The sequence below is a fragment of the Clytia hemisphaerica genome, unplaced genomic scaffold (genome assembly GCF_902728285.1).
Source record: "Clytia hemisphaerica strain Z4C2 unplaced genomic scaffold, Clytia hemisphaerica genome assembly, whole genome shotgun sequence".
NCBI classification, from domain to species: Eukaryota; Metazoa; Cnidaria; class Hydrozoa; order Leptothecata; family Clytiidae; genus Clytia; species Clytia hemisphaerica.
Window position 1 is genome coordinate 1,234,761 of NW_027103473.1, and position 71,509 is coordinate 1,306,269.

Here is a 71,509-nt window from a genome sequence, read left to right on the forward strand (position 1 = left end):
GAAATGAGGTTTCGAGAAGTTTTTGCTAAATCTTTCTCCACTAGCTTTAATTGAGTATCCGATTTTAAAAACTTTTTTTTCATAACGAATCAGCTAGGTAGTGAACGGAGAAAATAGTCGACTCTCTGTAACTCGATCTTTAAGGGACTTAAAGACTTTTCGAATCACAGAAAGGTTCGAATTACAGAGAGTATTTTATACAACTTTGCAGTTGAGGGGATCAATGCTATATGCTTGAGTTTAAATTACAGAAAGATTCGAATAGTAGAGGTTCGTATTGGACCGAGTTCAATATATCTGCCAATCAGAGGTGTACACCTATTACAGGGGTCTTTTTGCTAACACGGATGGATTTGAAAATCTGGTGAAACTGGTGAAACAGCTTAGAAGAGTCTCTCACTGTGGTTATGTACTCTCGGGTACCTAATAGCCACCCCCGCTAATTAATTTTTCGAAAATTTTCCACCCAGGACATTCTTATTCCAACCCCCCCCCCCCGCTTATTAATTTTTGGGAAAATATTTTTGAAAGAAATCAAAAAAAATGACTTTATAAAATTCTAAATAAAGGCCCTTTGTAAAATTCTAAATGAAAGCCCTAAACTACAACGTAACCCTGTTTTAGCCCCAAGCTTTTTTGATTTTTTTTGTGTCCCCAGGGGGGGGGGTAGAATCTACCACCCTTGATTATTTTTTACCTAGCAGAAGTATGGCAATGAATTTTGGTACAGATGTTCTCCATCATGACACAAATTTCCAGGAAAAAAAAATGATGACGTCATTCAAAAACCGATTATGTCATCCCAAAATTTCTACCTGTCGGAAAAAAGCCTAAATATAAATATATGGTTTACAAAAATGTATATTACAGTCGAACCAATAAAGATATTCAGATTCTGTTTAAAGATTCTGAAAGATAAAAGGCTGCCCTTTAACATAATTTCCGGTTTTGTATTTTCCATTAAGATTTTATCTTAAAATCTGAAGATGAAGATGAGTAAAATTTTCTTTGATGACGTCATAAATAATGATGTCATCATTTTTAAGGATTTTTTTATTTATTTTCAAATTCTTATTGTCAATGCCTATCACGTGTCAAAATCTGAAAATGATTGATCTGAACAACCTATGACCCTAAAATTTTGCACAAGTACTCTTAATTAGATTTTGTTAAAAGTCAGAAAGTTTCAAGTCGTTTAAAAATTTTTTCTTCGAGATATAAACATAAGAACTCCAGCGTGGTAGATTCTACCCCCCTGCAACTAATAGGGTTAAGCCTCAAAATAAAAAGAATAAAAAAAAGAACACCCGGAAAAAAATTTTACTGGTTCTTATAAAAAAGCATGTATAGTACTTGGTGAGTCCTTTTATATAATATTTCACTACTCAATCACGAAAAAACTCGTTTTCTTTTAATGTATTTCCAAACGGAAAGAGCAAGGTTGACGTCGGCCAGTCATTTTTTGTGTGCTATAGGTCAACCGGTTAATAGGTCGAAAAGTCAACCAATGCGAGCCAAAAGGTTTTGTCATCTCAGCAATATTTATCAGGTAACTTTTGTCATAGAGTGTAATAAATTTGAAATCAGGAAAGCACGAGGAAGCTGAAGCCATGTATAAAAAGGCCAAAGACTTTTGGAAAGAGTGCATTTATAGGCTACCATTTCAACGAAATGAGGAAAGGATGATGAAAAAGAGAGGATGATGGAGGATATTGAGTTTATCAAGGTTGAGAATGTTGAAACACTTCAGAAACTCAATTATGACAACTATACTGGTCAAATTGCTCTTGATTGTCGATGGTTTGAACGATATGAGACTTACAAACTACTTGCTTTACACTTGGAGAAGTTAAATAAAAAGACGCACAATGTTCTAACTGTTGTCGTTAAAGATAACTCTATGTTCCATGAACTTGAAAGTCGGTGTAAAAATAATCCTCAGATTGTACAAAAACTTATTATTGCTGATCAAGAGATGTCCAACCAAGATATACTTGAATCAGGGAAACTTCTAAAATCATTTTATGAATCAGAAGCTAATTATCTCAAACTTTTTCAAATGCATCCCTTATTACAGTTGAGACTGAAAGCGAAACTTATTCAAGATAGAAAAAGGAATAATAGACGAGACAGCTCACATCCAACAAGACGCCCGACTATAACACAGATAAAAGAATTTCAATCAGAGGCAATCGGAACCCAAGAACGCATTGAACATATTGAACAAACGGAAAACCAAGACAAAACTATTCGGTCTAAGAAATGTGGGATGTGTAAAACTCATTTTAAAAAGGGAAATGACATTGGAAAGCCGTTTTGCAAGCCATGTTTTGATTTGAATGAGGAGATGTTGAAAGCTAAAGCACCATTACATAACAGATATGCAATTGTAACAGGTGGTCGAATCAAGATAGGGTTATATACAGCATTGCGTCTCCTGCGTGATGGTTGCAATGTCATTGTGACAACAAGATTCCCAAATTCTGCTCGTCATTCTTACTCGCAACTCCCTGATTACAACGACTGGAAGAATAGGGTTCAATTTATAAAGCTAGATCTGTTAGACATGCGTTCTGTTCAAGAGTTTATTTGTTGGACTGAAATTAATATACCCCATCTTGATATTCTGATTAACAATGCTGCCCAGACTATTTGGCGCCCTTCAAAATATTTTGATGAATTACAGAAAGAGGAAGACCAGCTAGCTCTGTCAAATACAAACAAACTGAAACGAAAACACCACGAAGGATTACTTTCCAAAGAATATTGTAAAGCCTTTAACAAACAAAAATCTATCTTAGGGGCTTCTAACAATATTGATAGTCCGAAAAACGAAATTATTTCTGCACCATCAATCTCATCGTATAGAGCCAATGAATTTTTTCACAATCCGGCAAATGATAACAGTGTTTGGTTTCCACATGGTGTGAAAGCCGATGACGGACAACAGTTGGACTTACGACCCATGAATTCATGGCGGTTGAAACTGACAGATATTCCATTTTCAGAATTGTTACAAGTTTTGACCATAAATTCTGTTGCCCCTTTCGTATTGATTTCCCAACTGAAACCATTGTTACTTGCATCACCGTTCCAGCGTAAGCTCATCGTCAATGTATCTGCCATGGAAGGACAATTCTCAAATTTCAATAAAGGGCCATACCACGTTCACACCAATATGGCTAAAGCGGCCCTAAATATGTTAACCCGAACAAGTGCTATCGAATTTGAGAGTGAGAATATTTTCATGACTGCGGTTGATACAGGGTGGTGTACAGATGAACGCCCTTATGAACAAGCGCGACAAGCCAAAAACAAAGGATTCCGTGTTCCCTTAACAGATGAAGATGGGGCGGCTCGTGTTTACCACCCAATTCACCATGGAATGAACGAAAATAATCAACCGTACTTTTCAGTGTTCTTGAAAGACTTTAAAGTTCACCCTTGGTGATGTGTTAGAAATTAAAAAACTATTATTATAATTTCATACGTAAGAGCACTCGGCTAAATATTGAAATTTAGAGAAAAAAGTATTCATAAAGGGCATAAAGTTTGACGGAAAAATTGTTTGCGTGTATATTATAAAGAAATTCTTTCGAAAAGGTTATGAAAATAGTATTTAATTTTACGACCTTATTTTGTACATGACTGAATTCCTAAAAAAATAAGGGGTACACCATTACCTATTATCTACAGGAGTTACAAATAAACGCGTTCGCGTTGGCCTACGTACAGTTGACGCTCTCTAATTTGACGCTCTACCATTCCATATTCTCCCTTATTCAATGGAAATTCAATTCCCTTTGAAAATCGAATTAGAGAGCGTCAACTTTAGTGTTTTACCGGGTGCGCCACAAAAAAGTTTCTCTCTTTGAAACTGATTTTCTCGTAATCTGAAGATTAAAAAAAACATGCCTATTCCATTGGAAAGAAGAAAGATAAACTTAAATTTTGATGGGTCATTTTTTCAATTCGATTCATTAGATCAAAAGTATGCTCACTTGATTAAAAAAGTTACTTTCAGAAAGTGCCCGAAAACGTTAAATTATTTTTATTTTAAAACTAGCAATCGCAATAGGCTTTACATTATTAAAAGCATTTTTAAGTAGTTAAACACATGAATTTTGAAGCTGATGGGTCGAAAGGGTTTAAAATCTTCATCAAAATCTTTTTAATTTACTTTTACCAATATTTTCCTCAGATTTTTGTTTGTAGACTGACTAAAGTCTATGTAAGGCTGGATGTACCTCGAAACCCCAATTTGATGTATTTTTATGAATTTTACAAGATTGGTTGGCTTTTTTCGACGAATTTTCTTCCTTTTAATGTATTTCAACCTTCCTTTATATACCAAAAGGTCATTTAGACAGCTAATTATCATTTTTGATCACTGAAACAAAAATACTGATACATCATGTAATTATGCTTGTTTAATTTGATAGGTCAATTTTTAACGTTTTTGAGCACTTTCAGAAAGTAACTTTTTTATTCAATTGAGCATAACTTTCGATCTAATGAATCGAATTGAAAAAATGAAGCATCAAAATTTAAGTTTTCTTCTTTCTAATGGAATAGGCATGGTCCTTTTAAAACTTTTAGATTTCGAATAAATATGTTTTAAAGAGAGAAACTTTTTTGTGGCGCACCCAGTATTAATTGGAAAATGATGGTGTAAGAATCATTCTGAGATTACTGTTCAAGAGATATCCTATAATACTGTTGGTACCAGCCATACTTTAATACAGAAAAAGCTTTTGCCATTTTAGTCCATTTTTGAAATCAACATGAACATCAACTGCTATATAACTCATTGGCATTTGAAGGCAACATGAGCCTCTGGAAGTCAAACTTTCGTCAAAAGGGAACATCAAACTTGGAATGTATGTCCCGCATTGCGTCATCTGTCGATCCTAGCCACCCTGGTTATTTTACATAGACACTTTCACTTCTTGAAGAACGGTATGTTTGACAGGTCACATGACATTGTTTCGTTTTTTGATTGGATCGTATGTTGATAACGGTCTGCCACAACCACAAGCAAATATTGAGTGGAATAAATAACCAAGCATGCGCATACGAATAGATTACCTGCCAATATAGATTTCCATTTCTTCCGCCAGACACGAATGACGGGAATATTCATGTACCAGGTAAGAATGAAAATTCCAAAAGCTGTGAAAACATATTCAATCAAAATGGCAGAAAAGCTGCGTATGAAAAATTTCGAAACAACATCATAGACATCTACAGCATTTTCTTGACCATCAATCCCAATCTGTAGTGAGTAAAACTGAACAAACGCGTTGGTATAGATTAGAGCATTAGTTTCGTGAATGATATTACAAATGGTGAGATCGGCAACTAACCTTTGCGTACGCGGCGTGCGAAACGAACCAACAAAGGAGTTATAATCACGCTCTTTCTTTAGAACTTTCTTATAAAACCAAAAGTAAAAATGATCTCGAAGGACAACTGATAAACGCTCTAAGAATCCAATCAAGGCATGCGCAAAACACAGAAAAAGAAACAGGGCGGACGATTCTAGTTCTGCTTGAAGGGCTCGGTAAACAAGAGCTGCACCAGCATAAACTGCAATAACCAACATATAAGACGTCCCAGGATGGTTGATATTGGAGACGTTCTGGATCACGATCCGGCTTATTGCTTTATTGATAGCACCAAAGATAGGCGACACTCCGGCAACGAGTGCTTGTTGAAAAGGTCCCAGTTTGACAAACCATGGAACAAGCAGATAGAAAGTTAAAAATAGTGTAGCTGCTCCAAGCATGAACTGTGAACCAAGCTGGAAGGTGATGATTAATTTTCGACCACGCTGGTTTGTAAAATGTTTAGCTAACGTGTAACTATTGGCAATCATAACACAAACAAAGATGGCGTTGAGAGGGAACATTCGTTGAGGCCAATCGTATACATCATATACTTGGAAAAAGAGACGATACACTGAATCAATGAATGCTGCTATCTATAATGTAAATTAAAGAGAAAAGAAATGAAACTCAAACTCGACGTTAACATACCAAGAGATTCACTCAAAAAAGTTTTTAATGAGGCTTTCTCTGCACACCCAAAGAACTGACATTAAGTCTGTAATGTAATCTACGCTCAGATAGAATCTTTTTTTGAATCCTTCATACCATAAAAATCAAAGGAATATTTCTCTGGTGACCGTACCATACTAGAGTTTTAAAATATATCCTATGACTCGGTGAACCTGATTCTTCAGATCCAAGGGATGTTTCAGGTAGGGTTCTCAACTAGGATTCAACTTTCACATACGCATATCAATGAAGTGTGTGACGGGTCACACTTTCCAAGATATAAAATGGTATAAAATGAGTTCCATGCAAAACCTGGTTACAATGAATAAAAAAGTTATTACATACCACGTTCAAATGTAGCAAATGAAGTTGATCGATCAGTTTGAAACCGAAAACGAAAATCAAAACTCCAATATGGAAGAATTGTAAAATCCATCCTTGAACCTTAAAAAGAGAAAGCTTTACTAATCAACGTTGAACTGCTCTTAGATCTTCAATCAGGAAAGTCTCTTACCTGGAGGGGGGGGAGGGGTACTTAAGAAAAATTGGGTACGGGACGTGCCGCTGGTCAGGGCCCCTTTTTAGGCTCTGAAGATATCTGACAGGGTCCAAAATCTACTAATTTTCAAGATGTGTATCTGACAGGGTCCACTTTTGCTGATTTGAACAATCTTTCAGGGTAAAAATTAAGTTTACATTTTTTCGTCTTCTTTTAGTCATTTTTGCCACTTGTTAGCTTCAATTTTTCGTTTTGACAGGGTCACCATTTTACCAAAAATTCATATCTGACAGTGTCAACTTTTCGAACTCCAGCGGCACGTCCACATCAGCCGTCAAGGTCAGTGCCCCCCCCCCCGGGTTCTCTTACTTTGAGTGGTCAGGTCATCTCTACACAAGTAGCTTTTTTACACGGCTGAAAATAAAATCATAGTATTATAATGTCCAAAAACGAAACCTAAAGTCAAAGTGTAAATTACTGAAACACTCATCTTTTAAGACCTCCTGAAAGTAACCAATCGTGATTTTTAACCTGAAAAAAAAAGACCTTACTCTTTTATATTAGTTATACTACGCCGAAATGATAAAATGAACAAGCCTCACAGTAATAACGACAGAATTGACTCACCACTTGCACGGATACACGAACACGTTGCACGTTTAACGGTACACGGTGCCATGGTGTAAAATAACATGCATCTGCAGTATTAATATCCACAAACATAATCCCAACAGAGATAGCAGCCACCAAGAAACTACACAGCACAACCATATAAAAAGAATATAGAAAACAGGTGGCAAGCCATCTTAATTTGCCTTGTGGACGATAGTTTCTCCAACTAAAATCAACATTAAGCGATTTATCTTCTTCGTCAGATAAGTTTTCACCATAAGAATCATTGCTTTTGTGTCTCTCTTCGTCAGCTTCTAAATCATCATTATTTCGGTTTTTCTGTCCCTCAAGAGTGCGAAATGCGTTGTTATTAGAGCTTTCCAGACACGAGTCTCTACTGTTCAAAAGAGAATGTTCATTCCTGTGACCCGCGAATTCGGGAGGCTCTTTGCTATACGTGCTCTTTACAGAGACATCTGTATCGTTACTGCAGTTCGCAGGATGATGTCCTCTTGTCGGGCCTAGCCAATCAGAGGAAGGATCCAAATCTTGCCCTGGTCTTTCTAAAAATGAGTCTCTATATTTAAAATCCCTCTTTGAAGGAGGGCTGAATTCTTCGAATAGACAATCATCACTACTGAAATCTTCCAACGCCCTTTCTCGTATTTCAGTGCTTGATCGCAAAATAAGGGGCGTAAGTCGAGAGTCACCATCTTCGCCCTCGTGTCTTGGCGTGACTTGAAGATCATTGAGCTTGTAATTTTGGATGACTCCGCCAGCAAGACCTTCAATGGCTGATACACCAAAAGTTACAACAAATGTTGTACACATTTCTAATGTTTATTTTCTATCTGAAAATAAAAATTTCCAAATAGTCAATGTTATCTTCAGATTTTTATTTGCAGTAAAAATAATTGACCAATTTTCAGTAGGTTGAAAATGAATATAGAAAGTGTGCGTTATAAAGTCACTTTGGCTCACCTATTTAGTACAAAAAATGTTTGACCTTTCGAATTTTTTCTACTCCTTTTAGAGGAGGGAGGGATAATTTTGAGGTTAATACTTTGACTTTGAATCGTTAAATAATTGAATCATTCTATCGACGCTCCTATGCCTAACAGCGAAAAATACGACGTTCAACAGAAACTGCACAAAAATAGATCGAGTTGAAGTTCATCAAGGCCAAATGACGTCACCTGGAAGATACACACACTCACAAAGACACACATAACCTTATTCCATCTTAATAAATTGAAACCAACGCCGACCAACGCAACCCACTTCTAAAGTTATTGAGTTTAACGGTCTAAGTAGAAACAGAAAGTGCAACAATATTTCCAGCAACAGATATCATTTTCTCCATCTATTAAAAGTACAGTGCACAGTATTTTTTGTTGTTATCCGATCGCATCTCATGCGTTGAAAAGAGAAAGTAGAAAAATGCAAACGTCATTCTAAGACAGTTTTTTCTTATAAGAAAATGCCAAAATATTTTCTCTCCGTGATACAACTTCGTCACCACCACAGCTGAAATCCATTAAACTGAGTTTTGATGAAAAAAGTCACCAAATCTGATTGAACAAAGTCTCTCTGATTGTGTACGCTGGAAAGAAAAATATTTCCGAATCTTTACGAGAGCTAGTTATCTTCTCCTTTGTGTTTAGATTCCTTTAACAAACGCGACACGGGCTCCTATTTTGACAAGTAATCATTACGAAAACCACAAAATTGATATGGTCTACTTGGACAAAGTACAAATACGAAATGTTTTATAGTCCATGACAACAAATCGTGATATCTGTAAAAAGAGGGTTTAATCCGCTCGCGTATCTGAGGGCTTATTTTGAATCACTGAATGACGAGCTATTCAGGCCCAAGACACAAAAATATTTGAAAAGATCCGCTAGTCTAAATAATCCCTTCGCTAGTCAAAGGACATTCAGGGTAATCAAACACTGAATTTGTTCGGGATTCACCGGGGAATTATTTTGACATTCACCGGTATAGCAAAAACAAAGGAAAACTGGATGATTGTATTTAATAAGTCAGAGTGTGCGTGATAGTAGATTTACGTCTGGATATGAAGCTTTAAGAAAAAGCGAAGTAGTCCGGGAGCTGGGGGAGGTCAACTATGACAATCGTAGAGGCACGTGCAAACATATATCATCATGTGGCACTATGAAATTTCCGAATTTACTTGTTTGCTGTCCGAAATTTTCTTGTAGGTGTCTATTTAACTTGATCTTGATACACTTCACATACCTTCCAGCCAGATCAACCAAATTGATTTTACTTGTCGTTTCACTTGGCATATCATGCATTAAATTGATAGAAATGGAATTAATATCAATGAAGGGTTGAAGTTATTCAACATAGATCAACATATTTGTCCTTTGCACATGAGGCCGCAAAATGCTTCAACAACTTGCCTGTTGATATCAAACGAATTGACAAAAAGGAAAGCTTTGCTGATAAATGCTGGAATTTTTATTTTGATAGGGCGCTAGCCAAATCTCTAAGCTAATTCAATTCAACCTCGAGTCACAAACTTAATCAACACAGTCGATCTAGTATCTGATACTTACGTGTAGTCTTTAGCATTTGCAGCCTAGTCTATTTTCTAAGGTCATTTATTTTCAATCACTTGCTATATATTTGGACCCACTCTTCTTGTGTTTTCTAGCCCACCAGCGATTCTAGCGTTCCCCTTTTGATATATTTATTCTATGTTAATATTTATTTTATTTTATCTAAAACATTGTTCTAGCATTTTATATTCCTAAATGAGACCGAACCTATATTCTAATTTACCGAAGCCATTCCACAATTTTGCCATCACAATATCTACAAATTTAACCGAACGATTTTAGTTTTGATGTTAATTCGATGTTGCGCTATTACGTCTAGTCTATTCTACATTCGATTTTTCTTCTCAGTTTGATCTCCTATGAATATATTAAAATATTATCATATAAGTAGTTTTTCTCCCTAATATTTAATATTTACTATTTCATTGCATAACTAGGACTTTGACAACCTACACAATTCGACCTATGTGATTTTTTATTTATATCATCTTATCCGACGAACCTATTTTTCAGCGTCTTCTATATTAGGTTGCCCATTGATTTATTATTTCTATACTATGTAGCCGACCAGCCCACTAAGCTTCCATAAATGATTTAGCTGTCCACTTCGTATCAGTTTGAATCTTAGAATTTTATATACATTTATATACATAACATATACATAAAATATTTCAACTTCTTGTAAGAAGAACCAATATACTTTTGGAGATCAAGAAATTAATGATGAAAAAAAAAAATGATCTAACTAATCTCAAAAAAAAATATCTGGTTTGTTATAAAGGAAAATAGATGTATACTTTCATAAGCAAATGTATTTCTAAGGGTTATAATTACCTGTGTGAAGTTGACGGTGAAAATTGCATGTGATGTACTACTGGTATCGTTCATGTTAGTCGAAGCAGTTGTTCTATTAGAGAGTTATGTGAGATAAGATAATCATGTCTCATCAAATAGTTATTAAATACAACTAGCCATAACTTTCATTAAGGTGCCACCGCAGCAAAACGAACACATAGAGTTGAATTTGCGTTCAAAAGGAATGATCTTAGCCCTACAGTAATTTTTGTTAAGAGTGACCTCTCATCTGAGACAAAATTCTTTCAAATGCTAACAAATGTGTCAAGGGAGTGATTTACAGTCTACTTACAGTGACATCCGTGCCTTGTTTTACACGTTTTTTATAAGAACAATTTCATAAGAACACGAGGCTGAAATTGGGCCAAACCCTAAGAACAAATTAAGAAGAATCTGAACCTTAGATTTCAGAAATTACTGAGAAGTACATGTTTCCATTTTAATTAATATTGACATTTAAGGCTGAAAAACTCATATAAATTTAAGAGCAGCCCAGCCAGAATCATATGACTTACTGGTTTTTCCTATAAAAAGCGTATATATCTGAAGATACTGCTCTTCACATGTTATTTTACTAATGTACACGTTTAGCAACATAACTGTTCGAATACTTTATCAACCGTCAAATTAACATGATACACCAACTAATGAAGAACCCAACAACATCAAAATACCTCTTGACACTACTTAACAGCACCTACGAAATACGTTCAACATCAATACTACAGTCTATCTTCAATACATGCACACAGAACGGCATTGATATCTACAGCATCATAATCAACAATAAAACACAAAAAACTGAAATCAAGCCCAATTCTGGAAAGTTTTAATCAAAATGAACTACACTACTTACTTTCAAACTGGCAACGCGTCATCTCTATCACTTTAAATGACCAATTAGTGAAGTATCTTGTAAAAACTCCAGCTCATCCCAATCGGATCCTACTAAAACAAATTTTAGAATCACATATACCTAGAAATTTATGATAGATGATTGAAAAATGACCCTTCCTTTTCTTGTGAGACTTAACCCAACTTCTTAACCACACATACGTAGTCACTATAATCTGTCATTTTTCCCTTTTTAAATCAATCTCTAGAACTTGTGAAAAATTATGAGATGTTTGCCCAACTTCCTTATGCGTGAAGCTATGAATGCCATCCTCAGAAGCTTTAGGCTTCCTCCGGTGGCAACTAGCCTTCAACAAAGCACAATTTTTAGATTGAGTCTTTATAACAAAATCGTGCAAATTATCTTGTCAGATCTCCAGGTGTTGTACACGTAGAGTCTTGGCCCCCACCAAAACAAAAATCATTATAATTGTTTTTCGAGCATATTTTCTACAAACAAAGCTTTCTTCTCAAAAATATCAAAAACAGTGATGATGCCTTCAAACTTTTCATTCAATATTTTGCTTTTGAATTTTAAGATGCTTCTTTAAAATAGTGAAGAAAATTTGGGACAAGCTGGAGTTTTTACAAGCTCTTATTTGATTTGGTTGGTCGTTAAGATATAATAAAAGAATTTTTTACTTTGAATGACCAATTAGTGAAGTATCTTGTAAAAACTCCAGCTCATCCCAAAAATTTTACTACTTTCCATAGAAAGGTTGCAGATTATTTCTAAATGCTCCATAGATTCGAAACTAAATTAGTTTATAAGCTATCATACCTTAGCTCATTCCCTTGCTCCATGATAGCTTCTATAGCATTGTAATCAGTCACCATATGTTTGGTTAGACCTATGAAAAGTGATTAGTTTTGTAGAGGGTGATTTGTATTCATAAAACTGTGTTAATAACAAGCATGGGAATTTCCAGATGTTCTTCGCAAAAATGAATGAAATTTTGACATAATAAAATTCTAGACACCTTTGTCTCTTCTTACCTTGCACGTATGGTTAAATGATTTTTATTTATATCAAAACTTAAATTGCTCTCTCTTTACAGAGTATCCATGAACATAGTAAAGAGTTGAGGTTAAGACAATAGAGCAAGTACGACAGAATCATACGAAGGAGTGCAACGCTCATTAAAAGATAACGAAATTACAATTACAAATTTCTTCCTCTGATATGTTTGGCATGGTCTAAAACCGCCTATGCTGGGTTATCAGTAGCCTTACCAACACGCGATTTCTGATCACTCTGTTGATCTATCACTTGTTACCACTTTCGCGTCTACGATGGAAACGACGCTATGTGTTTTTTATAAAATTCGACGTCACTATAAGCGACAGAAAAAAGATGTTTGTCGAGGAAAAACCGTGGCCGTCTGGTACAGGCTAAGTTATCAGCCGAAAAGCATAAAAATCTTCTTATACGGCAAAAAGGCAGAAGCTCACTGCAGTGATAATGCATTTTAACGCCATGATTAGGACGTAAGAATTCATCGCCCTGCAGAACAAATTCCCCTTTTGTTTATAAACGTATAAGAAACTTATATAAATGCAGAGCTTTTTCGAAAAAAAATCTGCTTTTTATCTTGAAACAAACAGACCCAATTTCAATCCAAAGAGAGAAACTTCTTTTATGCATGTCAAAACAGACCTGGGTGAACTTGGCTTCTTGCAAATAGTTTGAATAATTCCTAACCAGGTCATAACCACAAGTTGTGAAATCTTGTTGGTATACATGCTGCAAATATAAACAAAAATACTTGAAATTGAATTCCAAAGTTGGTTACAGTAAGAGAACGAATGTGCTTTGCCATCTTTGCACAGAATAAAATGAGGTTTCGAGAAGTTTTTACAAAACTTTTCTCCACTAGCTTTAATTGATTACCCGATTTTAAAAACTTTTTTTTCATAACGAATCAGCTAGGCAGTGAACGGTGAAAATAGTCGACTCTCTGTAACTCGGTCTTCAAGGGACTTAAGGCCGGCGCAAATGAATCCAACATTCAAGCCAACATTTCCAATTCATTGTTGGACGAAATGTTGGACGAAAAGTCACGTGCAAAATTTCGAAAAATTGTATGAAAAGTCATTTGCGCAAAAACGTCAAACATTTTCATCCAACATGATTATGCAAATGCATCCAACATTGAAACCAACATAAAAGTGACGTCAATCTCATTAAAAAATGTTGGATGAAAATTTGACGGCGATCAAACTTCATCCAACATGATTTCCAACAATTTTCTTAAAAAGTTGCAATTTTATGACTTGCGCAAACGAACTCAACATTTGATCCAACAATAATGTTGGATTCATTTGCGCCGGCCTTTACAGACTTTTCAAATCACAGAAAGGTTCGAATTACAGAGAGTATTTTTATACAACCTTACAGTTGAGGGGATCAATGCTATGCTTGAGTTTAAATTACAGAAAGATTCGAATAGTAGAGGTTCGTACTTGACCGAGTTCAATATATCTGCCAATCAGAGGTGTACACCTATTACAGGGGTCTTTTTGCTAACACGGAAAATCTGGTGAAACTGGTGAAACAGCTTAGAAGGGTCTCTCAGTCTTTGCTTATGTATGTTTGAGTCCGTGAAACTGGTGAAACTAGTGAAACAGTTTAGAGGGGTATTTTGACCTATGAATAAGTACTTGAGAATCTGTGAAACTGGTGAAACAGCTTAAAGAAGGGTATCAGGGTGTCAACAAAGGTCGTCACAAAATTTCCGTCATCTGAATATCCGTCAAATACTTCAAATACTAGAAAAGTCCGTCATTTTTCAAACCGGATTTGTGCAAGAAGTGTTGTAGCATTGTTTTATGTCAATGAGTGAATAAAGTGAGCATTTCAAGACTATAACATTTAAAACCTCAAAATAACAAAACTAGAGCCAAAATTTACTGGTTCTAATAAAAAAACGTGTATTGTAACTTTTATGTAATCATGGAATTATTATAGACACTGGAAAAACAACGGGCCTTGTCCGCAGTAATAACATTATTGTTCACCCTCCTTCCATCATTAAATGATTTTTCGTAGCATTTCAATGGCATTTCTCATCAAAATACACTTGTCCAATTCCCAAATGAGACTTTAAGTTCTCCTCCGAGATTCAAACTCATCTAGTTAATTACTGTTTATACGTCGTTATGACGTTTTAAATTTCGAGAAAGATGCAAAAACTTGCTACAGTATATGGCCCCCAAAACGGAGACGGCCCCAAAAACGGAGGTTTTCATTAAAATGAAGATTCTGACTTGTAGATTTATCACAATTAAACGATTTTTGTTTATTTTGAAAGAATGATGGTTATACTTAAAAATGAGCATGTTTTTGCTGGTTTGAGACAGATTCAAAATAACATATTTGCGTCTAAAGGAAATATTTTAACACCAAAATTAGATAAAAATTGCATATAACTCACTCTAGCTCCTTGGATAGTGAAAATAAGTTATGAAAACGGGGTATAGGAGACTTTCTACACCTAATGCCGTTCAGAAAATGCAAATACATCTGTGACTTTAGAGGCTGGGTAAAAGATAAAGCATCTTGACGGTCAACCAGTATTTTGGAGCCCTAGAATCAGCATTGACAAAACCAAAAATTCTAAATATGAGAAAAAGCAAAAAATCTTGGAATTCTCTTCCTATCACCTTGAGTTAATAGTTTATAACAAAAAATTAACATTATCCATAAAAATTTTCGCTGAATCAGCAAAAACGGCAAATTCTGTCATTTTTTTGCAAAATATAGGAGAAAAATATCTTTAAAGCTTAATATTTTCAGTTTCAGTCAAGCTTTTTTTCTAAAATTTTCACAGATTATTTCACACACGAATGAACTATTTTCAAAAGAGATTTGTTTTCAAAAACTTGATTAAGACGTTGTTAAATCAAAATCGTCATTTTGAAAATTTCTAAATTTTCAGTTTGGACTATGCAATATCGAAAATCTTGAAATATTTCATAAAAATCATAAATTTTACATCCATCGGGTCGTAAATTTAAGGGAAAACACAAATATGTTCATAGTTTTTCCTTCTATTACCACTGGGCTTAATAATTTGATTTCAGCTACACCTCCGTTTTGGGGGCCCCAAACCTGCATTTTGACAACCAGGGGTATACTGTAAAAATGTTATCAAATAAATTTATGCCCAAAACCCTCTAAATCATATTTCAAAACTATGGTCAAAATTTTGTATTCATATCTTAAAGATATCTCGAGAAATCGCTAAAATTTCAAACCTCCGTTTTGGGGGCCATTAGAAAAAAGCTACCTATCTTTAAGCGATTGAAAAATATTGTTGAAATTGAAAATTTAAAAAAAGAACTTCCAGGAAATAAAGTAGAGATGTTAAAGGTTTTCATGCAGCAAAAATTTTTGTAAAATCTCTTTTCCTCTAGATTTGAGAGAAATTTCAAATTTGATCGCCGTTTTGGGGGCCACATACTGTATGTATAAATTGAATATTGACACCAGAAATTTTTAAACTTCAACCTCAAAAAATCCACCGTGCCACAAAAGATTTTCATATCGCAGTGGAGCTATGAGACTCACGTCTAATATATGTCAATCTCAGCTCTTCTCGGAGAAATATTGGAAAGATATTCCCAATTCAAAATTTCGTGTCATTGGGCTCTTCCAGAAAAAATCCGTTCATGGGGGGTGGAGGATATATTATTTTTTTCATGAATTACCCCTGGACATTTTGATATTTAACCCCCTGGACACAGGTTATACCCCTGGACAAACATCAAATCAACCCCGTGGACACAAAAAAATACCCCTGGACAATGGAATTTACCCCCTGGACATTGCTATTTTTTGGTATTTTTTCAATACCCCTGGACAATTCATCCTCCACCCCCCATGAACGGATTTTTTCTGGAAGAGCCCATTATAAGCATTTTGTTTGATTTTACTCGTCTGATGATGTTTTTCTCACACCAAATTTCATAATTGTATTCGCTTGGTATTCTTGGTATTGGTTCATCGTCAATGTCTCAGCCATGGAAGGAAAATTCTCAAATTTCAATAAAGGGCCATACCACGTTCACACCAATATGACTAAAGCGGCCCTAAATATGTTAACTCGAACAAGTGGTATCGAATTTGAGAGTGAGAATATTTTCATGACTGCGGTTGATACAGGGTGGTGTACAGATGAACGCCCTTATGAACAAGCGCGACAAGCGAAAAACAAAGGATTCCGTGTTCCGTTAACAGATATAGATGGGGCGGCTCGTGTTTACCACCCAATTCACCATGGAATGAACGAACATAATCAACTGTACTTTTCAGTGTTCTTGAAAGACTTTAAAGTTCACCCTTGGTGATGTGTTAGAAATTACAAACTATTATTATAATTTCATACGTAAGAGCACTCGGCTAAATATTGAAATTTAGAGAAAAAAATATTCATAAAGGGCATAAAGATTAACGGAAAAATTGTTTGCGTGTATATTATAAAGAAATTTTTTCGAAAATGTTACGAAAATAGTATTCAATTTTACGATCTTATTTTGTACATGACTGAATTCCTAAAAAAATAGGGGGTACACCTTTTGCTAGGGGACCATTATCTACGCAGGAGTTACAAATAAACGCATTCGCGTTGGCCTACGTACAGTTGACGCTCTCTAATTTGACGCTCTACCATTCGATATTCTCCCTTATTGAATAGAAATTCAATTTCCTTTGAAAATCGAATTAGAGAGCGTCAACTTTAGTGTTCTACCGGGTGCACCACAAAAAAGTTTCTCTCTTTGAAACTGATTTTCTCGTAATCTGAAGATTAAAAAAAAACATGCCTATTCCATTGGAAAGAAGAAAGATAAACTTAATTTTGATGGGTCATTTTTTCAATTCGATTCATTAGATCAAAAGTATACTCACTTGATTAAAAAAGTTACTTTCAGAAAGTGCCCGAAAACGTTAAATTATTTTTATTTTAAAACTAGCAATCGCAATAGGCTTTACATTATTAAAAGCATTTTTAAGTAGTACACATGAATTTTGAAGCTGATGGGTCGAAAGGGTTTAAAATCTTCATCAAAATCTCTTTAATTTACTTTTACCAATATTTTCCTCAAATTTTTGTTTGTAGACTGACTAAAGTCTATGTAAGGCTGGACGTACCTCGAAACCCATATTTGATGCATTTTTATGAATTTTACAAGATTTGTTGGCTTTTTTCGACGAGTTTTCTTCCTTTTAATGTATTTCAACCTTCCTTTATATACCAAAAGGTCATTTTGACAGCTAATTATCATTATTGATCACTGAAACAAAAATACTGATACATCATGTAATTATGCTTGTTTAATTTGATAGGTCGATTTTACTTTCAGAAAGTAACTTTTTTATTCAATACACCGTTTAACAGTCTCGCCATCTCCACCGTAGAGGCGGTAGGTAAAAATGCTCACTTTAGTACTGTGGAAGGTTAGAGAAATGTAAACATTGCCATTTTTTTTCTTTCCTTTAAAGAGAATGTTTTAGATACTTTAATGGGATAAATTTTCGCGGGGATTAATTTTCGCGGATTTCGCGGATTTGGGTGTCATCCGCGAAAATAAGTCCCATAGGAAATTTGAAAAAGGCCCATCCGCGAAAATTAGTTTCCGCGAAAAATTTTAATTTTTTTTGCAATCCGCGAAATTTCTATTTTTATCGTTTATTTTCTTTATTCAGTTACTACGTTCATATTTTGTTTGTATTCCCTTTGTATTTCAAAAACAGTTTTGACTTGAGAAACTAAAACTAATTCATTTTCAATTTAATTTTCTTATCCCGAATTTTTCTTCCGCTTTTTTCCCAAATAGGCTGTGAAAATTTAGCTCCGCACCATGGAAATTCAAATTCAACTTTTGATAGTTGTAATACATATCTCCTCGCCCTATTCCAAAACACCCTCTTATTACTTGAAAACAAAATTCTTAATTTTCCTGGAAAAAATTTATTTCAATGTTTTGACCCTTTTCAAAAATTTTAATTTGTACCCCAATCCGCGAAATTAAATCTCCGCGAAAAATCAGGAAATCCCTCATCCGCGAAAATTAATCCCCGCGAAAATTTATCCCATTAATGACAATTTTATGTATCTCTCCTGAAAATTTCACAAAAATTCATCTAGAGGAAAAGAAGTTATGATTAAAAGGAGTTCTTTACCTACCATTTCTCTGCTGGGTTTTCTTATGAGAACTGGATGTTTACCTACCATTTTTTACGGGGGAGAGTGAAGTTTCCCGTGGTTGCCAAAATCAAAACAATGGAAAATTGTTCATACCCGTGCGCAGTCGACACTGTTAAACGGTGTATTGAGCATAACTTTCGATCTAATGAATCGAATTGAAAAAATGACGCATCAAAATTTAAGTTTATCTTTCTTCTTTCCAATGGAATAGGCATGGTCCTTTTAAAACTTTTAGATTTCGAATAAAGAGGTTTAAAGAGAGAAACTTTTTTGTGGCGAACCCGGTATTAATTGGAAAATCACCGGTGTAAGAATCATCCTGAGATTACTGTTCAAGAGATATCCTAATATACTGTTGGTACCAGCCGTACTTTAATACAGAAAAAGCTTTTGCCATTTTAGTCCATTTTTGAAATCAACATGAACATCAACTGCTATATAATTCATTGGCATTTGAAGGCAACATGAGCCTCTTGAAGTCAAACTTTCGTCGAAAGGGAAGTTGGAATGTATGTCCCTTAGGATCCGCATTGCGTCATCTGTCGATCCTAGCCACCCTATGGTCATTTTACATAGAAACTTTCACTTCTTGAAGAACGGTATGTTTGACAGGTCACATGACATTGTTTCGTTTTTTGATTGGATCGTATGTTGATAACGGTCTGCCACAACCACAAGCAAATATTGAGTGGAATAAATAACCAAGCATGCGCATACGAATAGATTACCTGCCAATATAGATTTCCATTTCTTCCGCCAGACACGAATGACAGGAATATTCATGTACCAGGTAAGAATGAAAATTCCAAAAGCTGTGAAAACATATTCAATCAAAATGGCAGAAAAGCTGCGTATGAAAAATTTCGAAACAACATCATAGACATCTACAGCATTTTCTTGACCATCAATTCGAATCTGTAGTGAGTAAAACTGAACAAACGCGTTGGTATAGATTAGAGCATTAGTTTCGTGAATGATATTACAAATGGTGAGATCGGCAACTAACCTTTGCGTAGCGGTGCGAAACGAAACCAACAAAGGAGTTATAATCACGCTCTTTCTTTAGAACTTTCTTGTAAAACCAAAAGTAAAAATGATCTCGAAGGACAACTGATAAACGCTCTAAGAATCCAATTAAGGCATGCGCAAAACACAGAAAAAGAAACAGGGCGGACGATTCTAGTTCTGCTTGAAGGGCTCGGTAAACAAGAGCTGCACCAGCGTAAACTGCAATAACCAACATATAAGACGTCCCAGGATGGTTGATATTAGAGACGTTCTGGATCACGATCCGGCTTATTGCTTTATTGATTGCACCAAAGATCGGCGACACTCCGGCCACGAGTGCTTGTTGAAAAGGTCCCAGTTTGACAAACCATGGAACAAGCAGATAGAAAGTTAGAAATAGTGTAGCTGCTCCAAGCATGAACTGTGAACCAAGCAGGAAGGTAATGATTAATTTCCGACCACGCTGGTCTGTAAAATGTTTAGCTAACGTGTAACTGTTGGCAATCAAAACACAAACAAAGATGGCGTTGAGAAGGAACGTTCGTTGATGCCAATCGTATACATCATATACTTGGAAAAAGAGACGATACACTGAATCAATGAATGCTGCTATCTACAATGTAAATTAAAGAGAAAAGAAAAGAAAATCAAACTCGACGTTAACATACCAAGAAGTTCACTCAAAAAAGTTTTTAATGAGGCTTTTCTGCACTCCCAAAGTTTGTAATGTAATCTATGCCCGAATAGAATCTTTTTTTGAATCCTTCACCCCACTAAAATCAAACAAATATTCCTCTGGTCAACTTACTTTACTTGAGTTTTAAAATATATCCTATGATTCGGTGAACCTGGTTCTTCAGATCCAAATTACACTGATTTTGACACAAATTGAGACTTTAAAAGACAGGGATGGTTCAGATAGGGTTCTCAAATATAGGATTCTTCAACTTTCACATAAGCATATCAACGAAGTGTGTGACTGGTCCCACTTCCCAAGATATAAAATGGTATAAAAATGAGTTCCTTACAAAACCTTTTAAGAATGAATAAAAAAGTTATTACATACCACGTTCAAATGTAGCAGATGAAGTTGATCGACCAGTTTGAAACCGAAAACGAAAATCAAAACTCCAATATGGAAGAATTGTAAAATCCATCCTTGAACCTTAAAAAGAGAAAGCTTTACTAATCAACGTTGAACTGCTCTTAGATCTTCAATCCGGTAGGTCCCTTACTTTGAGTGGTCAGGTCATTGAGTTTAAAGCCCGAAGGGGTAGAGTAGAATCTCTAACCTTTCCCAGGCAAGAAAAAGTAAAGCCACTCATTTCCCTTCCAGAATGCGCCTAGAACACCCCCGCAATCACGATGACCACTAGCGGTTCCTTTGTTTTTAAGGACTGTATTTTTTGAAATCTAGCGATAAATTTTACTTTCAATCCGGCGTTTGTGTAAAAACCACGCGCGGGCGTTCTGGATGGGAAATAAGTGGCGGCTTCATTTCCCTGGATGGGAAATAAGTGGCTTCATTTCCCATCCAGGAGTCTCGAGTTTCGGGCTTGCAAGTCAATAGGTCAGGTCATCTCTACACAAATAGCTTTTTTACACGGCTGAAAATAGCAAAACTAATCTCAGCCCTATACGACGTCAAAAAACAAAACCTAAAGTCAAAGCGTAAATTACTCGGAAAGCTCATCTTTTAAGACCTCCTGAAAGTAACCAATCGTGATTTTAACCTGACAAAAAGATCTTTCTTTTTTGATATTAGTTATACTATAGTTTACTATAGATGATAAAATGTACAAACCTCACAGTAATAACAACATAATTACTCACCACATGCACGGATACACGAACACGTTGCACGTTTAACGGTACACGGTGCCACGGTGTAAAATAACAAGCCTCTGCAGTATTAATATCCACAAACATGATCCCAACAGAGATAGCAGCCACCAAAAAACTACACAGCACAACCATATAAAAAGAATATAGAAAACAGGTGGCAAGCCATCTTAATTTTCCTTGTGGACGATAGTTTCTCCAACTAAAATCAACATTGAGCGATTTATCATCTTCTTCAGATAAGTTTTCTCCATAAAAATCATTGCTTTTATGTCTCTCTTCGTTAGCTTCTAAATCATCATTATTTCGGTTTTTCTGTCCCTCAGGAGAGCGAAAGGTGTTGTTATTAGAGCTTTCCAGACAGGAGTCTCTACTGTTCAAAAGAGAATGTTCATTCCTGTGACCCGCGAATTCGGGAGGCTCTTTGCTATATGTGCTCTTTACAGAGACATCTATATCGTTACTGCAGTTCGCAGATCGATGTTCTCTTTTTGGGCCTAGCCAATCAGAGGAAGGATCCAAATCTTGCCCTGGTCTTTCTAAAAATGAGTCTCTATATACAAAATCCCTCTTCGAAGGAGGGCTGAATTCTTCGAATAAACAATCATCACTACTGAAATCTTCCAACGCCCTTTCTCGTATTTCAGTGCTTGTTGGCAAAATAAGGGGCGTAAGTCGAGAGTCACCATCTTCGCCCTCGTGTCTTGGCGTGACTTGAAGATCATTGAGCTTGTAATTTTGGATAACTCCGCCAGCAAGACCTTCAATGGCTGATACACCAAAAGTTACAACAAATGTTGTACACATCTCTAATGTTTATTTTTTATCTGAGAATAACAATTTGCAAATAGTCAATGTTACCTTTATTTTCAGTAAAAATAATTGACCAATTTTGAATTTAATTTAAAAATGAATTTAAAAAGTGTGCATTATAAAGTCACTTTGGCTTACCGATTTAGTACAAAAAATGTTTGACCTTTCGACTTTTTTTACTCCTTTTAGAGGAGGGAGGGATAATTTTGAGGTTAATACTTTGACTTTGAATTGTTAAAGAATCGTGCAGTCTAAATGTGCCAAAAGTCATTAACATTGTGCACAAAGGCGTACAAGCATGAGAGCTCGTTTAGAAAAACATTACAACCCATTTCTGAAAATGAAGCCAAAAAAAGTTATTGCGGAAGGCTTTTTCAAAAATGCAGAAAAATGACGTAATTGCTGACGTCAGCAAAAACTCCAGGACCACTCAAAGACGTTTGCTTTTGTGAAATTCAATAATGCACCTCTCGGGTACTAAATACGATTATTTAAATCAGATGCAAACTTATTTTACAATAACTTTTCGAGTATGGTTAGGGTGGGAAATTTTGCGTTAGAAGTGCTTATCATGGGCATGCCCGATGCAACCCATTTAGCCTAAGGCTTTCGAACGTATGCGCTGGAGTTTTTACAACGTCGGCTAAAGTTTTCTTTCTGTGTTTTTTACCGAACCAGTTCGCGCGCACTCGCGCACATGGATCTCCTGCGAACTTGCTTGAGCGAGAAGACAGAAATAACCACATGGTCAAAATCCAGAAATTAAAGACCCAATAATACTGAATTGATATTTAATTTTGATCTCTTAAATAATTTTCTTTCATAAAACAGAGAAGTCAACAATATTTGAATACAAATTTATGTCATTTAAAAGTCCTTTTTTTATTATTTCCTGAAGATCAAAGAGAAGTCGGTCAGTATTTTGTTCATTAATGTTGCGATGGAAAACGTGTTGATATCAACAATAAAATTTTTAATTTGATCAACTTTCTGCAAGTATCTTGCAAGAGTATCTGAGTATCAAGTGTTGTATCTGTGAATCTTTTACATTTTTAAATATTTTCAAATATAATCTGAGTTTTTTTTTGTTACCGTTGCTGTTTATTTATTAATATTTAATTTTTGACGCTGCTGACCACTGGACTGGATTTATAGGACTGACACTACTACCATAAATACTATGTCAACATCATCAAACATTGTGGTGCCGACAACATTATCTGGAAATAGAGGAAGCAAGAGGGGTCTGGGAGCTTGCAATGGATGTGATAAGGAGTATGCCAATAGAAAAAAGCCAAAGTTTTGTGAGTGTGGATATGAGCTTGGTGGCTCCTTTGTCGCTAAGGTGAAGAATGTCCACCGAGTGTGAAAAATTGGTCAACAGAGGAAGAATCATTTCAATCCGTCAAGGTAACACCAAAGGACAATAGGGATTTTGCCCTGGTGAGTCACCAAAATAAAATTTGTTATGTCAAGAAATAAAAGGATGCCAGTGCATTATCTTTGATTTCAGTGCTTCGGTTCACATGCAAGCATCTACAAGCACCGATTAACCAGCCGGAATATGCTGTGTCTTTTCCAGCTGATGAAATAAACAGTTTTACACCTGACAGAAAGATAGCATCTGAAATGCTACTTGTTCAAGATACTGTTGAGAAAGGAGAGAGACTGTTTCTAAAATTTCCCCAAAATCCTACACAGTTAAAACCCATGTCACATCAACTGCTGAAATGGGTTTTACAAATGTTAGAATAACAAAAACTGAGAATGGAGAAGATATTTTGAAATGTTGTGCCAACGAGTATTCCAAGAAACTTGGTCGCACAAAACAGGTTTGTTATTGTTTATCTCCATACGGTTTGTGCCCGATACAATCAATAATTTGTTCCAATCAATGACTAATTGATAACCTCAATGGATTGGAGGGGGTTTCAGCTTTTACGTAGGAACAGACCTTTTTTTGTCCTGAATTATATACAGAATTTTACAAAAGATAGACTAGACTGTATAAGGTAGGTTACCCTATTACCGCCAGGTTGTCTAATCCCGACCACCCCCTATCTATCCACCCATTGAACCCCCCCATTAGATATCAATTAATTCAGATAATAGAAAGGTAATTGATACCTTAACGAGGACATTTGATTGATTGATTCATCAAATTAATAAATTAGTCATTGATTGGTTATCAATGTACTCTTAAATGGTCGTCGACGGGTTATTGGTTAACTGTACAGTAGAACCAATTTACAATTGATAGCCAATTAATAATGTATCACAACAAATCAATTTGGTCTTGCATCTTCTAGCATAAAAACTTTTTTATACAAGGTAACAGGAAAGAAACTATGTGTACATTTGCATTTGGTCATTTTGGCAAGACAAAAGATGGAAAATATTTTCATTCCTACATTTAAAAAAGCAACACCCAAAAAAGCAACACCCACATCTGCTACATCCACATCTGAGAAAGCAACAACCACTTCTTCAACGCTGACATCTGAAAATTCAACACCCATATCTGCTACATCCACATCTGAGAAAGCAACAACCACTTCTTCAACGCTGACATCTGAAAATTCAACACCTATATCTGCTACATCCACATCTGAGAAAGCAAACAACCACTCTACAACGCTGACATCTGAAAATTCAACACCTATATCTGCTACATCCACATCTGAGAAAGCAACAACCACTTCTTCAACGCTGACATCTGAAAATTCAACACCCACATCTGCTACATGCACATCTAAGAAAGCAACAACCACTTCTTCAACGCTGATATCTGAAAATTTAACACCTTTATCTGCTACATCCACATCTGAGAAAGCAACAACCACTTCTTCAACGCTGACATCTGAAAATTCAACACCTATATCTGCTACACCCACATCTGAGAAAGCAACAACCACTTCTTCAACGCTGACATCTGAAAATTTAACACCTTTATCTGCTACATGCACATCTAAGAAAGCAACAACCACTTCTTCAACGCTGACATCTGAAAATTCAACACCCACATCTGCTACATCTACATCTGAGAAAGCAACAACCACTTTTTCAACGCTGACATCTGAAAATTCAACACCTATATCTGTTACATCCACATCTGAGAAAGCAACAACCACTTCTTCAACGCTGACATCTGAAAATTCAACACCCACATCTGCTATATCCACATCTGAGAAAGCAACGCAACCACTTCTTCAACGCTGACATCTGAAAATTCAACACCTATATCTGCTACATCCACATCTGAGAAAGCAACAACCACTTCTTCAACGCTGACATCTGAAAATTCAACACCTTTTCTGCTACTCCACACTAGAAAGCAACAACCACTTCTTCAACGCTGACATCTGAAAATTCAACACCCACATCTGCTACATCCACATCTAAAAAGCAACAACCACTTCTTCAACGCTGACATCTGAAAATTCAACACCCACATCTGCTACATCCACATCTAAAAAAGCAACAACCACTTCTTCAAGCTGACATCTGAAATTCAACACCCCATTGCTACATCCACATCTGAGAAAGCAAACACTTCTTCAACGCTGACATCTGAAAATTCAACACCCACATCTGTACATCCCACATCTGAAGAAAGCAACAACCACTTCTTCAACGCTGACATCTGAAAATTCAACACCTATATCTGCTACATCCACATCTAAGAAAGCAACAACCACTTCTTCAACGCTGATATCTGAAAATTTAACACCTTTATCTGCTACATCCAGATCTGAGAAAGTAACAACCACTTCTTCAACGCTGACATCTAAAAATTCAACACCCACATCTGCTACATCCACATCTGAGAAAGCAACAACCACTTTTTCAACGCTGACATCTGAAAATTCAACACCTATATTTGCTACATCCACATCTGAGAAAGCAACAACCACTTCTTCAACGCTGACATCTGAAAATTCAACACCTATATCTGCTACATCCACATCTAAGAAAGCAACAACCACTTCTTCAACGCTGACATCTGAAAATTCAACACCTATATCTGCTACATCCACATCTAAGAAAGCAACAACCACTTCTTCAACGCTGACATCTGAAAATTCAACACCCACATCTGCTACATGCACATCTAAAAAAGCAACAACCACTTCTTCAACGCTGACATCTGAAAATTCAACACCCACATCTGCTACATGCACATCTAAAAAGCACAACCACTTCTTCAACGCTGACATCTGAAAATTCAACACCCACATCTGCTACACCCACATCTGAGAAAGCAACAACCACTTCTTCAATGCTGACATCTGAAAATTCAACACCTTTATCTGCTACATCCACATCTGAGAAAGCAGATGATAAGTTTCAACATATTTCTTCTACTCTCAATTATCTAATGGGTAGACAGATTCCCTACGTTATCCCACTGGATATTGTTCGTAAAAGCAGAAGATATATTGTTGAGGACCAAACAAAACGACTATGTTTTAATCCACCTAAAGATATTTGCTCCCTTTGCGAGGGCCACCTTAGTGATTCTATGTTTCCAGTAGCTCAATTGGTGGAAATGGTATTTTGATCACCAATAGTGACCCATTTGTAAAGATAGATATCAAAGTAAAGAAGTGTCGTGCTGATAAATGTAAAGCCATTCACACGCCTGATCTCTACAGTAAAGGTATTAGATTCTAAATTCATCCTAACTTTAGGATGTATTTCATGAGACACTAATCTCACTAATTTCCTACCTAGAGTTAGATGTAATAGAGTATAATATGATAGAGACTCTCAGGGCTGTATGTCTGTGTTTTCTTATGAATTGAATACTGGGGAGTCTGTGTAAAATGTGTAAAAGCCTAGTTTCCCATTTTCATATTTAACTTTGTTTGAACTTTGAATTTTTTTTCTTCTTTTGATGCTTGGATGCCACTTTAATATAGCATACCTTTCTTTTCAGCACCCCCTTGAAATGCAACCCCCTTTTCTTTGGCACTTTGTGATTGCCACCGCAGGAAGCCTAAAGCTTCCGAGGATGGCATTCATAGCTTCACGCATAAGGAGGAAATCCCCTATTTAAACCACAAGTTAGTTATTAACCGCTCTGAGCAACGCAAATTAGAAATTTGTAACGTTTCAAAAACTTGTCGTATGACTATTACACTAAAAAGGCAGTTCAGTACAGTAGCGTTTAGTATGATATAAACAAGCCATTATATACCATTATTTTGGTAATAAAAGAGATGACAAAAGAAAAAACAGATAAATAACTTTATCTTATCTCTATAAGAAGATATCTATGAGATGGACACAACTTGCTAATATTTGTAGACTAAATTTTGCTTCAGATGAGATGCCATTCTAACAGAAGTAACGGCTATCAGTAACATTTCTTTCCAAATTCAACAACTTATTTGATCGTTCTTCTGCGGTGGCACTTTAATGAAAATTATGGCTAGTTCTATTTATAAATAGACTGATTCGGCAAAATCCAGTTAGGCACTATCTTCAACCAAATCTCAAGCAAGCTGCCTGTTTCTATAACTGACTAATTTTCGCCAATGAAATAAAAGCAAACAAGAAACTATGCGCAGGTCTAAACGGGTACACTACATAGGCCTTGGAGCTAAGCAAAGTGTTACTAAATCATCCCGTACCTATTGTTTCTGCCATTTCTTAGAAAAATCACACGGAATTGGTATATTTCACTATAAGAACTCATCCTATCCAGAGTTATTTATTCTAGTCTCATAAAGTAGATGCTTATTTTCTGCCATACTTGGTTTACTTTGTAAGAACTAATTTTAAAAAGGAATACACACGTCTATCAACTGTTATTTAAAAGGTAAACTGGTTATCTGGTACTAGATGTAGAAAATCTCATCCAACACGCTAAAGCTCTAAAGATCTGGAAAATTTTCAACAACTGAAAGGTTTAGAGATTACGGAATTTCGCAAGACTGTCAAGGATTTTCCAGTGGGAGACTTGGTAAGAAAGCCCTCGTTTTCGGGGGTTTGCTGGTCCAACCGAAATATTCTTAAGTTTACGCGCAAGGGCAGATGAACGCGACTGGGGGTACGGCACATCAAAGACCGACTATCAATCATCTCCGATGGGAAAATGGCTCCCTCCTTTGAGCTTTAGCCTGGGCGACCGCCAATCTACCATTGGAATATTAAATAAGTAAACTCGGCAATAAACAAAAAATAAACGGACATAAAAAATAAATACTTTCCAGTATATATTCGTGAAGCCACAGTGACTTTTAATCTCACACGCTAGAAATCATTTAGCAGCCATGCCACCATGCAACCTCATACTCATTTAACAAAAAAAACTTTCCAGTACGCATCTCTTTTTTAAAAATGATTAATCATTCAGAGATTGTTTTGAAAAAACAAAAAATATTTCAAAGCAAAAAACAAAAGCACAAATGGACGCCTGCTAAAAAAATGCTTAAAATCGCCTTGTTGATTTGCTATATATTTTGATAAATTGAATTGTAATTTATGCTTGACTGAAAAGTACCATATTATAACTTCGAACTTAAAGTTGATTAACAAAAGAACTGAAATAATATCTAACTGTCGCCATAGCAACAAATTTTATTTTAATAGCTTTAAAGCAGTCCCTCCGGAAGATTAAAACTTTTTACATTTTACAACGGTCTCTTTCAGCATTTTATTTTATTTTATTATCTCTCTATTGAATTATTATGTTCCCTAACAACCTTTTGTACATTTTTTGTTGAGATTTTGGCTGCGTTTAGACCAACTGGCATTTGTAATTTGGAATTTGCTCATGAGGGATTCGATTTTAATAGCTTTTCCATTGTATTTTCTGTCATGGCATTTAAGAAATCGTCTTTTTAGAGTCATTACTGAAAAGGTGATTCCCTCAAGTTCAACTTTGACAGATCAAACAATGAAAAGCATGGAATTTCTTAAAAACTGCAGTCATTAAGACTGAAACTTTTTGCCGTAGGGGTAGGCTATGGCAAATCTTGCAAATTTTACAATCTATAGAAGCCATAGAAAGAACTGAATAAAAAACGTGCAAATACTTTAAAAAATCAGTAATGTAATTTTTTCTCTTTGTTTTGGTTCCTTTGTTTGATTTGAAATGCCAGAAAAGGGGATTCCTTTGCTCAAAATGGCATTTCAAATGCCAAAGAAATGCCAACGAAATGCCAAGACGCTGGCATCATTAGGCATTTGACAAACCTAACAATTAGTAATGCATTACAGTGTACGGCGTTTTGGTATTCTCCAAATATTAGAATATAAAAAACGAAAGCTGTTTGTTGAACAATAGACGATATCGGCTTTACATGAAAACTCAGATTGACCCCCGAGAATTGCCCACAATGCTTTGCGCGGAAAAAAGTTCACAATGAAATTCTTTCCACACAAAGCATTGTGGGCAATTCTCGGGGGTCAAATCTGAGTTTTCATGTAAATCCGATATCGTCTATTTTTGAACAATTTTGACGTCTAGGTCTGTATTTTTACTTTTCGTTTTTCGAAATCAGTTTTATCATTTTGTTATGTTTTTTATTATACATGGTTGTCTTTAAAATTGAATATCTTTAGTTTCACTTAAGCTTTTGAAACAAAACTTTCAACAGCGCTTACTTATATGCTAGGGATTAATTCGATGTAAAAATACGTCAAAAAATTAAGTTTAAAACATGTTTTTTTGAAAACGTTTGTCGGTAGGAGTGGAAAAAAAGGTGAAACTTTTGCATAATCACCAAATCACCAGGAAATGAAAAAAAACTGGTAGGGACACAGCAATGTTTTTGCTATTGAAAGTCAGCCCTATTTATCAGTAACATATTGGCAAAGTTTCGTTTGAATTCCATTAACCGTTTAGAAGTTAGATATAATTTAGTAAACACAATTGACGTAAAAAAATATCGCTATTTTTGCATTCTGGTCCGTAAAGTAGACACCTACAAGGAAAATTTCGGACAGCAAACAAGTAAATTTGGAAACTTCAGACATAGTGCTACATGATGATATATGTTTGCACGTGCCTCTACGACGGTCATAGTTAACCTCCCCCAGCTCCCGGACTAAATGTATAGTTGAAATTCGATAGGAAATCAAAATATTTCTGGGTGTTTTCGAATGGCGTTAGATAATGCTATCGCCCGTTACGGATAGTTAACGCGGAAAAACGAGAATAATAAATTACGGTGAAGTTTGGGTCAAACTCTTAGCACCCGCTGCCATTTATTACTCTACATGAAAATTTCTACATCCCTGTATGATTTATTCGGTTTAAATCTATCCTCCCCTCCATCAAAAATTACTGCCCTTCTGCTAACATTTTCCAGAAGATATGTAAAGTTGAGTGATAATCTAATTTTTCCTTTTCTTTTAGGTCAGAAATCGATGCTATGAAATCCACGCAATGTTTAGGCACGACTACAGCTTACAGTAAAAGATATCAGCGAAAAAACCATGACTGTTTATATTGAGTTTATGCAACGGATGGCGACGGTAAGCGAAGTCGACATAAAACAAAGACGATAGTTGTTGTACGGCTCGCTCTATATCGCCTTTGCTCGCCGAAACAGAAACGGTATTTTAATGATTTTACCGTCGTTGTGCAAAGTGGACGGCGTTTTTGGCATCATGTCAAATTTGCTTTATTAATACCGTCTCCTTCGATTTATTTTGAATACATAAACTCATTTAGGATATAACCAATACTGGAGGAATAGACTCTATCCTAAAAGTACGTAGAATAAATTTTCATACCATATATGCCTTTGTGAGCCAACCGATTGATATACTGTCATGTTCTTTCTTGTATCGTTTGGTGCATTACTTTTCAAATCCAAGTTGCTCCTTTTGATGGATTGACAAGTCTCTCTGAAAAATAAATTTGAAATACTTACCTGAAAGAAAGAAGTTTGCCGAGTCTTCGGGTTGCCTCGAATTGAGAAAATGCACACGAGACCGAGATATTTGGCGTCATAGGTTCTGCTTAAAAAATGATGATATTTAGGACTCTGCTGAGCACAAACAGAAATCTTTCATACCGTTCCCGCTTTGATGTTTGAGACTTTCCGCAGTCACAACGAGAACGGCAACGAGAACGGCAACGAGAACGGCAACGAGAACGGCAAAACTTGTGAAATAACATATAGGTGTGAAAAAATAGAAAAGTTGCCGTTGTGGCTAATTTTTGATTCCGCAATTATTTTTCACAACGACAACGTCTATCATTTTTTTAAAGTAACGAAAAACTAAAAATCCCGGAGAAAATCTCGAAGCTTTTCTTTTTCAATGCAAACTAAAGATACTGTAATTGTCAGAATTATTTTGTAATGTTATTAGTAACGAGATTAACAAACTGAACAAATTTAAAATCAGGATATCAAAAACTCAATACTCCATTTTTTGTATTCAAAATTTCAAGCAAAATATCGGTTTTCCATAGGGGTTGGAAAATCCCGAAAAGCTTGAAACCTCAACAAGACTCCGAAGTTGAAATTCACAAAAATCCTTGAAGTTTAATGGTGACATGTTTACAAATTACTTTTACGTCAGACGTACGTATTTTCATAAGCTCTAGTATTCTGGGGTTCATCAGTGTAAGAATGACAACTGAAGGCTATCAGCAAGTAACTGCCTGGACCAGACAACAAAAATTAATTTGCATATGGATAAAAGCTTGAAAAATTCTGATATTGAAATTTATAAAAACCTTTTCCATCCTTGAAGTTTAAAGTGACATATTTACAAACTAAAAAAATTCAATATTTAAGATCCAAAAATATCGTCCTTTTGAAATTTAACAAATTCCATCTTTGAGTTGAACACCCAATATTGTCTCATTGGTAAGAGGCAATTTCACGGTAGAAATGCATCATAAATAATCAAGACCTTCGCGTTCTGAAAATGGCGCTCTGTTGACCTAAAACCTTGTAGGTTTTGAGTTTTCCAGCCCTGTTAACCCATGATTCATCCCGACCGTGGAATGGCCTATTCTGTAGTATGACCGTGTTTCAAATCAATTCAAATACATTGTGGGCAATATCTTTATTTCGACAAGTAACATTTGTTGAAGCTTCTGATGCTTCGTATCATGCATGCATTTACTCTGGACATCTTCTTCTCACAATTTATACATCCAGCTATGTGTCAAGACCATTATTATGTCAATTTACATTAATTGGTATTCAGAAATTTTAGCGAAATTTTTTTTTTAATTTTAAATTCTTAAAAAATTTCTCTTTGGTGATTCATTTTAAATTCTTCTCAATTTTTCGATGACATCTCCGTACAACATGACGTTCTTTCGGTGAATGAAATCCAAATATTCCAATTCTCGCATACAAAGACCTTTGCGAACACCACGAGGTGATCTGAATCGTGCTCTGAAAAACAAGAAGGTTGACCAATTAAGGAATTGAAAACTGCGACTAACGAAAAAATAGAATTTTTCGATGATTCTATATTGTTGGTTGAAAGATTAAAGAATTTATTTGGCAACAGAATAAACTCAGTACGGACAAAAAAATTTGTGAAAAGGAGAAACTTTTGTGAGTTGTAATCTATATAAATATATCAAAGTCACACCGAAAACTTGTTAAATGTTACTTGATGTCTCTCTGCTAGATGCTTAGCATTTAAGAGATGGATCAAGGATAAATGGAGCAAAAGTGGGAGAAGAGAGTGGCCCCAGAGTGGCACTCTCCCCTTCCTCCGGAAAGAATCGAAAATTGATTTGGTTGGTAGTTGAGATTCTGGCGAATAGATAAAGAAGCTGGGGAAAACCTATCAAAGAAGACAGGATGTGTTACTGAAACTTTTATCCATCAAAAGGAAATCTGCTTCTAATATTTGTTTGAAAGAAATGAAAATTCTACCTGATGCAAATATGGAAGAGATAGTACAAGATCATGAAGACCAAACCGAAGAACTGATATTATGATCCCACATAATATGGCAACCCATAATACCAGTAATGTATATTGGTATAATACGTGCTGCGATATCTCACAAACCACCTATAACATAGAAATGATTCAACATAATAACCAACATAATAAACGTAGTGTTAAGAGTAGTGTTATACATATCAAATTTCCGTTAATTCATGAACCAAAGATAGAATTTTAGCCAAAGACGACAGATATTTTTGCTCTGAAAAGAATTAAAGATACAAGGAAGGGAAAGCATTTCACAGCCTTTCTTTCCGCACAGGTTGTCCGGGCTTTCAAACCCAAATTGGTAAACTTCCCTGTCCAGACCCGCTGGGAAAAATACCCTGGAATTTCAGCCCCAACAGGGAAATTGACTTTGATTTCATCACCACTCGTCTAAAAATTGGACTCCAAAACCATTCCCCACTGGATTTTTTATCCTTGGAACAATAGAATTTCTATCCCCATTGGGATTTCCATCGGAATTTTCATCTCTACTAAGGAAAAGACTCCAACGGGGCTGTGAGACAGGGATGTCTTATTTGAATGCTCACAAAAAGCTTTATAGTCATTTCTTAAAAAATGACACGACGAACCTTATGGTAGTTGCCAGTTGATTCTTTGATATCCTTTGCAGAGTTTGCAACCTCACAATATCCAAAAGACGGTAACAGCTGATTTCCCGGCGTTGGAAAGTTCCGTAGTCTAGACGTATAGTCGTGCTGAACTGGGTTATCGAGTTTACCCCACTCAAGCCAATCATTACCATAGTAACGGAACTTGTTATTGAGGATATAATCAAGACAAAGGAAGACACCAACGTTGACAGCTATGTAAAGTATTTTGATGATAATGTTGCAGATGACAAGCCAGCATGACCTGTTGAAAGTTAGAGTAATATTAACTTACGAGAACCAATTAACTAATTTTAAGAGGAAGAAAAAAGGGAGTCTCGCCGAAACTCACCAAAATTAATATCTTACGATCTTGCACGCATAAGCAAGGAGATTGGAAGATTTGCTAAACTCTCGTAACACTCCAATACAACATATTGGATTGTTCAAATTTTATTGACATATGGTTCTCATGTTAAAAGGAGAGGGAAGATCCTGACAACTTTTCTAGCCAGAGTCGATTGATTCCATGGAAAACTGTATAGAATGCTTCAGGAATGAGTCTGCCTATCTTATTATATAAAAAACGATCAGTTAAAATAGCCACATACTTGAGAGTTGGGTGTCGAAAAACACTGAAGAAATATTTGGTGAGTCGATCAGCGTCTACGTCATCTTCTTTGATGGCATTCTTCAGATTAATGAGATCTCGATTCACAGTTCGATGGATAATGTATGGGATATAGTATGGAATGATCATGGCAGCAACCAAGAAAGGCATGTAATGGTACTATAAACAGAGGAGAATCAGTTCAAAGCAGACCTGGGTTTTTCTAGGGAAGAAATTCAATATAGGAAGGAATACTTTTTGATAGATAGTCAAGTCAACGAGAAAGGGTGCTTGGGTCGGCAATCTATCTACTTGAACAACTTCTACCTTAGTGAGAATGATAAACATTTTCAATAGATAAACTCTAGCATAGCAGGGGCCAATCATGAGGTCGGGGTACTAAGGCAAGGTAGGCCCGGATATGTTCAAGAGATAGGGGTACCCTTTTCACACTTGACATATATTTTAGGGTTACAAAAAAACACTTGCAACTACAAAAGATCCATTCTCTGAACGGCTCTGAGCCGACGAAATTTGCTCTCTAAGGGTAAATTTTATATATTCAGTTCGGACAAACCCGTCACTTCGCATGGCCAGTGCCATGGGAATGAATAGATAATTACCTGAAGAAAGAAATGTCTTTTCCATTGGTTCACACCCTTCGACAACATGTCGTCTAAGCTTGGGATTCATGGGGCACAGTTCGCCGGTAGATAACCGGCCATCCATGTTGATATCTTTGGTGACACCATAATATGAAGTCTCATCAGTTCGATTCCATAGATCAGTGAAAATGTAAAATCCTTGAATCCAACATGTGGCGGAGACAAATCCACCATCAATTTTATGGTTGTCTGGGGAATTAAGTAAATTTAATCAAAATAAAATAGTCGGAAGCCAAACTAGACGATGCTAATCGAACCAAATCGATATTCGAACAAAATTGAACGCAACCGACTGGCATTGGATCGATCGAGATTCGATTGTCAAATATAGTAATAGAAACTCTGATTACCACCATATTTGACCCTATAGGCTAAATTTCTTTTAGAAACAGTCCTGCCTGGTCCTGCAGATCCAAAAATACAAGCTATAGTATTTTAATATAAGACATGAAAATATGATCTGCGTTTCCCCAAGAAACTTTTCATTTCATTAAAGTTCATTGGTTTCCTTGACTTTAAAGCAATCAATCTTCAGGAATTTTTCCAGAATTTACAGGGGTCTGCATGAACCCTTAATAGAACGGAACGATTTAATTCACAAAGCCAAGTAAAATACAACCATACAAAAACTTACCGGGTACAATACAATTAATGGAATCTGTGAACCAACTGATGCCCATTATGAGAGAAGCAACCAACAATAACTTCAACATGAACAAACGATTATATTGGTCTGAATAACTATCAGGCCTTGATTTGATTTGTATGCTAAGCATAGCTTTGATATCTGTGGCAACCATCGCCATCTTGGCGAATGTTTTGGGTTAACGCTAGAAATACAAAAAAGAATTTGGGTATAAAGGTTATTATTATCCATATAGCGGTCATTAAGTAAGCCATTACAGATTCGAACGGCGAGCGGTATTAAAAGGTTCTATGACTCAAATAGTCATACCCGCGCTGAGAAAACTAAGGCGTCGTGCTTCAGAGGGCTGAAATATCATTAACCGCCTTGGTTATAGGGCGATAACGTCATTTGCAGCCCGCTCGGAACTTTATTGAAGTCATTGCATTGAAGCGGTGAGACTAAACCGACGTCAGAAAAAAAAACACTTTTTGGTTATTTGCGGCCCGCTCGCAAGGGTACTCAAAACTTGTTAAAGTCATTGCATTGAAGCGAAAATACTTGGCTGACGCTAGAAAAAAACGTTGTTTGAATGTTCGATATGGATAATAATAGTAATAGCGTTCAGTTTGAGGTCGTTGTTGTTATTTTCTGCCCGCGCAGTATGATTATTAGCCTGAGAGTGTCATTTGGGCCCGACGCGAAGCGGAGGAGTCAAATGGCACTAGAGGGCTAATAATCAAACTGCAAGGGCAGAATAAATGACAACAACGAACGTTATATTATCACACTGGATTGTGAGCTGTAGAGAATAGAATAGAATAAAACCATATAGCTCATTCTGTTATGAAAATTTTTTTATATACAGTAGAATTTCCAGAACTCGAACTTCTATCACTGGAATGTTTCCTTAACTCAAACAAGATTTCAGCTAACAATGCAATAAACCATACTCCATAACTATCGAAATTTCTTTAAGGGCTCTGACCATAGTGTATTTTTAATATTTGCCGCTTACAAAATACAATGTTCTACTTGATGTAGCCCACAAAACTATGGCATGTTATACATTTTCTGTTAGGTCAATTATCCTGGAGTCTGAAAATTTAAGAATCGCAAAGAAAAAATTTATGAAGAAGAAAATGAAGACTTTGAAGAGCTTATTTTCGGCGAAGAAAAAATATTTTTAAAATTTTTTTGCGGTAGATGATGTATCTTTTACCGAACTAAGATTCTTTTTTCGGAAAATTTTTCTAAAAGCTTATTTGCTTGAAAATCTTGAAAAAAGTGCTTTTTGACCAATTTCCCACCCCAATTTTTCATAGAAAAACAGCCATAACTTTTGATGCATTAATTTAGAAAAACAGTTCAATTCTTTGCGGACAGTTTGAAAGTTTAATTACCCATTAAAACTTAGCACTTTTTATAAAAGAAGGCGATGCAACATATTATTAACGTCTTTTTAAAGTTCATAACGTCATTTTTGCAATTAAATTCTTAATTAAGGGATTTGATTAAGAAGCAATTTATAAAGGCAATTCTTTGTTAAAAGTGTTCAAGAGCCTAAAATATAACTTTTATGTTCAAATAATAAGATCAATTTTCCGACTATGGTCAGAGCCCTTAAATCGAACAGATTTGTGTTCCCCGTGCGTGTTAGAATTCACTGTAGGAAGTTTAGTTATATAAAAACCTGCGAATCAGACTAATAAAGAATTGGCAACTTTTTATTTCCATTGACATTTAGCCCCTTCCGTGTTGCCGCTCATCTCCACTGACTTTCCTCTTGCAAGGGTTTAGACGAATTTGGTTCAAAGGTCCCGTATAATACATCAAAGCATACACGTATAAAAACCATGAAATACAAAGATAAACATTTTCCTCGAGGCGCAAACAACAAAACAAACACTAAATCCTCATCAAATTTTACGTTCAGCAAAAATCCGTCTAAATGATACACTTTAGACACGAGATGAAAATCTTTAACGAGAAGTCAATTTAGATCATTTGTCTTTTTAATGAGTTCGCAATTAATTTGCATTGTCAATGAACAATTTTCCTTTAATTCATATTCAGGTTATGTCTTAATTAAGCTTTGAATTACAAAGAGAAAGTATAACCGCGCATGTACAATTTCTTTGATTGATTTGCCATTCAATATTAGGTATAACCTGTCATCGTCATAAATATATCTAAAAACGAGCCTTATTTGTTATCAAATAAAATTCATGCTTAACCACCAACAAAACTGGTCAAAATCATTGGAACAAATAGGAAGCTACCAAAGGGTGCCATGTGCTGTGGTGTCTAGAGGTACCCACTAAGTATACAGCTCATAGTGTGACGTACCGTACCCTAGATTATTCCAAACTCTTCTTCGCTGAAAAAAATAATGCTGCAAGATTTTTTCAAAGAGTTTAATTTTTTCGTGGGCAATTGGTATGTGCGAGCCGTAGGTCCCTCTTTCACACCCTCGAAAGTCTCTCAAAGGGGTACAAAAACCACAAAAAAGCTAATTGAGTCTCTCTCAAATAGTCGTAATTTTCAAAAACTTTGGACAAAAATCGAATGGAAATCGACAAGGATCTTGAGAAAAGTCTCTGTGAGGGTCCCAAAAACGTCCAAATTCAGTCTCTCAAAGCCTCAATTTTCGAATTTAGATTCGGACATACCAGTCACCTCGCAAACCTAGTACCCCCCAGGGCTTTCAGGGTGTACAGGCTAACCATACCCAAATCTCAAGGGAATACACTAATCGGAAAATATAATTGCAATTTTCAGCACTAAATCAAAAGTAAGTTTTCACAAGTTTGCACATATTTAGGGACCTGGCAACCAGCAATACTCTCTAAAAGTTTGGTTTCTGTTCGATATTCTCTAATTTAAGCCAATTTTCCGGTGGACGATTATATCATCGACAGACTGTAAATATAACGGTTAGACTTATGGAGAACAAAAACAAACATCGAACCAATCCGAAAACTAAATATTAGCTAATGAAAACTAAAGTTTTATTTTCCAATTTCGAACTCAAAGCCAAAAAAATTTCAATTGTCAGCACCAATCTGACGAGTGATCATTTCGAGGGAGCTAGTCTATTTCAAGTCGCGTAAAGAATACTATCAAAATGTGTGTAAATCACTTTAGAATCAAACTTTAGAATCAATGAAGCCAAACTTAACTAAACGTTTAGAATGAAAATCCTTAACATCAAATTTACCACAAGAACTTGAAAATTGATAAATGTTAAGATTGCTAACATCGATAAAAATCAACAAAAGTTGTCTTATCTTTATCAAATTTCAGCCCTGGAGTAATCAGTACTTTCGATCTTTCAAACCAAAAAAAGCTGTTTTTAAGTCCAGATATTGTTTCTCCTTTTCAAAAACCTTCACCGTAATTTCTCCAAGTAGGTACTCATAGCCCCATTAAAGAGTCTACCAACAAATCTAAAAACACATTTGAAGTTGTAGAAAAATAGAAAGTTTATTTACGACGAATCTTTTCAATTAGATTTGGAAATAAACAGTACTTCATATAGCCAACGATACCAATTGCCTGCTCCATGAATAAATCAATGTTATATTTGTCGATGGCAAACAAGTAAAATACCCAACATACTTAGGCATCCTCACTAATGGTAATTTATTACGACCAGAACCAATGTTTTGATTAAAGAAAGCTTCCTAGAAAACCTATTTAATAAATATCAATTTCTTTGCACCTCGTGAAGTGCAGATTTTGACAGTTTTAATAGAACTTGTCAACAAGTTTTTATGCTATAGTAATCCATTCCTAAAACGAGCAGTTGAAAACTCATTCCGATGGTTTTAACTAAATAACGTCACCCAAAGATGGAAGCATAAAGAAAGTAGGAAAGAAAAGAACTCAGTGGCTGTGAAAGCTTCTCCAAGCTAATGTCAGATTGTGACTTTGCAAAACCTTTTTTGATAATTCAAATAAAACAAGACTATGTTATGCTCTTTGATGAAAACTCAACGAAATTCAATCCATAGCCTGAACTGTTCAGTAATATAATTGGATAAATTCACTAAAACTCGTTGTAGACAAAATGATGAAATTTGGCAAAGACTTTAAAATATCGTCAGTTTTGGAAAAAATTGAGAAAGTTTTACAAGCAAGCTAAGGACTATCGCAAGCAACAAAAAGGATTTACAGTCCCCAACCAGAAATAGCCATCAAGTCAGTTCATTTATGAAAGTTGTTATTTTGGAGGTATTAAATAAATATTCGGTGAAAAGATTTTCTCTCTAGTGTTATTCCTATGTAACCTCTGCCTCAGTGTATTGCATGTATTACAAGAAATAACAAGCATGTCAACAAAAAGGGCCATCACTTTTAGAAAAAGACTGCAAAAAATAATAAAATACAAGACACTATAGGGTCTTTGCAGTAATATGCTACAATGAATACTCTTGATTAGAAACGATGACAAAAATAGATAGAACATCAATAGCTCGGAGCGAAGCTGCATTCGCTATACAATTATGAAACTCTACAAAAACATTTAAAAAATATTCATCTAAACAGAGGTCTTCCTTCAATAAGGAGCATTCTTATCACGGAGGATAAATCAAATTAAAATCATTTTAGACAGCTAGATATGACATGACAGACGATCCGGTCTGAGATGAAAAAATACACGCTCCACCACAGACACTTTAACATCCATCAACAAAATCTCGGCAGGCTTCAAACCAAGAAAGACGAAGGAGTGCAGAGAACTATCGACTTTCTTTTTTAAAAGAACAATCATCTTATAGCTGGGAAGCGATCGATGATTGACGATCGCCGCATTGATGAACCCTCTCGCGTTAAAAGAACTTGTTATTCTGTCACCCCCATTTTCACGTATCTCTGATTATTTGTTTGTTTGTCTGTTGGTTTGTGATTTTGCTTATTCTAAACTCTTTTTTTCTATGGATATATTAAATCCCCGCACAAAAGAGCTGACCAGGACGGTAAAAAAAGTATAGATATGAAACCATATTTAAGAACATTTTTTAAATCAGATTTCTCCTCGTATTCTCAAGTCATGACAAATTCTTCAATTCGTTCATTAAATACTTTCATAATTTCTTATTTCCGGGAGATCCCGGAGCACTTTAATAATGATTGAGCAATTTTGAGTGATAACGACCTCTCTTTCAGTCCTCAAAATTCACAGTCATTTATGTAATTCTTGTGAAAACTGCGTATTTATTTGTTAGACTATTCCGTAAAGTGTAATTAAAAAATTTGAAGATTGAAACTTTCTTACTCGTCAAAAAATTCGACTAATCGTAAGTATTTCTCTGTAACAGGTAGGAACTTTATAAGAACGGCCTCGTCTGAATTTCAGCCACAATTTTACCTAAGGGCAGAAGAATAGAATTTTTTGTTCTATTTGGACAACTTTTTGTGGTATATTTCAAACGACAGTTTATAAAGATATCAAAATCTATCTTAAATCGGATTTTAATTTGAACGACACTCTTAATAAATAGATTGGATTGTCATAAAAGTTTTGTCGTTTGGAAAAATAGACAGTTTCCTGTCCAACAGAATGCTTTCTTAAGAACAATTGCAAGAAAAAAACCGCGCACAGTTTAACTGAGTGTACGCACTAGCATATGGACATGGACAGAAAATACTGTATAGTTAAATACTATAATAAATACCAGCATGAATTTAGCGGTGTGAAAAGAATGGGTGATGTTGTTAAAAAATGGCAAGTAAAATATTGAGCGTTTAAGTACCTTTTCCAATAACCTTGGATAGATAGTTGACAATTATAAAGCTTTTGTGTTTTGCACCCATACTAAAATGTTGAGTCGATAAGATCCAAAAAATTTTTCTCGTCTTCGAAGTATTTCGTTCATCAGCCTAAGAAATTTTCTTATACAAATCAACAAACCCTTCACCAAGGACCAAGGAGACCCTTGGCTGCACATATCCAGCCTTTTTAGGACAGTCAGGGACAGTTGCCTTATTAGGAGACGCCTCCTGATTAGGAGACCCGTCTCCTAATCAGGAGGTTCACGTCTCCTAATCAGGAGACGGGTGTAATTATCTCGTGAACGAGCAAACTGCGCATGATTTGATTGCTCCCAATGGAAAGAGCACAAAAAATTGATTCCATATGGTGATTTTCAGAAAAATCCACCGGTGGAATCAATCACAATTCTAATAATCCATAAGAACCAATCAGAAGTAAGAATCTGTCTTCTGAACAAAAGCGTCTCAAAAAGAAAAATGGCGGACATGAAAAAAATCAAGAGGGGCTTCCTTGTAGTGCTTTATATTAGGATTGTGATCGATTGCACCGAGAAATTTTGATAATTTTTTTAAAACTTTACCAATTCGAGGCTGCTCTTTCCATTAAAACTAGTTTCAAAATGCGCGGAAAAGCCTAAAGCCCTTAAAATTGAGATCAAAGTTTTATGTCTCCTAATTAGGAGACGGGTCTCCTAATCAAGCGACCTACATGTCTCCTAATCAGGAGACGTCTCCTAATCAGGAGGCGTCTCCTAATAAGGCGACTGTCCCTGACTGTAGGAGAGTTTCTGCCAGAGGCAAAGATAATAATATGGCTTACTTACGTAACGATGAAACCATATTTATCCAGGGAAGTTGGTCGAATTCTAATCGAGGAGAATAGCCAAGATACCTATAAAAAGAATATAAATAATAAAAATGAAACAGTTTTGCGTGCTTTATGGAAAAAATACTCAATCTTCTACCCGAGGTAACATGAGTTGAAAAAAAATTATGCGCCATCTTTGCTACAGTAGACCATATTACTGAGGTTAAGCATACAAGGATAATCACGACGACGGACGAAAAATGTAAAAGGCTAGTGAAAATACGAAATTTGATTGGTTGAAACTCACTATCCTGTTAAATTTTCGTCGTCGTGATTTTACCGATTTACTTAACCTCACTAGTAAACCAACTTAAACGTCGCTTAACTACTTCAGGTACACTTTTCTACTAATAAGATTCAATTATTACGAGAAGAAAAAGCACAAACAAGAAACATACGTTTGTGTTTTAAACAAATTCTGATGCCATGCCTTAACAAAGAATAAGATATCAAAAGAGTAACTAAAAGGAATAAATTTTGAAGAAACTATTTGCAATATAGGAAATAGTACCTGGAGTGAGCTGCATTTCCTCGTCCAGATACCCAGAAACAATATTGTATGGAGATCAAATCCATTCATTTCATTGGTTGTTGCAAGGCACTCTCATGGCAATTCTATATTTGAATTCCCAGTATCGCTGAGAGCCAAATTTTGAAGTATATTGGGTAAAGTGCCCATTTTTATTTCAGTTCATCTTTCTTCCTTTTGAAATCTCGAAAGATTCACTCATTTTAAATACCGACAGGTATAATATTTGATGAAAAAACCGTTTCAGCATTCAACTGCAACGACCTCAAATTAAAAAGAGGACTGAAATAAGATAAGAACTCAGAAACGTTTACATCGCTAATTCCTTTGCTTTACCTAACAACCAAACTTTGAAAATCAAACTCCGTCATTTCTTTGGATATCACCATTTAGCATTTTTGTGCAAATTATCGAGAAAAAAAAATTGTAAACCACCATCTCAAAAACCCGGCGGAAGCCCCTCCCACCGGAAAGGTTGGCTGAAATAGGTTGGCTGAAATATCGTCCCCAGTGGAAAGCTAAGCTCCAATTTTTGTCCCCGCTAAAAGTAATCAGATAAGCAAATCCTCACTGCATAGTATTTGCAATCTTTCCCATCCTCACTGAGTTGAAAACAATTGAATTCAAATCCTGAGCCATAAAAAACATAGGAATATCAATCCCCATCGAGTTTCAGTCCATTCTCTGAAAAATCGTGAAAGATAGACATACACACGAACGAACAAGTGGACACAACTTAGTTTATTAGGGGGCTTCAAAACTGCATTTAACGTTCGAGCATCTTGGAGAGGGAGCGTCGAACTTCTGAAATAATTATCTAAACGACTTGAAAGTGTGTACCAAACATCGAATTTAAAGGCGTGAAGAAGGTATAGCTGAATCTCTTGGATGAGAAATGAAGCCACTTGTGTTCCATCGTGATTTTGACACAAACGCCAGATAGATTGAAAGTATCAATTTCTCATTGGAATCTAAACCAGCGTTTGGGTTGATAAATTTTCAAAGATTGCTCAAATTACTGCCTTTCTGAGTGCTCATAAGTTTGACATCTTCTGTGTTGGTGAGTCGTTTCTTGATTCCTCTATCGAGAGCGATGATTCAAGGTTGAAGATGGAAAATTATGAGTTGCTCAGATGTGATCACCCATCTAACTCAAAAATAGGTGGTGTTTGTCTTTATTATAGAAGGGGTCTTTCTGTTGAGAGAAGGCCTGAGTTGTCTTCTCTTGACGAGTGCCTTGTTTGTGAGGTTAATTCTGGTTCGAAAAAACTTCTTCTTTGTCTTCTCTATCGAACTCCTAGTCAAAATGCAGAAGAATTTTCTGCATTTAAACAAAAATTGGAGGAAACTATCAGAAAAATTTATGATGTTTCTCCTACTTTAGCTATTTTCCTCGGTGACTTTAACGCAAGAAACTCAGTTTGGTGGACTGGTGACATTACAAATTCTCAAGGAGAGGACATTAGCGAGTTAGCTTCACAATATGGGTTACATCAACTAATTGATGAGCCGACTCATCTTCGTCCTGGGTGTTCTCCTTCTTGCATTGATCTTATTTTTTCATCTTCGCGGACTATTTTAGATTCCGGGGTTTTACCTTCACTCAATCCACGTTGCCACCACCAGATACCCTTCGTAAAACTAAACTTTCGAACTATATTCCCTCCAGCTTATAAACGCAAGATTTGGGACTTTTCTCGTGCTGATGAGAGGGGAATCGTGCTTGCCCTGAATGCCATTGATTGGGAAACCTCCTTTCTGGGACTCAACGTAGAAGATCGTGTTGCCCTACTCTCTGAATATATACTTAATATTATTTCTAATTTTGTTCCAAATAAAACTATCACCATCAGAGACAAAGATGCGTTATGGATGACTCCTGAGATTAAGCAGATGCTTTTGGATAAGGCTAAGATATATCGTCGTTGGAGAAAATGGGGAAATCCTTTAGATGGTCAGACACTTGATGACATGGTTGACAGGTGCAGATTGGCCATCAAGACTGCCAAGGATAGTTATTTTTCTCGTCTTGGCAACTCTTTAAATGATCCAAACATAGGAAGTAAGAAATACTGGTCTACGCTGAAGCAGTTTCTGAACGTACGCAAAACCCCGAAAATTCCACCTATTCGAAATGAAAGAAACGTCCTTGTAAGTGATGTTTTTGAGAAGGCCGATATTTTTAACTCTTTTTTCTCAAACCAATGCTCACTTATCGATACTGGCAGTGTTTTGCCACCTGAACAATTTCTTACTAACTCTAGACTGGATAATCTTGTATTTGAAGAAGAAAAAATCGAGTCTATTATTAATTCTTTGAATGTTAACAAGGCCCATGGGTGGGTGGGATAATATTTCTACTCGTATGGTCAGAATCTGTGGTAAGTCTCTAGTAAAACCTTTGCTTAGCATATTCAATCTTTCTATCAACTCTGGCATCTTCCCATCACAGTGGAAGAAAGGTAACGTGGTTCCTGTCTATAAAAAGGGAGACAGGAGCATAGCCAAAAACTACAGACCAGTGTCTCTTCTTCCTGTGTTTGGAAAAATATATGAAAAGTGTATTTACGATACACTTTACAGGTATTTTGAAAACAATAACTTATTTTCTCCTTGTCAGTCTGGTTTTCGGGAGGGGGATTCCTGCATTTCTCAGTTGTTATCCATAACGCATGATATTTATACAGGGTTTGACAAAGATCCTTCTCTAGATACCAGGGGGGTGTTTTTAGATATTTCAAAGGCATTCGATCGGGTGTGGCACGATGGCTTACTTTTTAAACTCAAATCTTATGGGGTGACTGGACCGTTGTTTTCCTTAATTCGCAGCTTTCTTAACGATAGGCATCAGAGAGTTGTGTTAAATGGAAAAACATCTGAGTGGAAGCGAATCAATGCTGGGGTACCTCAAGGCTCGATTCTTGGTCCATTGTTCTTCTTAATTTATATTAATGATCTTCCAAAAAACCTTGAGTCAAAACCGAAGATTTTTGCTGACGATACCTCTTTATTCTCTCTTGTGATTGATCAAATCTTGAGCCTTGAAGTACTTAACAGATATCTCTCCAGGATAACTGACTGGGCTCATCAATGGAAGATGTCTTTTAACCCTGACCCATCTAAGCAAGCCATTGAAGTCTATTTTACCTGTAGACTCACTCATCCTAATGCTCCAGTAATCTCCTTTAATAATTCTAATATCGCGACCAGTGAGTACCAGAAACATCTTGGTCTAATCCTAGATTCAAAACTTTCTTTTGATCGCCATCTAGACGAGAAGATAAAAAAGGCCAATAAAGGAATTGGTCTTATTAACCGACTTCGCAAGCATGTGCCTAGGAGATCTCTACTAACCATTTATAAATCTTTCATTAGGCCTCATCTTGATTATGGTGATATCGTATATGACCGCCCGGGAAATGCTACCTTTGTGCAGAAGCTTGAATCTATTCAATATAATGCCTGTTTAGCTATAACAGGCTGTTTTCGTGGAACGTCTCAAGAAAAACTATATTCAGAACTTGGTCTTGAAAGTCTTGCTGACAGGCGCTTTGCTAGAAGAATGACATTCTTCTATGGAATTATTAACAATTTAGCCCCTTCGTATTTACGTAACTACCTGCCAGTAAGACTTACAGCACCAGGTGGCCTTAGAACAAGAAATCCTATTTATCCTCTTAATATACGAACTGAGCGTTTCCGTAACACTTTTTTTCCGTACTGCATATCTCAGTGGAATGTTCTGGGAGGTAATATACGAGATCTACCTTCAATTAAAACTTTCAAAAAAACAATCTATGAATTTTTGAGACCCAAGCAATCTCATGTTTTTGATGTTCCTGACATTCAAGGAGTAATCTTTCTTAATCGACTTCGGGTCGGTTTCAGCCATCTCAACGAGCATAAATTTAGACATGGCTTCCGCGACACTTTAGACCCTTTCTGTGGTTGCCGAACTAACTCTGTTGAAAACACTCAGCACTTTCTTCTGCACTGCTCTATATATTCCCATGCAAGACAATCTTTGTTCGACAAACTTCAGAATCTAGGCATTATTTTTCATCCGCCGCTTAACCCTCCTTTTTTCTGTCGGCTTTTATTATATGGGGATGAAAGTTTGACTTCAAATCTAAATAAATCTATTCTTTGTTCTGTTGTTGAATTTCTTAACGAAACTGGAAGGTTTAGCGGTGCTTTATTTTAGGCTTTTACCTAACAATTGTAGCTTCCTTCTCCAAGATTTTTTCTTTATTTACTTATTTATTTATTTTTACATAGTCTAGTTACCTCTGGCGATATAACGTTAGTTCCTAGCGGGGGGAGGGACTATATTTTATGTTTAAGTAATGTTTTGTAATATGTTCGTATTGTACACGTGTTTTTGTTTTTCAAAAAAAAAAAAAAAAAAAAAAAAAAAAAAAAGATTGAAAGTAAATTCAAGGAAGTGGAAGTAAAATCCTTCGCTAGACTTTGAAAGATATTCCGCGTGAAAAGAAACGATTCAATCATTCATTCATTCCAAAAGCGGCGCAAATATTAAAGCCTCTCATTTTCTTGCTTAAAGGGATAATCAGATGGTTTGAGATATTTTGCCTATAGATAGCTTCTAGGATTTTAGGAAAAATTTCTAAATTTTTCGTTGTACTTATTTTCCTAACTCAAGTTATACCACTTTGAAATTTTGAACCTTTGCTTGAAAACAATAGAAAAAAGTGTGAAAAGTCCCTGAAAAGTCCCATTTTTCGAGATTTCAAATTGGCATAACTTGAGTTAAGAAAATAAATACACCGAAAAATTTAGAGGTTTTTCCTAAAATCCTAGAACTTATCTGCAGGCAAAATATCTCAAACCATCTGATTATCCCTTTAAGAAAGGTTGAAGAAACTAATGATCCAATCTCAAGAAAAGCTGGTAACAGACGGACGAACGAACGGACGGACATTTTACATCTTAATTTACAGGACCTCCTTCGGGGTACAGGTCCAAAAATATTACTAGCATCATTGAATTGAAAAAAAAACTTTCGATACATCAATTTTAACAAAACTGCAAAATTTCAGTTTATCTCGATGGAAGACAGGCTGCTGGCATCCACTGATAAACTCCACTTATGGTCCTTGCACTACCTACAGTTTTAAAGAGGTCTGTGATTTAGACTAATAATTTTTTTTTTAAATAAACAAAAGTAGAACAACAATACAAGTAGAATAACAATAGAACGTAAAATACTCAGCTAAATATGTCATATAAGCAATAATTTCGTTAAAAAAATTCAAACCAGTCTCCGAACAGCCATAGAAACGCTCTTCAATGATTTTTCCCATTCTATCCATGACTTCCAGACGATTCCCTGGGCAAATGAAGGAGTTACCTCAGTCTGCCGGTAAACGCCATTGAAATTCATGAGAAAGCAACTCTTGTGCCACCACCCAGATGGAAAGTTTGCAGCACAATGACTTTGATAAATATCCCTATCTTTATCAACCGTAGAAAACTCCATGTTATCACCAATCAGCCAATTATCCGGGTCTGATACAAACCCACGATCAAATACACCAGCATGCAACCGATAAAAATTTGCTTCGTTTTCAATCGAAAAGTTTTTGTAAACGGCAAACTGGCTTTGGCCTTGAAATGAATGAGCTTCAAGTTTAATATTCATGTGTCGTCCGTCAGTTAATTTGTGTATGTTTTCAAGACCTAACCAATATTCACCTTCGACATTACCAAAACCATTTTTGTAATCAGTCCACAAGCGATCGAAATCGACAGAACCGTCGAATCTCTTTTGAATGATAATCCAACCTTTGTTCTTTGTGACATCCATTTCACAATAAACATCTTGTAGCCTTTCATCAAATGTTATCTCATAAACACCACTTGTCTTATAACCACTTTGAAGCCAAGAATCACAATCTTTATATTGGTTTACGGCCTTGTATAATTTGCTTCCAATTTTTGATACCAAATAGTCCGTTACTTTTTTGACGATTCCATAAAGCTTACAACTCCATATATCTCCTGATGCCGATAAATTGAGAAACTCAACGTAATGACATTTGATTACCAGACATTTTTTGAAACAGAAATCATAATGCACTGCTTCCATTTCAAACCATGTTGGAGGACCAGAAATGGCAGCATTTCTTCCAACAAACTCGAAAGGGACCCATTTTCCAGCTAACGTTCCCGGGGAACAAAGGAAACAAACTGATACAAAATACAAAAAGCTTGAAAGCCATGATGTGGTCATGTTGTCCCAAGAATTTGATTTAGATCAAACTTATTTTGTATTTTGTTTTTTTTGGGATGAATTTATATCCTTATGTCACCAAGCATGAAAACCAATGAAAATAGCATGAGAACAGAAGAAAAAAATAATTCTCCGTGTCGAAATTTGTTCTCGTGTCCAAGCCGGACTGAATTTGTTTTAATCATGGCCATGAATAATGTATAGAAAAATGATCAAAAATACATTATTGGTATGATTTTAAGTATTGGTATGATGTGATTTTTTATTCGAAAAATCAATTCTCTTAACAGCGATTGAAAAGATGAATTATTGGTAAGATTATACATACGTTGGTAGTTGCCGTGACAACCATGGCCTACCATGGGTGATTTCGACTGTCAAAATTCATTTTTCAAATATTTTCCACAAACCAGGGGTTTCGCTAAATCATAATTAATTTATAAGTATAGGTTCTCATTGATTATTTGGTTCTGTAAAATATTATCCTGTGGTGATGCATAAATAAGCATTCAGGGTTATTTAAATTGTATCGCTTGACTGACAAACAAATCAAAAATCGAAAAATAATTTATTCATGTCTGAACACATAGCTATTTTTAGAAGCTGTTCGCCTAGCTGCAACTCTATGCAACGCTTCCAATTCAAGCTTGTGATTTAAAATTATGAATGGTGACCAATTTTTTCGGAAACTTAAAAGCAAAATAAGGCAAAATCTCTCATTTTTGAACAAAATGGGGCTCTTTTTAGCAAATTAGCCTTACTGTCAAGAATGATCAATATCAAGAAAAATCTCTGTGTAGCCAATTAAAATCTTAGGGTGAAAATTATACTCTTGTTGGGTTTTTATACAAAATGCATACGGTTTTGAGACCCGGCTCATCACCCAGCGACCCAATTCTTGATTCAAATGCAAGAGTTGTCAAATTTCACAACGGAAAAACTGTGAAACCTAACAACATTACGGAATATTACAACACTAAAGTTTCGGAATTTCACAGCGCTAAAATTCCCGAACTAGACAGGAATAGGACTAAAAAGGATGGCAAGGAAGATTGAAGGATCTTTTAGAATAAAAACTTTAATACAAACAAACACGTGTTATGAAAATCTTCGGTTCATATATTTTGTTTTAATATTTTGTTTATTTTTATCCAAATAATTTTAATGATTTTGAAGAGCATGAGAAATTATGTATTGATAAAGAAATACTCTGTTTCTCATTAATGTAACACGCTCTACCTAAAAAGTATTGAGCATTCTCAATTGTGCAGAGAATCACATGAGGATACAGTAACACAAATTAATGTAATTAATGAATAATATAAGTGGGTAATGTTCAAATAAATAAATCAATTAAAAATACAAATAACAGTTGTTTTTTCTAAACCGAACAACACAGCGTCCTTTCCTTGTAAATTAGAGTACTGTTTTCACCTTTCCCTCATCCCTCGGACTTCACCATTTGATCTCATGTTGCCGAGATCTTCTTTCGTTTGATCTTCAAGGGCCCTGATATCTTCAATCGTCATACTATGCCATTTGTCGATCCAGCAAAACATCTGGCGGTTGAAATTGAAAAGTAACCTACGGACAGTCTTGACAATTACACTTTCAACTTTTCCTTGCAAACCAAACCATTGAAATTCGATATGATATAATTTGTAGCATGTCATCACTGGGTCCTGCGTTTGTTCCCATCCAGAGCCTTGAATCGGGCCACGTCCAGTTTTCTCTGATTTGAATTTGGTTGGATCTTCTTCCTCCTTATAATCCACCTGACGACACGGGTCGTTAACAATATCTATTTTTTCAACAACTCTTTTGTTTAATTGGTTTGCTGGCAAATTATGAACATTATCGATGTCACCGGTCCCAGGTTCATGTCTTGTTTCGATGACAATATGAAATTTATCTTTCATATAATGATTGCTGTATACTGTACGACAGTAAGGGTAAGCGTTCCACGATTGCTCGTGAATTTCCAATGAGCCAGTTGGAGCTAAGGAACGAATGAAAGTAGGGACTTTGGATGAGAGATGAAAGATCTTGTATGTGTATTGGCATTTCATAGTAGCTCCACTTCTTTCACCAGGAATGACCTCTTCTCTTGGTTCATTAGTAACAACCTCGATGCCTTCTCCACGCCCAGTTTCATTCTTACTAGCCTCAGCAACACCGTACAACTGCCCAATGCGGTACTCTTCAACTGACATTGGTAAAGTAACACGATATTCTTTTATAACACTGCTCACATGGTTTGGATCCATCTTGAAATTTCTCACTGCTGTCAAATTGACAAGAGAACTGGTCCGAAGTTCTTGACTGCTCGTGACTGATTCGAAGTGAACCACAAAAATAATCGTTTTAAATTTGTAAACAAACTCAGTGCCGTAGCAACTGGGGGGGGGGGCCCGATATTTTTTCAAAAATGTTTTTTTTGCAAAATGCAAAGTTTTTCTTTTTTAATTTGTCATAATTGTCACAATTGAGCGCATTTTCAAGCAATCTAGAGCTCAAATTTTTAAAATTTCCCCCCTCGGGCCAAACCATGGTTGGCCCTCACGGTGTCACTAAACTTCAGCCCCCCCCCCCAATATGGAAATGCTTCCTACGGCACTGAAACTATATGCAGTGGATACAAAATCAAAACAAATGTCACATGTCAAAATAAAAAATCAAACCAAATATGGCTAATTTTGATTGTTCAATTGTTTTACAAGTTTCTTTGGGACACTTGATTTTAATTGTTCTCTTTAATGACACGTGGTTCGCGCAATGTTTACATTTCACTACTTTTATCACTGCGATCGCGTTTCAGAAGTTCATAATGCTCTTTTCACATATTATTTTCTCTTCTCTAATATCTGTGAAAACGTTCTGTAAAATCCAGAAGTTTTGAAAGTTATTGGCAGCCGCTATTGTAAACGGAAAGTTTTAAAGCATCCAAATGAAAAATAAAATTTGAGAAGAAGGTTGATTTTAAGCCGTCCAGAACCAAACTTCCTGTATAGAAAAAAAGTATCTTGGGGTCTCAAAGTTAGTCTAGTGGTAGGAAATCTGCATAAGGTGCAAAGAGAAGATGGTTCAACGCCATGAAGAGGAGGCTTTGTAGAGCTTTTTGTTAGATTTTCGAAAACTTTTTACAAAACATTGTAAACACACACGTTTTAGCGTATTAATATATAGATTATAGAACATATCAAGCTATTATTACTTACCTTAAGGGAACTTATTTTGGCGAATGACAGCGTTAATCTGTTCAATTTTTGCCTTATTTGGAGCAATTTTGATGAATTTCAGGGGTTATTTAGGCAAGGAAACAAAAAATTTAATTTTGGCGGGAACTTATTTTGGCGAGTGAGCAAAATATTTAATTTTGGCGGGAACTAAATTTGGCGAATTTCCATGGTAACTTGATTGATCGATTAACAGAAAGACGTTTTAATTAACAGAAGTGAATAAATCACGAAACAATTTTTTATAAAACTTGTTTCTATCTTTTTAATAATTTGACCCTATGAGAAGAAAACTCGAAATTTAGACCTTATCCATATGAAAGTTTAACAAGAAAAGAAAGATTTAGAAAGAAAGAAGGTTGATCTTTGTAACAGTGAAATCCGATTCTGAAAAAAAACTGAGAATGGAGTGTGATTTTGGAGTTTGAAAAAAGCCCCCCGACAGTATACACGAGAGGAAATCCCCATTTTAAGTTCGAGTTTTCCATCAATTCGTTCGAGTTTAGGTTCGTATTGTAGGCAAATCTATTTGTGAAACAAAAATGCTGAAATTAAATCAAAACATTTAAAAATTTATGTTTCCAAATATCGAAAATAAACTACACGATTGAGAAATTAACAATTATCAGTGCAATTAAACTTCCATTAATTAAGCTAATCTTGTAAAGGCGTAGTTTATATGGCCGGTTTTTTGCCGTGTCTAATTTAGTCTAGCAGACTCCAGTCTATGTCTAATTCAAATATATAAAATCAGGGATATGTTAAAGCGGAGCTGGATAACGCACATTTAAAAAAGCCTTGTTCTATCTCTGTCCTTGACATTAAAATTTGATATGAAATTTAACTTTTTTAATTACAAACTCGTGAAATTTGGATTTCCTCTTAGCCAATGATTCTGCTGCTGCATTTATCGTTCACGATTAAAAGCTTTTAATTATCAAGAGGGTCTGTAAAACATTGGTGAATGACAATTTAAAAAAATGAAAAACATTGTTTTCATTAGTAAAGTTATAAGAAGTTTCTTCTCTAAGATTATAAATAGTACTTTTTCATTTGAAATACCGCGCTACACCGCGCGGTGCCTCACTTTCTAAGTGATATTTCAGTTTTTTATAGGAATATCGATGTTTTATAAGAAACATTTTTTATAAGAATATCGATCTTCCCAGTTAGGGTTAGGGTTGGAGCCCGAAACAATAGCATAATTATACTAATTATGCTATTAATGATGTAATCTTTACTATACGAGATTTTTCATTGACCGCCCTCGCAAGTCGGTATATCTGATTATGGAAAAAATCTCAAGTCAATTGAAACAATATTTGTCAAAATATTTACATCCAAAATTTTTAAAGAGAAATCATGAAAGCTTCTCAAATTTATAACACACGCTGATAAAAATAGATTTCATTTACAAGGAAGCTTTTGGGGTATCTTATTATTATCAAATATTATTTTGATGAAAAGCGGGAACATCATAGCAAAATATGTGCGAACGTACTGCATGAATACTTTGTCTGCTTCATTTTTCTTATAAAAACAGAACACTCAAGGGGACAGAGATGGATTTCTATTACCAACAGGTTACAATAGAAAAGACAAAGAAGCAATCCGCTAAGGAATTCTCGTCCTTCATCCAGCTCCGCTATAACATATCCCTGATAAAATCGAATAAGGAAAAATGAGTCAAAAGTTCGATATTAATTGAGATCGACAGTATAAGGGGCTCCCCTAGGGGCTGGCGTGACACGTGAATGAGCCTTTTTTCTGACGTGAATACGTGAATTGGACTTTTTCAGCGCGTGAATACGTGAATTGAGATATCAGCGTGAACGTGAAAATAAGATTTTTCCACCGTGAATTCGTGAATTGAGATTTTTAGCGTGAACGTGAAAAGCAAATCATAGTCTAAAACACAAGGAAACTCTAAAAATCTAAGACATAAATCTGTAAAGTTTTCTTTGCTCGCTTCGCTCGCATAGACTTGAATTAACTTATAGTCATATTAACTTATTGTCATGGTAAAGTCATTCAAAATCATCAAAGATATCTAAAAAAATATTTTTGTTATTTTTCTGATGGCGTGTTTTTTCATTTTTAATGACAATCTTTGTGCATCGAGAAACATCAAGAGCGTTTTTAGCCAAAAAAGTCTAGAGAAAATTTTCTCCTTCAACGTTGTCACTCGTATTCTACTACAATACAATACACAAAATGATACCGCGTTAACTTAGAGGATTTTTGCTCCTTCAATAATTTGCAAAAGTAGGTAGTTCTAAAACATCTTGTATACATGCAGCATCGAACAATTGAAAAATAATCCTCATAGATAATGGATGCACATGACGCGTTTTCAAGCAATCTAGACATTCTAAATCTCAAAAGTTTTCTCTTGAGCGAAACTCTTGGAACGCCGCACGTGGTAAGGCAGGTACGTCGCTCGTCGTAACCGATCTTTGCTAACGAATGGTCAGTGCTAAATAAAATCAAAATTTTCAAAAGAATTGTGTGACCAAATAAGGCAAACTTGGCTAACAATAGCGTATTAAGGCCTTTTTTCAGTCATAAAAGAGCGAAAGTTATCGAAAGATTTTGTGCTCGCTACGCTCGCCTTTTGGTCTTCCATACATTTCCTTCCATGGGATAGGGGTCAAACATTGGGATTGGCGTCCTCTGGTTGTACTACCGCTCTACATCTTCGAAGCTTGTTTTGAAGCATACGGCTTCTCAAACCATGATTGCCCCAACCTCGATTTAAAATTGAAACAGACTTAAGGGTCTGCGCGGAAAAAAATCCCACACCAAAAGCCCACTCTAAAATAAGAGGGTAGTTCTTTGTAACTTTGGCGCGGCAGACCTAAAACATTGCTTTATTTAAGCTCAAATAGATGTAAAAGATGCCTTAAAAGGTCGAGCTCGTATAAACTGAAAATTTATTTGAAGTCGACTTTAAAAGCTTTTATTTTGAACTCGACTTTAAATGAATTGAGGAAACCCCTATTTTAAACAAAAGAAACAAAGAAGTTTGGTGTCTTTTTACATGAAAACATTATTGTTTGAATTAAGATCGACAAAAAAGTAGGCCGTTTAAACCAGTGCCGATCTTTTGTCGCACTTTTTAATTAAGTTCGGCAAAATTTGCCGTGTTCAATTGTTAAGGTCGACCTCAAATCAAAATTCGATTTATACAGCCGCTCTTTTGCCGCACTTAATTCGACTTAGTTTTTTTGATGAAGTTATTTGAATTGGACACGGCAAAAAGCCGGTCAAATAAACCACGCCAAAGAGCAAGATCGCCGTGATATGTCCCTTTAAAGATTTCTTCCTTCAACTTTTTTTTTGTTCGCGCTAAACTCTTTTATGACGTAATCTTTCATTTAGGCAAAGAAGGTTGAGAAAAAAACTGTCGCCAATTTCGCGCGAAAGTGGATACCGGCCTTTATAAAGAGAATGAACGTTAAAACGATGTTTTATTTTAAGCTTAGCATATAATAATAATTATTTAATCATTATCCTTTGATTATTATAATTTCATTTGGATCAAACCACATGTAATAATCACTTATACATCATGCCAAAAACAATATAAACCTATTTATCCATTAGTTCCTATCGATCATATGCTATCAATAACTTACATAAACTAAACTTTACAACGATCCTGGCTACCGTTCAAGAAAGATTCAAGAATAGTAAAGACAATATGAAATACAAATTCTTTTCCGCAATTCTTTTGTGCCTAATTTGCTCCAAAAAAAATACTTAGCCACAAAGCTGGTGCGAGGAGCTGGATGATTCCCTTGTAAATCATTGCACAGTTTTTTCAAAATGATGATTTTCCTTGAATTGATCCGATTCGAAATCAAGCCAAGGGCTGTGAATTGTTAAAGCTATTATCGATTCTGATCGATTCAAATTATTTAACACTCAAAATATTGTGAATATCAACTACATTTTGATTTTCGTCTAAATCATATCAGAATAATAAAACCTGTATACACTGACCTATACCCTGGACCAAGTTTCTCAATCCCGGCCAAGCAAAATCTTTGATCGGAGTTTTTTGAAAAGTGGTACGCTAATGGCGGCACTACTCAATAGCGGTGTAAATGCATCGAGAGCGCTAGGTCGACTTTCTCTCGAATACTTTTTATGATGCAGCGCCGTTAGTAGGTTGGTCCAGAGTCGTTAAAATAAAACAAGTAATATGTATATTCTCACCACTCATCCGATAGATAGATTTTTCAAGGATGTCAGACTGTCCAATACCACAAACCTGTTAGAAAGATAAAAATAGACACACAAAATTACAATGCAGAACCAGCCTGTTTATCACTGTTAAAGAACCTTGAGTTTGATCCACTTTGAAAGTTAACCCTTTGCTCATAAATCTTATCCAGGGGTGAGGCAAAAATTTAATCTGCTTCTCGCGACCCGAAATTCACATTGAACATTTTTCTCGAACAAACTTAAAAATAATGAAATGTATCTTTTTGTCTTCAGAGAGATTTTGAGTTGGTTTAGCAGTAGGAATCTCAGAACTGGTCTTGTTTCTTCAAACTATTCAGCTTTTGACAATATCTCCCTCGCCCTTACTTTTTCTCGTTTTGATTAGTTTAGTTTTGAACCAAATATCTATGAGAGTACGAAACGCACTGGGCTCAACTTCAGTAGTTTCAAATTATTCAAAGGTCCGATTGTAGAAAAACAAACTAACTTTAAAGCTCATTATTGAAGTCACAAAGATAGTTTTGCCGAAAAACTCGTTCCCAGGCCCCAAAAATCAAAATTTTTAAAAAAGGAAAAAAAAAACAGATATTCACCCAAGGAACAAGTGTGCCAAATTTCAGCCAAATTCGACAATTTTTTAAGTCTCCAGGCTGCCCCAAAGTAGTGGGACATACACGCTTTTTTCATAAGAATACACTTTATAAGAATGTCCATGATGAAAATGGCCAAAAAATTAAGAATAATGCTAAGAATATCACAATCATGGAATTTTGCTACTCAAAAGTTTTACTACTTTTAGAGCATTTTCAATTATAAATTGTCAATTACCCCCAAGTAACGCTCCTTTCACAAAAATACCATTTTATACTTGAGACATATGTACTAAATGTTAAATCTAGTCTGAATTAGGATCCTAACCTAAGGATTTACACCATTCTTATAAAAAAAAGCGTGTACACATACAGACATTCTCAGATTCTAGCTCAACTGAAGTTGAGAACTAAAACAAAGTTTTCCCCATTTTTTAAAGCACTTGATTCACTATGGGAAAAGTGATACATTTAGTAGAAGAAAAAGGATATCTTTACACAAGAAACAAGGAGGGCTGTGAAACCAATCGCAAAATACAGGGCGTTTTATAATAATTTCGATTATTTTTTAAATAAAAAAGTTTTCAACCAAGCTTATACTTGGCTTGTAGTTATTAAAGGGGTTAATAATTCTAAAAACTTCTTTTGAAGGGCGAAACGTTATTCTGAAGTTATTTTCGATTTCTCAAAATAAAAAACCTTGAATTCTTCGAGAGAAAATCACAATAATTTACACCAGACATCAATGAAAAAATAGAAAAGAAACTTTTAAGTTTTTACCTTGAATCTTGATTGTCATCCCTTTCCAAAAACTCCTCACCGAGTACATATGGATCCAAAATGCATTTCATAATATTCAATTATTTTGGTATTTTTGTCTCTGAAATGTACAACATTCGAATTTGTTAATTTCATCCAATCAAAGTAATAGAATGAAAAATACTGTAAATTGATTGGCCGGTTCATATAAAAACATAAAAGCTCTTGTCTTACTAACAATAAAAACAAAAAAGTAATTTATAGAAACCAGACCTTTGTGGTTACACAGACCCGGGGGGGCACTCAAGGTAAATGACCTACCGTACGTGCGGCCCTTGAGGGTACCTTTTCCAAGTTTCTCAAAGTGCACTGTAAGGATCGAAATGATTGGTGGTTTCTCAGCAAGAAACTTGAGGTAGCCATAAGGGAGCGTTATCTACCGGGGAATATCTCATTAATTTATCATTACAATCAGGGTTTTTCACTGAATGGGGCGGAGGGTGAGTTCCTCACCGTGAAAGGAACTAGCACTTTCATCTCATCCACAGTGTATTGTGGAATCGATACCTAGCGCAGTCACTGAGAAGCTTCTTGAGTTTCTGTTTACCCAATTCCCCTGATACGGCATGGGTCAGCCCAGCCAAGTGACTTACGGCACCGAGTGGGAAATGAATTCCATCCTCCTAGACGGCAGTAAAGATCGAAACTTACTAATCTACTGCGCTTTAAATGGATACCTTATCGGGGAAAACTTCGTCGGGGAAAAGTGACGAAATTTTGGACAAGTGACGAATATTTTCCCCGGCCTTAATGCGTTTACCAACTACCAGCAAGTGACGAATTTTTCCCCGACAAAAATTTTCCCCGGCGAAGTTTTCCCCGATAAGGTAGCAGACATACAAAAAAAATACAAAAAAAGACGTATAAAAACAACAAATAAACAAATAATAACAAAACAGAACAGAAGAAGTTTTTTAAACTTTCTAAAATTTATTTCAAAATGTTTTTTTGAAATTTTTCACTACTATTTTAATCACTTTGATAAATTCAATATTGTTGTTTTCAAAAGATAATTTAGAATTTTGTTACACTCATAAAATATTAGGTGTAACCAACTACATTACTCCATTCAAAATAAGTCATCATCCCTTACACAAAATAAACTTTCAATGTACTCAACTCCGTAATTTCATGTTTTTTGTGTTTTTGGTTTATCTTCATTTTTAGCCCGGATAACACGACCCTTTTTTGTTTGACGTTTAAAGTCTACCTAGATCTCTCGCATCCAAAATTCAAAATGCAACGCATAGTAGTACTCTGCCATATTGGTATAACCGATTATTGATGTACTCAGACTACTTCAATGCCAGCGTCTGTGAAAGTGATTTGAACGTTACTACACTTACAAAACGTTAAAGTGATTAAAGAGCCATGTAGTAAAAAAATTAAAATATCTTGTAAAAAAGAAAGAAAGAAATATCCACAGAAGAATCATGAATTTCAACAGTAACTTTACAGTTAACAAAATCAAAATCAAACTTTCCTCGTGCCAACCAGGTAGCTGATTTCATTAAAACCCTGGTTTCATATATCAAAATCTAAAAATATCTAATTTGCTGTAGGGTTAATTTCTTTACAGTTTCAACCGTTTGACTTTGAAAAATATGCCTCTCCAACAAAGCAAAAAAGGTTAAATTTATAATCAAAAAGCAAAACAAAAACTAGCAGATACTTAGGAGGATTCTCTTTTTTCGCTATTCATGTTCAAAAGGGTCCAATTATGTTGTATGGAATAGAAAACTGTTGTAGACTATTTTGTTTTATCCTTCTTCTTTTATTTATTCTTTTTTTTCAAACATGGGATTGGTCAAGGGAACTCTTGGTCAAGATATCATATCCTAAGAAGCAAAATGAAATTGATCGAGAAAAAAAACACAATTGCTGCAGGTACAAAAACTGTGAGATCCATATTTCCAATCAGTTCAATTTTTCATCTCAGCCATCCATTCATTTATTTACTTTAATTACAAGACGTATTTCCCCAAAGCGATTCCCATCAAGAGGGCCATCACCAGACCAACAACAAATATCATATAATTATTATTCTCTTTCGTCATCAACTCTTCTGGTATCTTTTCTGCTGCTCTGCTACTTTGAGTGACAGACTGAAAGGAGATAAGTAATGAGAGGCTATGACAGTTGATTTGGGCTTGGCTTACTTGTCAATTCTAGGTACATTCTTTTCACGATTGACTTTACAATACCTTAAGGAAAGAAATTTTCGCGGAATTTAATTTTTCTTCTATTATTTTGTTGTTATTGACCAGGTAAAGATGGACGCAAGAAGTATTTTCGATTTTTTTGGAGGAAAAAGACGGCGATGAAGATGATTGACTTATCATAGAAACATTCATACTTGATGTTATTAATTTGTTGTTAACCTTTACCACGCCGAGGCCGTAAATTTACGTTCTAAGCTATAGCCAAGGCCGTAAATATACGTTTTTCGTGCGGTTTTAAGAAAAGCCGCCCTACCGCCTTAAAGACGCCTTTAAATCCCGGGAAATGTCTTATATGACGGAGAGAAAATGTAAACAAACTATTTTCAATAGTTTGAAACCACCTACTTTCGATTTTAACTGTCAAAACAAACTGGAAAATCAGGCAAAATATTCTTTTGGAAATTATGAGCTCATTGACTGCTGTAACTAACTTTTTATGTTTATTTAGTGGAAAATGGTTTGTTTTATTGGTTGGAAATGTTATGTATTGCTTGTTTGTAGTTTAGTCAGTGTTTGAGGTAAGTTTCTGCATCCTTATTCTTTAGTATGACGGTACATTAAGGGTGAGGACTGGAGGCTTGTCGGCCGTCATCGACCGTCACCGAAACCCAAGTTAAGGCTTCTGATAAGGCTGCAAAGAGTTTCAAAGTGTATATATACTATGTTATTTCTATTGCTTTCATGCTGGTTGATGATAGGAAAGTCATTTTTAGCTGTTTTTAGTGATATTTCCCATAAAAATTACCTCAAAGGGCCTCTGCCTTACGTGCCTCTGATTTACGTGGAAATTTTCTCGAAAACCAAGGTTTTCTAAAAATGAATTCTGCCTTTTCTAGTAAAGGTATGATTGTGATTTTTTGGCTAGCAGTTGTAGTTATAATGGTGGAAACAATGAGCCAGAAAATTATGGTATCGCAAATGTTCTCCCCACTTTTTTTTTAACCGGAACTTAAAATTTTGAAAAATATGACAAATTGCGTTTTGAATTTTTTTCAACTCTAAGGCAGAAGACTACTGTGTCACTATTGATAGAGGAAAATCCTTTATTTTAACATTTTTGGAAAGCAGGATAGTTGGGCTTTCCAGAATGGGCTTATTTTTTTGAATCGGTTTAGTAGATCAAAAGTTATGACGGAAAGCGTAAAACTGTCATTTTTCCCAAAAAGACAAGGCGTGCACGGGGTGAAGTTCCCAAAGAGAAGGCGTGGTAAAGGTTAAAGTTTGTTAATGTGACTGAAATATGTCTTGAAATCGATGAAAAATATGAAAAACATTTACTCTGTTAAAAAATTCTTTTGAAATTTCTCAATCGCCAAATTAAATTCCGTGAAACTTTTGAAATCGGCTCATTCGTGAAATTAAATTCCACGAAATTTGCCATTTTGAAACTCTGATTCGCGAAATCAAATTCCGCGAAAATTTCTTCTCGCGAAAATTTCTTTCCTTAAGGTATACGTTTCTTAAATAACCTTATTTCTCTTCCTAGAGGAATTCCCTGTTTATTTTGATAAATTTGGTCAATTGGGCTGGCGACTATAACTGGGGGTTAAGGAAGCATAATAAAACCTTAAAAGTACGCTCACTAGAAGAATGTGATTAATGAGAGCGAGCATAACATACCGTTGACGCGGGTGTTTTACTTGCTTTGGTGACATTTGTTCGCTGTCGAATTTCCGATTCCCCCTATAAAACGTTAGTAAAGAATACATTAACAAAGAACATACTGGTAAAGGCTGGTCTTCACTTTTGCGCGTAAATGAGCGAAAACTTTTTTTCAATCATTTTTGCCTACGGATGACGCAATTAAAAAAGTTTCGAGCGAAAAAATAAAAAGTTGAAAGAAGTTCAACTTTTTTAAACCGTTACGGCATATTTGCCCAATGGAATTGCTTCATTTTTCAACCGACCAATGACCTTACAAAAACGTTATGAAGTTTTTGCTCATTTCGCGCGAAAATGTAGACCGGCCTTAAGTTCGATAACATCACTCACCAGAGACATCAGAATATCTAATTGATTCTCTCAATAGTCTCAATTCTCAACAACTTTATTCCTGATTTTTTTGGATTACGAATTACGTGAAGGTACTGTAACTTTTTTCAAAGGATTGAATAACGTAGCTAGGTTAACTTGAAAGTTAAACCTGGTTAAACTGCGTAGACGTAAACTGCAAAAAAATTAGAGCAACGAAAGACGAATTTAGCAAATTCTATCAGGAATTTTCCAAAACAGTAAGGTAATATCAAAAACTACGAAATTATTTTCCGATGATTCCCTAAAACTTATGGATGAAAGCAAAATCATTGAATGTGATATGTTTGCCAAGATTTTCAGTATTAAATAAATTCATTTCAACAATTTTTTTTTCATTTTCAGCATAAGCTTTTCGTTCTATCAAACATGATTTTGATCAGTTTTGAGCTATGATAGCCCGTCATATCATAGCTCTGATGATGTTGAATATAACGAAAATCGTATGCTGAAAACAAAAAAGATTTTGTTAAAGATGATCTTATTTTAATATTCAAAATCGGTGAATCATCGATTTCCCTTTTTTGATGCTCCAAGCTCACTCACCTGTTTTTGTTGAGGCGAGCGCTGTTTAGCGGACGTCTGTCGCGGACTATCTCTAGTTTCAGGTGATGATACATGAGTAGTGGATGACGAGGGTGTGCGAACTTCAGAATTTTCGATGGCTGTTTTGGCTGTCTGCATATTTTCTGTTGCACTCTCCTTCGTTGTAGAAGATGTGTTCTTCTCTTTAGGTGGTGAGCTACTGCTAGCCGAATCAGATGGTATCTAAAAATGAGGGGAGAGTGTTTTCAATAGAGTATCGATATTTAATCGTGGAAACATCAGTGATAGATGGGGAAGAGACATTCATTTGTTTGCGATGATCAAGTTAAACATGAGTAATGTAAAAAATTATTTGGCTTTCTTTGTAATGCAAGAAACCCAATCTCAGTGCAATTATGCTTAGTTTGTGCTAATATGATTTGCCATTGAACTTTAAGGCCGAGGTAAACGATTCCAACATTTCATCCAACATAGAAATTGAAATGTTGGACGAATGTTGGATGAATTTTGGAAAGGTGTTGGATCTCCTTAAAATCGTTTCGTCGCAATGTCCAACATCATTTTCATCCAACATGGGTGTTCATTCATTCTTTTTTTAATTCATTCTTTTCAAATTAGAAATGGCGAGGATTTTTATACCCAGTGTAACCAGTGCCACTACTGCTGTTCATGCGGACAAAAATTATAGTCTAACAATTGGACCCTTAATGCAGAGAAAATTCTGGCGAAATATCGACTCTTATGGTGCAATTTCCTGAAATTTATTTATCTATTTCAAGGCAAAAAATGGTCAAATTTTCTAAAATTTCACAGTGCATTTTGGGAAGCCTGAAAAACGTACCTTTAAAGGGTCACACCCTCTACGATCGCTTAATTTCAGCCCTCCCCCTTGGTTTATTTTCCGAAAAAAACAAAAACATTCGAGCTAGTAGCTTCTCTACCATCTTTTTAAATTTGTTACGAGATTTTTCGAATTTTTACAAAAAAAAGATTCGATTCTATTTCTAATGACGTCATTCCCTTTCAAATGGTGGATGTGAGCTGAGTAAACGAATCCAACATGATCCAACACGAAAAGAAGAAGTAAATGTTGGACAAAATGTTTGATGGCGATCAAACTCTCATCCAACACTTTTTTCCTTCTTCCAACATAATTTTTTCTTCCTTTCCGATTTTGCATTCGAGTAAACGATTCCAACATTCTGTCCAACAGAGAGAAAATGGCATGTTAGATGGAATGTTGGAATCGTTTACCTCGGCCTTTATTAAAGTCAATCAGAGGGAAATGATGAATCGCACCTTTTCTGAAGAACTTTCGCCAGATGGTAACTCGAAAACGCATTTCAATTTGGAATCCATTACGGGTGTTCCATCTCCAAGGTTTTTCCACTAAAAAAGAAACGGACTTGATTTAATATTAGTTCCAATTCGGAGATCAGTAAGAAGTTTATAATGAATGGTGGTAGGTATGCACTGGTGCTCAATAGAAACTAATAGTACAAAAAAACACATTTTTTGGGTCAAGTTGAACATTTACAAGAATTTTTGTCATGGGATTGGTCGTTAACTATTCAAACAAAAACTTATATTATATTTTTCTAAAGAACGCGTCAACTCTATTGTTTTGGATAGCCAATTATGTGAGCATCTTGTAAAAACTTCAATACAACTGCATTTTTTTTCATGATGACCTGCAACTAAAGATATCATATTCCTCTACACAGTAGATTAGTAGGCTTACATTACAGATTTACTGTGGAAGTGTGTCTAGTTTTTCTTCAGGTTGCTATTTAATTTACCTAGATTTTCAAACGTTCGACTTTCAAAACATTCGAATTGCGCTGTTGACGACTAGAATTAAAAACAACTAGTCAGCTCTAAAACTGCACATGCTTCCTTTATAAGGGAATCCTGGTCGAGTCAAGTAGCTAGATATCAGTGCAAGCAACTTACAAATCCCTCAACTTCTTCTTCAGCTATTGGGTCTTTGAGTATAACTGACTGTACAAGAAATTTGTGTCGTTTGTTTTCTGCTGAATCTTTATAGTCGAAGGGCTGTAGCATCACTGAAAAGGAAAAAAGGAGAAATATAAAATGTGCCGTGGAATCAAAAATTAAATAATTTCACAACATAATTATTCTGAGACATAATTCGGAGCTTGTATTGGCTCTTTATCAAGCAAATAAAACTTCAAATTCCAAGATCCTGAAGTTAAGCCAACCAAGTTTTTTTCACATACTATGATAAACAATGAATTCATCATACCTGCTACATTTACAGCTCCTCCATCTGGTTTGATAAGCCCACAATTAGGTCGAACACAATATCGCTTGGGTGCTGTTGTTTTGACCTTGAAACACACTAGTTCATCCGATGGGTTGGTCAATTTCAATATAGTGGTCACAACGTCTTTAAAAGGACCTGTTAAAAAAGAACAGAAAATATTCAAATACCAAAATTTATCAATATTAATCCCCTATATATTCTTTAAATTACATTATAGGAAGAAATCTTTGCAAGAAGAAATTACCAAAATCATCTAAGTTATATTCTCGTCAAATTTAAACTATCTGTTAATTTGCCAAAATTAATTTTACCATAAGTTTAATAGCGTTCCGCAACTCTTACGTCATAATTATTACTTAATTCACATTTGTACAAGTTGCAATCCCACAATTCAATGCAGCTCAATTAAAGATACGTGCAAGTTGTTATATATCTTTTGTCAAATGATGCAAAAGAGATTAACGCAAAGGTTGATGGGATTGGAACTTGTACAAACACAATGAGAGTAATGATTATGTCAAAAATAAAATCTATTTTTAGATTCAGCGCGGTGCGCTTTTCTTTTTCAAATTGATCCAAATTTTTTCTAAAAACACCCTATTCCACTTTTTCACCAAAAATTTTCGTGCTCGCTTCACCCACATAATTTTTACAAAAATATTTACTTTTAATTTATAGGGAACGTAAAAATCACTCCAGAGGTTTGTCCGAATTTCGGTCGTAAGCCTTGGTTGCCTTTTTAAAGATGGGTGTGATGAAACTGGTTTTCAAAAGTTGAGGTGTGTAGGACTAGCTGAAATTTGGCTGAAATGACAACAGTGTCATCAATTTTGCTAGATCTCTCAAATTGATGTTTGTGAGTACACTATATTTGATTCACATCGAAGAGTCATTTTCTGGTTTTTATGTTACTAGATGCTCTTTTAAAGCCTAGAGCCAGCCTGCCATATGGGTCCTATTTTTACACCCTGGAAAGTCTCTCTAAGGGTTACAAAAAGCGAATTCTACACCCACTGAAAGGGTCCAAAATTTACAGAAATAGAAAAAAGAAAATCTAAATCGTTTTTTCATCCTTGTTTTAAAGTTTGCAAGGGGTTTGCAAATTAAGGTCGGTTTGTATCAGATTCCCATTTCCGCACTAACATTCCTTTGCCAATTTTCTGGCAGAAAAAAGCCAGGACTTAGGGTAGTTGAAAAATAAGTTTTTCCATGCCTTTAGAAACAAACCCTTTCCAATCTCATGCCAGTTATCCTGGGAAAATAGCGGAAAGATTCATGGAAAGTGACAAGAATCTTAGTGCGAAATTATAGGAATTTTATACAAAAGGAAGATTATATTGAAAATTGACATCATCATAAGATGCCCTGAAAACAGTCTAAAACTTTAGGAATCCATTGTCAATTTTTTTGTGTGGTTCTTGGACTCAAAAGGAGCCTCTGTGCCAAATTTCAGCTACACATTATAATTTATTTCAAGGTTAGGACCTTTTCCGAGACGGTACTAAAGTATATCTCAAAATAATTTGCAGCTGAGACAAAAATGGCTGTAACTTTTGATAGAATTTGAATGAAGTTGCGATTTTGTGCTTGTTGAAAAATTGAAAAATTGAAAAATAAAGAAAAATGAAAATGAAAAATCAATTTTTTTTGTTTGATAAATTATTTTGAGACAGACTTTAATCAATAAATTCGATTATTGAAATAATTGATAATAATTGAAGTAATCGAATGACCACTTCTTATTGATTCAGCCATATTTCACCACGGAAAATAATGTTGTCCATTATATGTAGGTTTTTAATAATTATAATGTCCTACATTATAAATGATGCTGCACATTATAATGTGCTACATTAAAAATTGTTCAAGGACCTTTCTACACTCAAAGAAATAGAATAAGGCCTCTTCTACACTTTACAGACTTAACTATTTCTCTTTTAAGTTGGCACTCATCCAATGGTAATCATCTAAATAATGACGCAGTGTTTCGAGCTCCAACCCTGACCCTAACTGATAAGATCGAAATAATCAAAAATCGAAATAATCGAAAAGGTCAAAGAGGAAGAATTGAAAAAGTTGATAGGTCCAATTTTTTCAATTCTTGATTTTTTTTGTGATTCTCTCATCACTTTAATTTTGTATCACATTTTCATTAGAGTGAAGAGATATCGACGTGTTATGTAATGTTACTGTAATTGCTATTAGTCAGGAGTTTAATACTCTTATAACAACCGTATTTTATAAGCATTGAATATTGAAATTCAAATAACGACCACGCAAGAAAGATAAGCAAACGATTGGATCAAGTGCCAAACATTTTGACCCGGAAATCAATTATTATTCTGCCTTTAAAGTATAAAATGAGAAGTTCAATGATTCTGAAAGAAGTCATTTGACAATTCTCTTACAAAGAATTGCTTGCTCACTCGCTGGCTGAAAGTGAAAGCGAAAGTAGTGAAAGTGAAAGTGAAAGTGAAACTAAAACTGTCAGTCACCAAACGCAGGCGCAAACGCCTACACCCGTTCTTCTATATCTCAGCCTTGAATAATCGCTTGTGGCAAAAAAAAGATCGAAGAAAAAAAAAGTTCTTATTAAGTGACGCTATCATAGCTTATCTAAACCTTAGACAGAGAGCGGAGGTAATATATGCTAGTTACTTGTTTGATTGACCTTCATTATAAAAGAAAGAGAATTAAAAAAGAATTGGGCGGCAATCAAAAATATCTTCATTTCGCGTCTTCGTTGGGTCTAAAGTGTGAGTTGGTTGGTCGGTCGTAAAAATTTTTGGGTTTCCATTTTTCCATCCATTTTTGGAGTGCATTCTTGGAGGAAACTGCCAGCCAGCCAGCAGCCAAAACAACCGCGTGTAATGAGTGGTTTAAAATTATGACCTTTGAACACTGTGACCTCTGACCCCAAAATGGCGCATGTAATGATAAACAAAGTCAAAATGCTGCGAATGCGCCAGAAATTGCTTGCAAAAAATTGGCAATAATAAAATTTTTGAACGAAGGAAAGGTCATTGACATAAAAAGTCTGACAAATTTACCGACTCACCGACTCAATTCTACTCAATTTTCGAGAGTCGGTCGGGCGACGCAAAACGAAGATATTTGTGATTGCCGCCTTGAGAAGAAAATTAATTTCTGCTTTGATGTTATTATCGAAACAAAAGGATCAGTCATGCAGAAATTCCTTTCCACACGTCAGCAATCTACTTTTTTATAAATAGAAAAACTAGATTGTAAGGAAGATTCTAAAAAAAAATAGCTGTTTTCTTAGACGACTACCGTGGGATCGTCTAATATCGACATGCGTCTTCTAATTTCGACACCGGATCTGTAAAATAATCAAAACAAACCTTGAATGAAATTCTTGGTATCATTCTTATCGAACAAGTTCATCCATCAAACTACAAGTTCAGTAAACATTGCAATCCTTTCAATAAAAAAAACAGCCAAATTATAAGCAGTTTCACACAACACACGAAACGCATGCAAACTTCCTCGTAACTTTCTTGTGTCCATCATTAAAATTTTACAACTTTATTACGCTTCAAGTCACATGATAAAAATAATTTGCGCGCTTAGTCGACCTGGTTTCCCCGTCCTTATTGTTTATTGCAAGCACACGCTCTAGGCGCTAAGAGGCCGCATTAAACTTCTAGGCACTGCACCTAGCACACCCGGTCCCTTTTCAAATTCATAAGGAAACCGGGTTCTTTTAATTATTTTCGGTTCACGGTAAAAAGGTCTACTAAAAAATTCCTCGCATGCAAAATGTTGTTGTTATTTGGGCATCTTTTCGTTGAAAGCATGCTAATTAGTTTTTTAGTGATTACTACATCGTTAAAGTTTTCTTTTCAAATATAAGTAATAACACTTCACATTTCTCATATTATATTAACAATCTGTGACGTGATAGGGAGAGTACAATTTAGTGATTGATTGATAACTTTAGTATGTATTTGTTTATGTTTGATTTTTTATTTCGAAGACCAGGCCACAGCTACGTCGAAATTAGAAGACGCATGTCGATATTAGACCCCTACGGTATGTTGTAAGTCAAAATACAGTCCAGATATCAACAATCCCATGTTTCGACCAACGGTCCCAAGTTAGACCAGTTGACGGTATCGAATAACAAATTACTCCACATGGAGTAATTTTGGCCACATATATACATACATTATTACTTTCCTTTCCCTCGGCCAATAAAACGTGATAAATTATCTTGTCTCTAGGGTAGCCATTCCAGGGTCAAATTGAAACTATTCTGGTGGTAATCAAACCTAGTTCATCTTGTAGAGCTTCAAAAAAGAAAAAAAATGAGGGGTCATACACCTCCTAATGATTCGGTTCCTGAGATATTGAGATTTTGGTTCCGCTAAATATAGCACCTTTTTAGACATTTGAGGTTGAAAATTTAGCCCAGAAATGGCGTATAAAATGGCACCAAAATATACACTTTTTGATGGTTTTCCGATTTCAAAATCCAATAAAAAAAAATCCACATATATCTTCATTTTGACTGCAGACTTTTATCAAATTCTTTTAGCAATGGCTTGCTAACACTTCAAGGAAGAAATGAAAAGACATTTTTTTGAAAAAGAAGACATTGCAAACGTTATAAAGCGGAAGTTAAAATTGATGAACCTACCTACTGTATCTTTGTAATCAAAGCGCTGTGGAGGAAAAATTCCCCATGGCATATAAATAACTGTTTTAGGCTAAAAAAGGGTCAAATTTTTCAGTGGTACCAGTCTCTATAATTCTAGTCCTCATCTTCAGGCTGAAAATGCTTGCCAAAGTATGAAAAGTAAAAAATAATAACTTTAATGAAAGAATTAATTTCAGAGAGTAGCACCATTGGATTTCTCAAGTATTTTCTGATAAATATGGAAAGTTTCACTGTCTGAACATTTTTTCCTCCGCAGCTGTTTGAAATCAAAGATGAGTTGTAAATTTTTGTGAAAAAAAAAAATTGCCGTCCTAGTACCAGTGGTGGTCGGAAATTCCGATAAAAATCCATGTACTTTTGCAAAATGCGTCGGAAATTCCACTCTTTTTTGCCTTTTTTAGTTCAATTGCCTTGGAAATTCATACATTTTCTTCTCTCGCCTTGGAAATTTCGAATTTTGGTGAAAACTTTTGCCCTCGTCGTCCGCCCCCTTGTCAGCCTGTTACAGACAAATTCTGGAATGGCCCATTCAACACAATCTCTAAGTAATCTCACAAATCTCTAATTCAATATGATTGAAAGTAATCGAACAGAAAGATACAAAATATATTAAAATCAAAACTTAACTATGCATTCCAGTTGATTCAAAACTGTCTGCTTACCTCGAAATACTAGCTCATTGTCTGGTTCAATTTTTAAAATTTGCGGTTGTTTTGCCATTTTATGTCTGCTTATTTTTCATGTAATGTTGGATGATGACATGTATTTAATTGTCTAAACCAAAAAGAAACACTACGATAACTTGATTTCGAAAGTTTTAACAATAACTTTCTCGAAAAGCAATGTCAAAGTCAGCTTTATGATCACTTCCAAAAATCTTAAGAGCTATTTTCCGCAACTCGCAGCCGCCATCTTGGTGTGACAAGTAAGTTAACTTAAATGCGGGACAACTCTATGAACTTTGGATTGCAGGATGAAAAATACGGGATGAGTAGTTGGCCCTCTTGCCCTCTTTCTACTGGCGTGTCCGCGCCGCAAATTTTTTTTCCGTAGACGGGCGGAAATATCTTTAATGGTCGGAAATATCATAGCGCAATGGTCGGAGATATCATTTGATGGTCGGAAATATCTTTAGATGGTCAGAAATATCCCAAACTCTGAAAATTTGAAAATCTAATGGTCGGAAATATCCCGCGCTTTTAAAAATGCTTTATCAGCAAAAAAAATGTAAACAAAAATGGTAGCAAAGGTGGTGTGGTGTGGCTAACTTGTTGTGTGTGCCAGACAAGAGTAGTTTTTTATCTTAAGTTACTTTTGGGACACTATCTGAGAACTGTTCTGTTTCTTAGTTCTTTACACAGTATTTTACAGTATTTTAGCTTCGCTATACAAGTGTCCTTGGTATTTCCTAACGTCAAAACAAGGACACTTGTATAGCGAAGCTGGACTGAGTACAACGGCTATTTCTCTTTTTCTTTTTAACACATGTCTGTCGGAGTGAATCCGCAAACCCTGGTCAGCGGTTGAGAATATTTTTTTCAAATTAATTGAAATAATTAGTTGTTGCAAAGTTTATTAGTTTTCATAAGGGACTTTTTCGCAAGATTTTATATTTGACTTTATCT

General features: G+C 35.4%; 7 protein-coding genes and 1 pseudogene across 8 annotated transcripts; 2 read left to right on the forward strand and 6 right to left on the reverse strand.

Moving 5' to 3' along the window:
* Positions 1-1,648: 1,648 nt before the first annotated feature.
* On the forward strand, positions 1,649-17,023 carry LOC136798497 (uncharacterized). Its single transcript, XM_067055121.1, has 2 exons — positions 1,649-3,267; positions 16,672-17,023. The coding sequence occupies exons 1-2, from the start codon at positions 1,700-1,702 to the stop codon at positions 16,685-16,687; spliced, it is 1,584 nt and encodes a 527-aa protein (XP_066911222.1). The 5' UTR covers positions 1,649-1,699; the 3' UTR covers positions 16,688-17,023.
* LOC136798496 (uncharacterized) lies at positions 4,569-8,018 on the reverse strand. Its single transcript, XM_067055120.1, has 3 exons — positions 7,186-8,018; positions 6,405-6,503; positions 4,569-5,983 (listed from the first exon to the last, which is right to left on the reverse strand). Exons 1-3 carry the CDS (start codon positions 7,999-8,001, stop codon positions 4,943-4,945), a joined length of 1,956 nt encoding a protein of 651 aa, XP_066911221.1. The 5' UTR covers positions 8,002-8,018; the 3' UTR covers positions 4,569-4,942.
* Positions 17,024-19,694: 2,671 nt separating the features above from the next.
* On the reverse strand, positions 19,695-22,377 carry LOC136798415 (uncharacterized). The gene is made up of 3 exons (XM_067055022.1): positions 21,557-22,377; positions 20,790-20,888; positions 19,695-20,336 (listed from the first exon to the last, which is right to left on the reverse strand). The coding sequence occupies exons 1-3, from the start codon at positions 22,370-22,372 to the stop codon at positions 19,695-19,697; spliced, it is 1,557 nt and encodes a 518-aa protein (XP_066911123.1). The 5' UTR covers positions 22,373-22,377.
* A 1,731-nt stretch (positions 22,378-24,108) lies between these two features.
* LOC136798416 (uncharacterized) lies at positions 24,109-26,599 on the forward strand. The gene is made up of 3 exons (XM_067055023.1): positions 24,109-24,210; positions 24,710-25,592; positions 25,995-26,599. The coding sequence occupies exons 1-3, from the start codon at positions 24,109-24,111 to the stop codon at positions 26,597-26,599; spliced, it is 1,590 nt and encodes a 529-aa protein (XP_066911124.1).
* A 5,427-nt stretch (positions 26,600-32,026) lies between these two features.
* On the reverse strand, positions 32,027-36,026 carry LOC136798428 (uncharacterized). Its single transcript, XM_067055035.1, has 6 exons — positions 35,824-36,026; positions 35,148-35,378; positions 34,526-34,704; positions 33,897-34,179; positions 33,244-33,384; positions 32,027-32,751 (listed from the first exon to the last, which is right to left on the reverse strand). The coding sequence occupies exons 2-6, from the start codon at positions 35,193-35,195 to the stop codon at positions 32,617-32,619; spliced, it is 786 nt and encodes a 261-aa protein (XP_066911136.1). The 5' UTR covers positions 35,196-35,378; positions 35,824-36,026; the 3' UTR covers positions 32,027-32,616.
* Positions 36,027-48,184: 12,158 nt separating this feature from the next.
* Positions 48,185-49,270, reverse strand: LOC136798426 (microfibril-associated glycoprotein 4-like). The gene has a single exon (XM_067055033.1). It carries the CDS (start codon positions 49,240-49,242, stop codon positions 48,262-48,264), a length of 981 nt encoding a protein of 326 aa, XP_066911134.1. The 5' UTR covers positions 49,243-49,270; the 3' UTR covers positions 48,185-48,261.
* A 1,094-nt stretch (positions 49,271-50,364) lies between these two features.
* LOC136798427 (phosphatidylinositol transfer protein alpha isoform pseudogene) lies at positions 50,365-51,619 on the reverse strand (annotated as a pseudogene). The gene has a single exon (XR_010845384.1). The product of XR_010845384.1 is annotated as a phosphatidylinositol transfer protein alpha isoform pseudogene (transcript).
* Positions 51,620-59,868: 8,249 nt separating this feature from the next.
* LOC136798460 (vesicle-associated membrane protein-associated protein B-like) lies at positions 59,869-70,819 on the reverse strand. Its single transcript, XM_067055072.1, has 7 exons — positions 70,547-70,819; positions 65,183-65,338; positions 64,870-64,982; positions 64,216-64,305; positions 62,917-63,138; positions 61,960-62,022; positions 59,869-60,222 (listed from the first exon to the last, which is right to left on the reverse strand). The coding sequence occupies exons 1-7, from the start codon at positions 70,602-70,604 to the stop codon at positions 60,082-60,084; spliced, it is 843 nt and encodes a 280-aa protein (XP_066911173.1). The 5' UTR covers positions 70,605-70,819; the 3' UTR covers positions 59,869-60,081.
* Between the last annotated feature and the right edge of the window lie 690 nt (positions 70,820-71,509).

Bases quoted from the DNA above. Each gene is read 5' to 3' on its own strand.
- LOC136798426 (XM_067055033.1), bottom strand. From the start codon at position 49,242: ATGACCACATCATGGCTTTCAAGCTTTTTGTATTTTGTATCAGTTTGT.
- LOC136798415 (XM_067055022.1), bottom strand. From the start codon at position 22,372: ATGTGTACAACATTTGTTGTAACTTTTGGTGTATCAGCCATTGAAGGT. The intron at 20,889-21,556 runs GTGAGTAATTAT...TCTCTTTTTAAG, and splicing joins TTCGTGTATCCGTGCATGTG to GTTCAAGGATGGATTTTACA. The intron at 20,337-20,789 runs GTATGTAATAAC...TTTACATTGTAG, and splicing joins ATCTGCTACATTTGAACGTG to ATAGCAGCATTCATTGATTC.
- LOC136798496 (XM_067055120.1), bottom strand. From the start codon at position 8,001: ATGTGTACAACATTTGTTGTAACTTTTGGTGTATCAGCCATTGAAGGT. The intron at 6,504-7,185 runs GTGAGTCAATTC...TCTCTTTTTAAG, and splicing joins TTCGTGTATCCGTGCAAGTG to GTTCAAGGATGGATTTTACA. The intron at 5,984-6,404 runs GTATGTAATAAC...TTTACATTATAG, and splicing joins ATTTGCTACATTTGAACGTG to ATAGCAGCATTCATTGATTC.
- LOC136798460 (XM_067055072.1), bottom strand. From the start codon at position 70,604: ATGGCAAAACAACCGCAAATTTTAAAAATTGAACCAGACAATGAGCTA. The intron at 62,023-62,916 runs GTGAGTGAGCTT...AACGTTTTATAG, and splicing joins GCTCGCCTCAACAAAAACAG to GGGGAATCGGAAATTCGACA. The intron at 60,223-61,959 runs GTATGTTATGCT...ATCTCCTTTCAG, and splicing joins GTAAAACACCCGCGTCAACG to TCTGTCACTCAAAGTAGCAG.
- LOC136798428 (XM_067055035.1), bottom strand. From the start codon at position 35,195: ATGTTGTCGAAGGGTGTGAACCAATGGAAAAGACATTTCTTTCTTCAG. The intron at 34,705-35,147 runs GTAATTATCTAT...CTCTGTTTATAG, and splicing joins AAAGACATTTCTTTCTTCAG to TACCATTACATGCCTTTCTT. The intron at 32,752-33,243 runs GTAGAATTTTCA...CTTGTTTTTCAG, and splicing joins CTCTTCCATATTTGCATCAG to AGCACGATTCAGATCACCTC.
- LOC136798416 (XM_067055023.1), top strand. From the start codon at position 24,109: ATGGGTTTTACAAATGTTAGAATAACAAAAACTGAGAATGGAGAAGAT. The intron at 24,211-24,709 runs GTTTGTTATTGT...TTTTTATACAAG, and splicing joins AACTTGGTCGCACAAAACAG to GTAACAGGAAAGAAACTATG. The intron at 25,593-25,994 runs GCTGACATCTGA...ATCTGAAGAAAG, and splicing joins AACGCAACCACTTCTTCAAC to CAACAACCACTTCTTCAACG.
- LOC136798497 (XM_067055121.1), top strand. From the start codon at position 1,700: ATGATGGAGGATATTGAGTTTATCAAGGTTGAGAATGTTGAAACACTT.